At 39.4% G+C, this 60,948-nt stretch overlaps 4 protein-coding genes across 4 annotated transcripts in view; 2 read left to right on the top strand and 2 right to left on the bottom strand.

The window, feature by feature from the left end:
* The first annotated feature begins 8,802 nt into the window (after window positions 1-8,802).
* Window positions 8,803-9,885, top strand: LOC140233752 (allatostatin-A receptor-like). The gene has a single exon (XM_072313852.1). The coding sequence runs from the start codon at window positions 8,803-8,805 to the stop codon at window positions 9,883-9,885; it is 1,083 nt and encodes a 360-aa protein (XP_072169953.1).
* Window positions 9,886-17,169: 7,284 nt separating this feature from the next.
* LOC140233751 (nociceptin receptor-like) lies at window positions 17,170-18,183 on the top strand. The gene has a single exon (XM_072313851.1). The coding sequence runs from the start codon at window positions 17,170-17,172 to the stop codon at window positions 18,181-18,183; it is 1,014 nt and encodes a 337-aa protein (XP_072169952.1).
* A 3,540-nt stretch (window positions 18,184-21,723) lies between these two features.
* LOC140234533 (uncharacterized) lies at window positions 21,724-27,824 on the bottom strand. Its single transcript, XM_072314574.1, has 3 exons — window positions 27,739-27,824; window positions 26,874-27,041; window positions 21,724-22,339 (listed from the first exon to the last, which is right to left on the bottom strand). The coding sequence occupies exons 1-3, from the start codon at window positions 27,803-27,805 to the stop codon at window positions 22,242-22,244; spliced, it is 333 nt and encodes a 110-aa protein (XP_072170675.1). The 5' UTR covers window positions 27,806-27,824; the 3' UTR covers window positions 21,724-22,241.
* Window positions 27,825-60,819: 32,995 nt separating this feature from the next.
* The window catches only part of LOC140233615 (integrase/recombinase xerD homolog), a 4,880-nt gene continuing 4,751 nt past the window's right edge, over window positions 60,820-60,948 (bottom strand). Inside the window, exon 2 of the mRNA XM_072313715.1 lies at window positions 60,820-60,948. This exon is cut by the window's right edge and continues 601 nt beyond it. Within this exon, the coding sequence (XP_072169816.1) occupies window positions 60,820-60,948 (129 nt within the window).

The raw sequence follows: 60,948 nt of genomic DNA, 5'->3' as shown, positions 1-60,948 counted from the left end.
AGCAATTTATAATCATCGCATGGCATCAAATTGCTAGAAGTAGATCGATGACGTGTAAATCAGTATACCATGCCAATGGCTACCTTTTTGTTAGTACCCGAATAACAAACCCCTCCCTTTGCTTAACCCTATAAAATAGTAATGCTGATGAATAATAGAGATAAAGCGCTCATTCTACCTAAAATACACTCTGTGGAACAGAATACTACGTTACAACAGAGTATCATAGAAGATAATATAACATAAGAAAAATAAGCAAACAGATAATATACGTTTATGTAGACACCATTGTCAATTTAGATTAAAAAGGTAGCGGGGGATGGGGACGTGTTGTGCCCCGACCATATTTTCATTTGCTACTCCTGTTATACGCCTTTAACCAATTTCAACTATGTTTGGTGAGTTTTTCCAAAATTTTATTCCGAATATGTTAATATACAATTTAGCTTTGTCATCGCGTACACTGCGTTGGTACACTCAAAAATCATTGTAGTAGAACTATTACTAGTAAACTCGCATTCCCCAGTAGGACAAAGTATGTAATTTCACGTGTTCACATATTTATAGTATGATATTTTGAATTTCCTTTTTTTAAATCTAATTTGCATTTCTTTCCTACCGCTGACAGTGTAAAGCATTAGTGGTATACATCTTCTTATAAAGGACGTGCTAGGAAGACGAGTTGAGTGGTAACTGTCCCCGTTTGTACGGTCCCTTGATATTGTCAAATATTTAGATCAAGGGTCTCAGCTATATGCCACCCTATCTACTTCTATCATTCGTTCATTTGACTGGACGCCGGCATTGCAGGTCAAATTGTTCAATGCCCCCTACATGCCCTATATCATCAAAGAGAGGCACATTGTGTTTTGAAAGTTTGTCAGTATTGCGTAACTTGAGTGGACCACCCGTGTATCAATGTCATAAAAAAGTCATCCCTTCGAGGAGCATCTATTGACATGTCTCAAACAGCCAAACGCTTGCTTGCCTCGCTAGTGTTTTCATGGACTGCATGCACTCTAATTATTCGCATGACCAAATCCTCGAAAGTTATTGTTTGTTTACCTGAAATATTCGCACTTTCGACCTACCTCTTGACAATCCGACCATGTCTTGACTGGACAGGCAGCAATCCAGATAAGGGCTGGATATAGAAAACCAAGCGTGAACCATTCTAGTAAGCTGTGTTGGGGTAATTCAGAACATTATGTACTGTAATTATGTCACAGATGTGTGTGTAATGAAAATTGTTGAAATTGTAGAGACTAGCGTATCATATTTTTTGTTCTTTCATACTTTCTTTCACTAGCGTATCATATTTGTGTACATTGTGTTTGATTATATTGCAAAAAAAAAAAGGAATTGTAAATGATGCCGCACAGAAAATAAATCAAATCAAATCAAATTAAACCAAATTTACTATAACTTCCATTATATGCATATTTCAATGTCGCTTTGGGGGTTTTGTTGCTGCTGCTGCTGCTGCTGTTATTGTTCTTGTGTAAGTGATGTAGAAATATGAGTGAAAATATCCCATCTTGTGCATTTTCTTTTCTTTGGCTTATACTGACAAGTAAAGATTATGATCAAGCTTATGATGTCTTTCTCTCCTACCCCCTCTATTATCTTTGTCTTTTTCTCTCATTTCTGATTTCTGTGATCCTACCGTCATCCTCAGCAGCATTTTTGCCATAATGAGTGATATTAATGTGCATCGTGTCACAATGATCGGTATTTATGCCCTTTTACTTACAAAGCACACCTCGTAGTCGCAAAGAGAATGGTTTGAATAGTTGGTACTCATTCATGAAAATGCGTGAAAAAGCGCAGACGACAGACAAGCGAATGCCAGCCTATCTCTAGATGATAGAGATCAGAGAAAGTGATGTGCTAAGATCTGACTGTAGCTGTATAGCTCTCACTTTGTCTAGCTCTCAATTTAGAGTTTTAGAGTTCAGAGTTTTTTAGTAGTTTTCTCCTCTACACAAAGATAATTTTCTCACTCATTAAATTACATCTTTACTTCTACACCCAAAGTCTTCTTCACACAAAAAGCGAGACTATAATTGTCTCATATATATATATATATATATATTCACAATTCTCGTGTTTGTGATACATGCACGGTATTCGAAATAACATCTTGTTTCGAAAGTATTCTTTGTTCTAAAGGAGTTTTATCACAAAGGTGCGAAAATGATACCCTGTTCCCATGACTTTTAGCTGTTCGAAATTAATCGAATATGATATGTCCGTAGCATAACAGTTGGGAGTAGAAGATTTGGATGTTGAAATCAAATGCACCCAACAAAGCACTCTAACACAAGAGGTAAGTTTCTTCTCAATTTTTTTTTTTTTTTTTTGAGATTACATTCCCATTGTCGTGGTAGGAATTCGTTATCCACAGTACTCAGCCTCGAGTAATGGCCGAGATCTTAAGGCCTCGAGTTATAGGGACAGTCAGCTTCAACTAGTTTTCCTTTTACTGCTTACGTTACACCCTGTTTGTATGCCATGGAGCTCCAAGGGTTAGGTAACTAATCTATATACCATGTACTTCACGTCTTTATCCTTCTTACTCGAACCAGGGAGGTGCTCGAACATTGATTACTGGACAAATGATGCAAAAAATGACGTGTGCCTCCAAGTAACAAAGAACAGAGGGCGGTGAGTTGGCTCAGTCGGTAGCGCGTCTGCCTCACAATCACGCGGCCCGGGTTCGAACCCGAGTCTGGACTGAGCAACGTTGTGTGTAAGCATACCGTCCCCTCTAGCAAGAGGCAAAACACTCTGTCCCTCGGATAGGACATAAAATGGAGGTCCCGTGTTTGAGAGAGTAACAACTCATGCACGTAGAAGATCCCGCTCCATTCATTCATCGCAAAGAGCAGGGTGTTAAACCCGGTGAAGTGGTCCCACCTCACATCCAACTGGACCCCATGGAAGACCAGCTTAACGTAGCTGAATAATGGGCTATCCAGCCATCTTCTGAGATGGAAAATGAACAAACAAACAAACAAACAAACAAACAAACAAACAAACAAACAGTATTTTGATCTGTTCAAAGTATGTTCATACAATATTATTATGAGACACATTTCGGAGTAGGGACATACATACATGCAGACGCATAATTATATAATACATAAAAGTAATCATGTTCTGAGGAAAATGGAGGGAGTGATGGATTAATAGAACTGATAGTATGACATGGATGACATGATAAAAAAACAAACAAAAAAACAGGTACTGTATATCTCAACATCGGCAGTGAAAACTGCGAAGAAATCAAATAGAAGCGTGTCTTATTCACCTACACTTTGCAAAACAACTTTGTTCTACTTTCGAAGTTGACCAGTTGCCTTCAAAATGGAGTGCAGTCATTAGCTGCATTCATTAATTTTGCGATATTTCCATTCGCCTTTAGACACTCTCACACGTCTTCGTAGACCTTCGAGTATTGAAATGTCTTCCTATAATTTGACTGTATTTGAATGATATGTGTTTTCGCCTCTCCCCGCCAATTTTCTGCTCTTTTGTTCACGTACGCGCTTTTGACAAATTTTTTCACTTGAATTGCTGAACAGATATTATAAAAGCTAACAGAAAAAAAGGTTATTTTTTCAGTTGCTTGGTAGAATGGACTTTCGACAGGACGATGGCTACATATACATTTTCACTGTCAAACGTTCTTGTGCATATCACTCTATTCTTCTACTCCCTCCCTCTCTTTCTCTCTCTCCCTCTCCCTCTCTCTTTCTTTTCCCTTTCTTTCCCTTTCTTAGGTCTTTCAACATCGACCTTACGTCAAAAGAAATATGGATATCATACTGTAATGTTACCTATTAAGATGCACTTGACTTTATTTTCTTTTTTTCCTTCATTGAAAGCAGTCTTTTATTTTTTTTTTCTTGGAGCTAAATGGCTAAATATCTATACACCGATGGCACTAAAATGTGTCTCCACGTATTCTTGTATACTTCTTAACTCTTTTTTTTTGTCTATTTTAAACCATTTTTCATGATTCCATTTTCATGTTCTTCCGTTGCATCCGGCTTTTGGCTGGTGAGTCCCAGTTTTCTCTCCAGTGCCGTAATTCGACAGGTAGCCCTACCCCCCCCCCCCACACACACACATAATAATCCTTTCACTCAACCAATCAATATCAAGGGTCTATTAACAGGGGAAAGATTATAGACACTCTACTTTATTGATTGTACATTATTAAACCATAAATTTTACCTCACTGTGAATGATAGAATGACTTCTGTATAACATATCTTGATTCATGATATGCTTTGAAAAAGAAATATAGAGCATGGTATCAATGATCAAATTGTGTTTATTAAATCGGCGCGTGAGCGTGCTTGTGTGGGGTGTGTGTTTGTGCATTTTAAGGGCATTGCTTAGTTATTGCTTGTTGGAAGATCTGATAGTACCAGCACAACATAGTGAAGACTAAAATGATGCAGTGATGTGAATTAATCTCAAACAATATTTACGACAACAAACTAAAAGTTTTAACTAGTCAATATTTTGCCAACATCTTACAAATGCTTATTGACTATAAATGCTTTTAAAATACCTCTTTGAAAACATCTGAGAAAACAGAATGCAAATCTTTCGTGTGTTAGTATCCCAGCTCTTAGCCAAACCCTTTTTTCGCAATGCATTTATCTACCAGTCTATACAAATATGCCTGAAAAGAACTGAACGGGTATATTGTTGTGAAGTGATCGGTCAGTGGGTTATATTTCTTTTGATTGGAGTTTTTCAACGATATTCAGCTGGCACGAGAAAGGAGAACAGATCTTTCAGAGTATAACCTTGATCCTTCGCTACGAAAGTGATGACAGGGGGAAAAGCGAAAGTGATTTTAAAATCTATTTAAAATTAAAATCTATATTCAAAAGCTATTTGTACACTACGAAAGGAATTCCTCGTTCTCAAAGGGTTAAGAATTAGTCACAGGAAAGAGTCTCTCCTGCTCCTTCTTCCTGGCTACCTATAATACTGGAATTTCTCGGTGGAATAAAAACCAATCCTACAAAAGACGCATCAGCAAGTCGTGCTCGAATGCATTCTGCTTTTCAATAACCGGCCTTCTAAAAATCATCTGAAAGATTTTATAATTCTATCAGAAGATAGTCTCTTTTTTTTTCTTGCCCTACACAAATCATTTAAGAATGTTGTTTTCTTGCCCGTCACATTTAAGAAAAAAAGGGGAAAAATATTAAACTGTTCTAGGCTGCATCCAATTAAATGAATAAACTTTAAACTTAGTTGTTGGTTTTTTTTATGTAAGTTTTGTCGATTTTCTAAGACGGTCACAGGAATGGTATTTCCTGTCCTCAAATAAGGGCAGTAGACGAGTGAAACTAACTATTATATCGACAACAACACAAAAAGAAATGAAAGGAAAATTGAGAAAGGACAATAGTATGCCCAAAGGTCAAATTGAGACTTTTAACTAGAAGTGCTCGAAAAAAAAAAAGAAGAAACACTTAGTGAAGGTTTCTATGAGTGGTGAGTTAATAGGCAGCTATAGACTACCTGAAAAACAGAATGCTGCGTTATTGTTGAAATCACGTCTTTTCTATGTGAAGGTCCACTGGCCAATTATAGATTTCCATAGAAATAACAACTTTTTTACAATGAATAAAAAAAAGATGGTTGAGAATTGAGAATCGAACTCATTTCTTTAAAAAATCAGTCTGTTATCAATAACGAGAGCGGCAACACCAACAATAATATACAAAGTGTTACGGATTTCTTGCTTCTTATATATCAATTAGTTTGCTTGTTTGTTGTTGTTGGTTTTTTTGTCAAAGGTATTTTGTTTAGTTTTTTTTCATTTTTTTTTTCATTTTATTTTTGATAGTAAGTTTTTGATAGTAAGGAATCTGATAGTCGTGTATGCTTCCATATTGTGTGGTGATTGCTAATTCTGCATAATGAAGAGTTTAACAACGAGTTAGCTCCATTTTTGTTAAGTTGCATGAGTTGAGGCATTTGCGATTAAGCTGCCAAAAATAACGAAAAAAATGAAAACACGATCTGAAATATGAAAATGATGGATCTTAACAGGTTTAAGTAGTGTTTCAAGTAGTGTCATAATAACCAAACAGTGCTGATGTTGAGACATAGGGCTGTAGTTGCTAGATTATCGAACAAATGCATAGTTTTTATTTCATTTGTTTTAACATAAAATAAAGAGGGCGCGTTCGCCAGGCGAGGCCCCTCTGGATCCGTCACAGTTTTTGCTTAAAAATACAAAAACAAAACAAAAACATCGCTTCAGGCGGTAAAACTTTGGCAGTGTGAAATAAGTAAAGACATCTGTCATATAAGGGGAAAGTAGCGTGAAGTGTTCTTGGTCAGAAAAAGAAAGAAAAAAAAAGAATCAAAGAAGAAGAACAAGAAGAAAAAGAAGAAGAAAGCCACGTGCATGGTCACGCTTTGCGCCTATGAACATGCGTGAGGTTGGGGTCCATGAACGCGGTAACCTATTCATGAGGAAATTGCTTGTACGTCTGAATTTCAATAGAGTAAAGTTTAAAGACTCAAAAGATAAACGTAATGTATGATCATTTACACGATTAAGCAACATCTGGTGAGAGCAGCAACGCGATGGCCACACAATCCCAGGATCTGAGGGGGAAAGGCGCGAAAAAAAAAAACACAACAACCAAAAGCTACTCAAGTACGCTATGAGCAAAAACATACTACAGTGTATTAGCATTTCGCACGTAGAATGTATCCCATATACGCACTGCGCATGCCGATCTAATCGCAGGCAAGGTGTTACGTGCTAATTGATAGGTATGTATAAAAGTTGAACGTGATTGGTGAGAGCATTTTTTATGGGATCATACATATAGAGACCAACGGACATCGCAACTATTTCATCCATGGCGCATCTTCATCCGAGGTTCTTCTTATGACGTAACATCGGAGTATACGGTTGCACTCATTCTCAACATCCCGGTTCCTGCCGAAAGGTTTAAGGTAAGAATCAGTCCATCTTTGATCAGTTTGATTTTTATACTTTAGCAAAACTTGAATATCGCTTAAGATGTGATAATGTATGGTGGCCTGCAGCCAATTTCTGCCACTCAACCACTTCCTTGAATTTGTCATGATATGACAAATTATGACATGCTTATAATATATCTCATATGTATATTAGTATGCATGCAATGATTGTATTATATACAATATATGATATATGATACATAATATATCATATATTGTATATCATATATTTTGTAATATATGATATGGATATAATATGCGTATACATGATAACATGCCGAGAAGGAACAAGTAAGATTGCTTACAGTCATTATGTGCTCTCTCATCAGCTCCTTCAGGGTAAGGTATTGACTTTGTTTTTCTATAAAATGCAACTTTTATTTCTCACGTGTACCTGTTGGTACGTATCGCGACATAGCCAGTGTCTTTTTTCCCTTTCCCCATCATGCACCCTCTACATAGCACATGTGTTATAACCACACTGCTACCCATCCCACCACTGATGCTACAAGATTCCTTTTTTTTTTCTCTTTCTCCTCCAAGTTTTCCTGTCTTCATCACACCTTACAAACTTGCCTTACAACCACTGCTATGATGATAATGACAAAGAAAAAAAAAACTTCTGCTCTGTAAAGGGATCGTATAGTTTTGGTTGAGACCTAATTTCAGGTTGCTAACATTTTTGGTGGGATAATGAGAAACCTCTTGTGAAATATGAAAGAGCATGTAATTCTATGAGGAATTCAATGTTTATTTGATGAAAATTGGTTTTGAAATAGCTGAGATATCCAAAAAAGAGTGATTCTAATAAAGTGTGGGACCCACACTTTATTACGATTGCTTTGTTTTCCTTTGTTTTTGGATGTTTCAGTCATTCCAAACCCGATTTTCATCAAATAAACTTTGAATTCCTCTTAAAATGGTATGCTCTGCACTATTAGTGTTTTGTTGGTATCTCGCAAAAAGTTAAAAGCCCAATTCTCCTCTCCACCAATACTGTACCATCCCTTTAAACCACTTCTAATTCTATATTCTTCTCTTTATTTCCTTCTCCGTCATAATTTCTCGTCAGCCCATACAAAATCTACTAACATTGTTTGATAAAAATTGTGATACAGACAGTAAAGCCAATCAGGCAACGACATCATTCTATTCCTGCCTCTGGGACTACAAAGTGTACACGCTAATCTTTGTTCTCATACTTTAAATAGAAACCAACAAACTGTTCATATTTTCCCAAGTCATTTTGGCTTACAAAGTAACGCTATATTAGAATAGTCATTAGTTTGAGAAAAAGAAAAAGCCCAAACGAAACAAAACCAACACAAACAACCAACACAAAAACGATGTTCTTTGCCTTCGGCTTAAGATCCTCCCCCCAAAAAATACTTTTGGACTTTAGTTCAAAAAAAAAAAAGAAAGAAAGAAAGAAAGAGAGAGACATGTTTGTCCTTTATTTCTCCCTGGCTCTTTGTCTAATGCAGTCCACAATGATTTTAACATGCAACAGAGAAAAAAAAAAAGAAAAGAAAGGAGGCAAAGCGAAAGATCATACCTCAAGTCACGAAGTGTTATTCATTCGCCAAATATTGGAGCAAAATCAATTCAAAATTTAAGAGCTAATTCCCACGTGATGCAGAGAGCGTTCTTTACGCAACAGTTGTTGATTCTTTTTAAGGTATTTTGCAATCAACATGTGACTCTGCGCTTATGTTCCAAGTCCTTATGTCACATTCCCTCTCCCAACTTTTATTATTTTGCAGAGACATGGCAGAAGCGAGCGACAAATATCGTGAAATGGGCACAGGAGCTACCGTTACTGAAATCATATTAGGCGAGGCTCTGCTGCCTATAACCCATCCATCTCAATCGCAGGAGTTACCAAGGAGTGACTGGCTGTGGCAGCCTATAGAGTGGGGATGGTCTGACATCACACAGTCGGTCCTCTCCTCCTGTGGCATTGTGGGTAACATGCTGGTTATTATGGTGCTCTTTCAGAGGAGGGCTGCGAGAATTTCGACCGACACACTAATCGGTGCCCTCGCAGTTGCGGACTTTCTCACGTCTCTGCTCATCTTTCCTCAACCAAAGCCGGTCCGAGTTCCCCTGACCTTTCTGGGTCATGCCGCCTGCAAGATCGTAAGATCTGCTGTTTTCATGTGGATATCCATAAACGCCTCGGTTTTTACCCTGACGGCCATATCGGTAGAACGCTACATCGCTATCGTACACCCTCTCCACTTCAAACGCTGGATGACTCCCCGACGTACCGTGGTCTTGATCCTTATGATCTGGTTACTGTCCCTTGGACTGAAGTGTCGCAGTTTTGCTGTAACCGTTGTCGACGCAACATCAGGAAGATGCATCGTGACCTACCCCTCTCCAGAATCACGCACTTATTTTGCCTTTCAGGAGCTCGTTACAATGTTCCTCATTCCCATAGCCACCATGCTCGTTACCCAATGCCTTATTGCAAGGTCTCTTCGACGAGACGTCCGCCGTTTTGACGCGGATCTTCAGAGCTCCGGACCATCAGCAAAGCTTCTCCTGGCTCGGAAAAAGGTGATCACCCTGGTCCTCATCGTCGTGCTCATTTTCGTTATCTGCTGGACACCGGACGGCATAGCCTACATGGCTCTAGGCCTCCAACTCGTTGGGCCCGACTTCCTCTTCAGCACCCCGTACAACCTCTTTGTCAACATAGCCTTCTTCAACTCTTGTGTTAATCCCATGGTATACCTTATTCGCTACCCTCAGTTCAGAGTTGCTTTAAAGGAACTGTTCAGCCGACGATCCACAGAGATGATCAAGGCGCCAGTATTTGGGCAAGACGAGCGTCAGTTTCAGTGAACCACGTGTAGCTCACTCACGAGGAGCTGCATTCTCGTTCCATGTGGGGAATGTTTCACCATGTAAACTCTGAAATGGACAGCATCTATGTTCTGATTAACAGTGATATTCGAAAGACGCGTAATTTATTTACAGGCTTTAAAGGGATGGGGTACATTTTCAGTTGAGATGGGGTTTCAGGTTTTCAACTGTTTTTTATTACAAACTTTGGAGATAATGGAAACATATGTAGAGCAAAGCTATAATTTTAAGAGGAATTCAACGTTTATTTGATGAAAACTGGTTTTGAAATGGCTGAGATATCCCCCAAAAAGCAACCTTAGTAAAAGGTGGGACCCACCGTTTGTTAGGATCACTTTGTGAATTTCAAACAGATTTTCTTCAAATAAACTTTGATATATTCTTAGAAGAGTATGCTCTTTAACATTTGATAAAGTGGTTTCCCAGTATCTCGCAACGACCTGAGAAGTTGAATCCTCACCTCAACCAATATCATCATACCATCACTTTAATGTTTTCAATCTTGCAAATTTGTCAGTAAGTAGCGCTGCCTAGAAAACCAACACGCAGAAAACGTTTTTTTTTTTTCTTCTTCTTTATTACTGGGTGTACACAAGCTTTCTATTGGTATAAGGGAGTTCATGGTCAGCGCATGTGTCATTTTGACCCCTACACCACAGACTTTCAAATTAACATGGAAAGGACCTGTGACAGAGCATTTTTTGTTGAAACATGTCACCTTTCTAATCAATGTCAATGAAATGCGTGTGAAGCTTTTGTTAAACATTATTGATGAATCACTTTCACCTGTGCGTTCTAACAAGGTGAAACACACAACTTAATATTCCAAATCCTCATTTGCCTGAGGATTCTTTTCGTTTGAAAGTCAATGGCAAATACACAATCATTCTCATTTGACCTTTATTTTGCACATGCGCAAATCGCAACCGTGAACTCCCGTATTTTCACACTATTGATAGCTAAATATCACCCTAATGTTCCGACACGTCTAGAAAGAGATGTTCACCATATCCGTGCATCCTAACTCCATAGCGTAGCGCTCACAAGTGCCCAAACAGGTAGAAAGAAAAGCATGTTGGGAAATACAATATATGGGGTCTACTGGTATTCTTGACACAGAGAGCAAAATATTAATCTTCATGTTCTGACACCTTCATTAAGCAATGTTCGTCTTTTTTTTTTTCAGGGCATCAATACATTCTGGAAATCTACGCTCATACAAGCATTGTTTCTATGTAGGTTCCCAGAGACGGATCCAGGAATTGAAGGGAGGCGCACGCACCCCTCCATGTATGTCTTTCTATTTCTTTTGTTTAAAAAAAAAAGAATAAATAAAGAGGGGGGGGGGCGGGCCTGGATCCCCTGGATCCGCCTGGATCCGCCACTAGATTCCTCGTATTCACATAATTATATCAATTCCGTTTAACAATTTCTTGTATAATAGACAATTATTCATCCATTCGATATCTTGTTGTGTTCATGGTTTATTTGTAAAACGTGGACTATGGAACAATTACAAAATAAAAATAAACCTATTAAAGCGTAGTGCTTGCAAAGGTCGAAACACCTGGTGAAATATCGAAAGGTATGCTGGGATATGATCGTCTACCACGTCCACCGTGTACGAGTTATGCAAGGCTGTTGTATTCCTCACTGCAGGGGTAGAAAGAAGGTTTAACCATTCATTTGTGAAGTCCCAGGTCTGCTCGTCCTTCTTACCTTGATCTGGACATTTGTGTAATCATGGAGGTACAAAAAAAAATGCACTTAAATCATGAGTGGCCATTGAAGCGGAATAATATACAGCAGCTCCAAGCTGCTCGTTTTGTCACTGCGGCTAAAGAGAATTCCAACCATTACTGTTAAGTGTAATAGTGGAAAAAGGCAAATAATTCAGTAGTTTATCACAGAATCTTGAATGGTCTCACGCACTCAAGGCGAAACTAAAGTTTGCAGGCACAAACCTTGTCCTCCACTGTATAGGTGCTCTTAACAAAGGCTACAGTACAGGGTCTATATGGGACAGTGCCAGTCATGCATGTAGTAGTTTTGGCGCAGCCTCCTTCACCACCAGCAAGGGTTTATACCTACAGTCTAATTCTAAACCAAGACGTCACTTTTCAAACATGTCAACGAAGCAAATGCTGCCATGATATTAAAGTAGTTCATACAACGATGTTTTTTAACAAGTAGAATAAACTCTTTTACGAGTAATCGTCTTTACCCTTTAACTCCTTGTATGACCCCTTCCCTCACCAATATATATATATATATATATATATATATATATATATATATATATATATATATATATATATATATATATATAAGTAACAAAGCTGCAACAAAGTTCATGCTGTATTCACCAACGGTTTATTTCTTCACACAAATTTTCGAGCGTCTCGCCGCCCTTTCTCAAGTGTTGACGCTCGAAAATTTGTGTGAAGAAATAAACCGTTGGTGAATACAGCATGAACTTTGTTACAGCTTTGTTACTTATCTTTTTATCTTGCCAACACGTGGACTACCTTATCAACATATATATATATATATATATATATACATATATATATATATATACATGTATATATAATGTATATCAACCTAGCTTTTTCTAGATTGAATTTGGTATGTCTTCTTATACTTCTTGCATCATCGGGACACATAAAATGATAATATCTCTTTTAAGATCAAAAAGAGAGGAAGACAGAGGGTGGTTTTGAGCAACTTTGAGGTGGGGTAGGACATGTTCTTTATTTCGAAGGTTCGTTCATCCAAAATTGATATACAGTTTGTTATTCCGAAACACATAGATTACCTACGCCTATGTATAGATGTTGGGATCAATCAGAAATAGAGTTTATTAGTCCAAACGTTTGTGGCTTTATTCCGAAGGTTCGTTTATCTGAAAATTAAAAGAAGGTGGTACTAACGAACCTTCGGAAGTACGAACCATGTTTCAATTTCGGAGGATTAGCGAACCTTCGGACTGAGGCACTATATTTCTCCTGTAAATTAAAGGAAACCCAAACCCAAAGAGCAATGTGGAGTGAGTGAAAGCATTAGTAGAACACATCAGTAAAAGTTTGAGGAAAATTTTATATTTATGAATATAAAGAAAATAAAAATTCCAGAAAATTTCACTTTTCCAGCATTATGAAAGAGCACTTGACTAACCGCTTTCAGAAAGCAGGGGGTATAATTGCTACGCTTAACATATGTCAGTATCAAGTTGATGGAATGTGTAATTTTCATGAGAAATGAATTTTTGTGGAATTCACTTTATATTTTATTTGTATTGTTGTCCACACATACGTCATAATCTCTAGTAGTCTCCTCATCCAGCTGTTCCAATACAAAAACTTTAAAAATTCATAACTTTTGCATCGATTGTCCGATTTTTCTCAAATTTTCACTGATATGTTCTACTAATCTTGCTGCTTTCACTCAATCCACATTTCTCTTTGGGTTTGGGTTTCCTTTAAGGAACCTTCTCGAGAAGCTTCGTAGAAGCACGTATTGTAAGGTACTTTCTAATTAGGAGTAATTTTAGTTTGCGATCGTGGGGTCAGGAAGTGTAGGGTAAATTTTATTATAAATCGATGTTGTTAAATTCTCAAATAAAACTGAAAGTAAAATTAACTGGAACTATGTGTGTTCTAATCCAGTCACATATAGCATGCTGACATATCTCAGGCACTGCTACAACTAAGCAAGGCCTATACGAGGGGAGAGATCTAACGTACGATTCGTGCCCAAGGCCAGTTCTCGATATTTGTATACTTATTACAAGCTTGCCAGTCCATTTCAAATAACAAATGACAAATGGCTGTAAAGGAGCACTCCACAAAGATAAAGCATTCTTAACTTTTCAGGGAAGATAAAATATTATGAAAAACATAATTTTTTAGCTTTTGATTTTTTTTTTCTTTTTTTTTTTACCCACTGTGAACTCATTGATATATAATATATTTTTTCTAGCCTGCTGCTAAAAGCTACCAGGGACAAAATAGAATACCTTTTAAAAGTCGAATGACTAACGTGGCGATTCATTCATCTGCATCTATTTATACTTTCTTCATGGAAATCAAGAATTCTGTATGAATCGCCATTTGAAAGCGAGGTTCTTCCACGCTCAATTATTCAAGTCTTACGATGGCAGTTTAATAGCATGCGCGTATAAATTGATTATGTCACTTGCAACAAACCTCAACCGTCGGGTAGATACCATTTGCTATTCTGTTCTTGAATTCATACTTTTCTTTCTAGATCCCCCTCCCCCCCCCCCTCTCTCTCTCTACCTGTCTCTCGCTCGCGCTGAAAGCTGCAGTACAGCTTTAGTGCGCTATGCAGTAACCCGCATAATAAGGGGGAAATTAAATGCATTTCAAATAGGCCTATGTAGAGTCATTTGAATGTCTTTACATATTACACCACAACTGAAAATTGTAACCTTCACGAAATCTGCTAGTTACTGAAGTGTGAAATGGATTTGTATCCGTCGTCATTTTCATTAGGGTGCTGGTGGAGAAAAGGAACGGGGCATAAGGAATGGCACTTTAATATACTATTACAATACCATCCCAGTGTCAAGACATATATCGGATTATTTTTTTTAAGGGATATAAGGAGGAATAGTGATTACGTACAATGTGTGCAACTGTATGCAAGTGCACGTGTAAACACATGCGCATGTAAGTGGGTGTGTTCGTGTGTGTGTGTGGGGGGGGGGGGGGGGAAGGGGGGACTTATACCACCGAAATCACCAAATAGCTGCAATATGATTTATGTAGCAACTGATTTTGATACGAAACACATATCATCTTAATGCAACTCTTTGAATGAGAGTGCTATGGTTTCAACTTTTTATTTGGCTGTAATGATGCCTCAGTTTCAGGGTATCAAAGAAGATGAAAAAAAGCAAGAAATTTGTTTTTCCCCTTCACTTGGATCCATTAAAATATTCCCTGGCGCGGCCATAGAATGAATTTTAAAATTAGTGTCTTCCACCACTTGAAATCACCATTTCTGTCAACAAATCAAGGGATGCAAAAGATGCTTTTTCCTTGCAAACAACAGTTTATCTTCAAATAGTTCTAGGAACTGCAAACGACAAACGTATTATCTTTTGCTTTACTTTTGCATGATTCCTGAAACTATCTTGTGTTATGTGTGTGTACAAGAATGTTGAACACGCGCGTGTATACATACATACAGCTATGCGTACACCTTATGCGTATCTGTATATTTGTTTGTATTTTGTGCTGTTTTTATACAGGGATCCCTTAGTAGATTACCTTCTTTAACTAAAAGGGCTACTCTGTGTTTTATATATATATATATATATATATATATATATATATATATATATATATATGGGTGTGTGTGTGTGTGTGTGTGTGTGCGTGTGTGTGTGTGTGTGTATGTTTGCTCTGAGTGATAGACATTTATCGCAGCACCTTTTTCGTTCACGCTATACTCCTTTCCAGTCCCACGCAAGCGAATGCATTTCCTGAATCATTCTAATTTAGTTTAAAAAAAAAGGAAAAAAAAAAACTTTTCCGTCGCTTTCAGCTGTCAAAGAAAATGCTTGTCTCAAAAGTACGCATTGACGAATGACAGGAGAAAATGGATTTTTTCCATCATTATTCTAGATACGCATCAATGGAATGCATGCAACCTCAATTTAGATTTCAATGCATAAATCTACGCTTTTAAATAGATAATAATAGTCCAATCAATGACAGCGTGAAATCCAGATTGAATATGAGGCAGACATTTAATGAGATATGTGATTGGTTCTAGCATTTTAGTATGAGCTCCCGTTGTTAAATATAAGGCGCCAAACGACATTCTTTGTTGTTCTTGTTGTCGTGCCAACCGGGAATTATTTAAATCCTAAAAGCACAGCTTGATTCGTTGGCATCCACTGAGGTTTGGTTGTAGATAGTGCATCTCGATTCTCGTAGGAGCTTTTTTTCATTGCAGAGATACTGAGCAAAGGTAAGATAATTATGTAATTGATTTAGAAATTACCTTTTCAGTTGTCTGTTTTCCTATAATAGTGATAAGAGGTTGAGTACAAAAACCTATACATTCATTTTTATCAACTGGAGATGTTTTAGATTAAAGCAATCGAAATATTATTTGATAATCTTAATATCTTCAGAACTATTCCGTCTTTATGAAACGAGTGCAGTATCATTGAAGGGATTATTTTTTCTCTTTTTGATGATGACCTTGCTTGAAAATCTCTGAATTCAAAATCTTCATTACTACATCCATATATTTTTCAAGATTATAAGCAATCACATTAGAAACTTCAACTGGATTATAACTTAAGCTAATGTGTTTCTTTCATGTGTGAAACAGAAGAAAATTGTATCCAATCATTTTGTTCATTGCACACATTCACTGTGGTATTCACTGCAATAATATTTTCTCACAAAGAGTCATGTTCATCATTCTTGCAATTTCCTGCACATCGTGAAAGTTTTGACTTCCATGTTTGGAATATATATGCCCCTTTCTTTGCATATTTTACAATTTTACTTCTGAAAATATGATCAGTGTTGATTGAAAAGATCAAGCAATTACTCCATGACCCTTTTCTTGCCATTACGTCTCTTTCACATTACTGCATCGACAGTGACGTGCTTTTCTTTATTGCTTGTAAAATTACATATTTTTTAGGGAAGCCTATAATATCATTCGTTTATGTATCCTTGAGACAAAAAAGCGCAGTCCGGAGAGTTGACAACACACCAAAACAGTGAAATGCAATTTGTTCTCCTGAATTGTAATGTACGTCGTGCCATCGTCTTTCCGTTCAACCCCGCTCCCGAAAAAAAAAAAATCCTTTGAAATGAAACGCCGAAATGATGGCGGTTGAATAATTTTTTCCCGATTTTGTACGCATACCTCTTCCGAGTTTCCACATTTTTACATTAGTCTCTACTCACTGACATGTACATTTTGTAGTATGTATCTAACGAGAGCTGCCACTGTCATGTCGTTCCACTAATAGTACTTTATCGAATCGTTGGGTCATGTCATTCAATATTCCGTAAGTCGCCTAACGTATCTCTTCGAAAGCACTTAAAACGTGATAACGTGAAATGAGCGTTTAAAGTCGTATTGCGCCATATTTTTTTCCTAGAACATTCGATCTACGGATTGATGGATTACTCCCACAGAGGAATGGCGGGAGCAAGTTTTGCGACTCGCGAAATATACACACCAATCACTGATGTCATCTCGAGTATGGCTCAAGAGTCTTCGACTGTTCCATCTCAGACACAGGCATTTCAGGAGAGCGAATGGGTTTGGCAGCCTATCGAGTGGGGATGGTCTGACATCACACAGTCTGTCCTCTCCTCCTGTGGCATTGTGGGTAACATGCTGGTCATCATGGTTCTCTTTCAGAAGAGGGCTGCGAGAATTTCGACCGACACACTAATCGGTGCCCTCGCAGTTGCGGACTTTCTCACGTCTCTGCTCATCTTTCCTCAACCAAAGCCGGTCCGAGTTCCCCTGACCTTTCTGGGCCATGCCGCCTGCAAGATCATAAGGTCTGCTGTGTTCATGTGGATATCCATAAACGCCTCGGTTTTCACCCTGACGGCCATATCGGTAGAACGCTACATCGCCATCGTACACCCTCTCCACTTCAAACGCTGGATGACTCCCCGACGTACCGTGGTCTTGATCCTTATGATCTGGTTACTGTCCCTTGGACTGAAGTGTCGAAGTTTTGCAGTAACCGTTGTCGAGGCAACATCAAGAAGATGCATTGTAAACTACCCCTCTCCAGAGTCACGTACTTACTTTGCCTTTCAGGAACTCTTTACAATGCTGCTTGCCCCGGTAGCCATCATGCTCTTTACCCAGGTCCTCGTTGCTAGGGCGCTTCGGCGTGATTTCCTACGTTTGGAAGCAAACCGACAGAATTCTGGACAATCGGCTAAGCTGCTCCTTGCTCGGAAAAAGGTAATCACTCTAGTCCTGATCGTTGTGCTTATTTTCGTCATCTGCTGGACACCTGATAGCATAGCTTACTTGGCCCTGGGCCTTCAACTGCTCGACCCCGACTTTCTCTTCAGCACCCCGTACAACCTCCTCGTGAACATAGCCTTCTTCAACTCTTGTGTTAATCCCATTGTATACCTTATTCGCTACCCTCAGTTCAGAGTTGCGTTAAAGGAACTGTTCAGCTGTCGCTCCACAGCGAGGGTCAAGGGGCCAATATTCGGGCAAGACGAGTGTCAGTCTGTTTAGTGAGCCCAAGGTTGAGCCTAAGTATTTTAGTTGGTAGGTTGAATAAGATGCCCTTAGCTGTTTAAGTTTATCGAATCACCTCTACCATAGGAGATATTTAACTTCTTGCACTCATTCTGAAGTTCCAATATTCTAAAGGTTCGTTACTTCGTACCTTGTTTTCAATTCTAGATTAAGGAACCTTCGGAATAACGAACCTTACTTCATTGTCAGATTAACTATCCTTTGGAAATAACGCCACGAACGTTTTGATTAACGAGCCTTTGGAAAAACAAACATCACCGGTATGACATTAGAATAGACTAGGATATGAATAAGGATATGAACAAAGCAATAGACAACTGAAAATGTTCGTTCAAAGTCGTAACGAACAAAGATTAAAAAGCAATCATGAGCACATAGCACATTACTGTAGGATTTTGTTCAGCATTTTGCTACTTTATGAAGAGCTTTCTTAAAAAAAAGTCAGCCTTTCAAGTCATTGTGTTCAGTACGTTACCATTTCCCCAGTTTTGCTTTTTCTTTGTTCCTTCCTTCATTTAGTCTTTTTTTTTTTGCGTTTTCCTCTCTTCTTGTTGATTAAGAAATCAGCAGCAATCGCACACACACACACACACACACAAAAAAAAAAAACTTCCCTTGACAAGATAAAGCTAGATCTTCTGGTCGTAGTGATTGCGTTCTGTTTTTTTCCTTTTTCAGGTGTAGGAAATCATTTATTTCGCGTTCATTACGGTATACCAAATAGTGTTTTATACTTTATTGTTATGTACATAATTTGGAACGTAATGACGCTGATTGTTGTAATTTCCATTTCTACTTGTTAGAGCTCTTTTAAAGTAGAGTGAACACCAATAGAGTAAATGCAAGAGGTTCAACGTCCTAGTGCTAATGCATGTCACTTCTGGTACGGGATGTCTCGCGGGTAGTGCATGCAAATCCCCGTAGAGACCGTATAACCAAGTCCCTTTCGCACGGGAAATACTATGTTCAGTGGATGAACAGAGCAACGACGCAGCCGTATGTTAGAACTTTGTTGGATTCCATCTTAGCTGAATGACTCGAATTCTAATCACTTAGACATGTAAACAAATGCATTTTTTCTTCTTTACAATGATACATATCCTCCAAATATTTCATCGCTTGATTTATTTGCCAGTGAAGAACAATTGTTTTGAGAGCTGTTGGTTTGGTTTCATAGGATAGTGGCTAGCCTTCTAACTTGGATTAAAGTAATAATATAGATAATATTTGAGATATACGCACCTGCATTTCAGATTTTCTTTTCAGTAGAGTAAAATAAAAGTTATAATTCTGGAGTCAATTAAGTATTTAGTCCCGTTTTTTTATTTACTTTGAAAAGCATGCGTTTGTTTTTATTTTTTCTGTTGGTCTGTTGTTAAGTTAGCTTAAAAGCTGTAGTGCACATACATGCATACATATACACACACACATTTACATATACGCATACATTTTCATGTGATTGGAGATTTATGATAACTCTTTCTCGATGTCGTACTGAGTAAATTACTTTTTTTAATGATAACTCTTTGATAAAGGGGAGATTGTGGCAGTTTCATATTTTGCCGTCAAATATCTGTCTCTATTCAGCGTGTTTCTGAAAAAAAGGTAACCGAAGTTCCAAAGGTCAGCGCTGTCAAGAATACATGGTTTATTCTCGTAAATGTTCACTGCAATACAAAGTAGCTCTTCAGCTTTAATTTCGAACCTTGCTCGCGTCAAAATTGTCACGGATCACAGATTTAGGGGTCCTTCGAAGGTGAAGGGTACAAAACCTACCTTTTCCAAGTTTCTGGTTTGTAAAGTACGAAACCAACTTTTCTGTATTTTTTTTCTTGCTGTTTCATCATTTGTTGTGTTTTTTTTTTCACACCAAGTTTTGATGAAATGCTATCCCATAATTGGGCCGCTCTTCTTCAGCAGAAACATGAATGGTGGTATGTGCGACAAACTTGATCAAAGAGGAAATTGTTCCTTAGCTAGAAGGAACTTTGATAGACAGGATCGAGGAGTTTTCCGGCACTTTTGGTGGTTACCATGGTTACAGGATGGTGCTCCAGCTCACCGTCTTCGAGCTTCCGTGAGAGGCTGGTAGAACTATTTGGCCAATGCATAATAGCCCTCAATCATGAGGTGGAATGGCCTCTACGGTCTCCTGACTCGACACCCTGTGACTTTTTCCTCTGGGGATACCAATAGAAAGAGCAGGGTATACAGATCCCCACCACGTGATCTGAATGACATGCAGGCGCGTATTCGGCATGAGATCGACGTTCTTCGTCATAATCCCGCCATGGTTACAAGAGCAGTGAGAGACATGCAGCGTTGTTCACAGCTTTGTGTCGACAGGGGAGATGGACACGTCGAAGGTGTTGGTGCATAAAAGGTAAGGGCTGAATGAAGTGCTCACCATACAGAGATTGTAAATTAAAGTCACTAGCAAAATGTTAACAGAGGGGAAAGCATTTCATTAAAACTTGGCATGAAAAACAAAGAAACAAAAAAACAACAACGATGAAACCAAAAACTTACAGAAAAGTTTGTTTCATAAATTACAAACCAAAAACTTGGAAAAAAAATGTGGGTCTTGTATCCTTTACCTCGAAGGACGCTAACTCTGTGATCTGTGACAATGTTGACGCAGCAGGTATTAGAATAAAGCTGATGAGCCACTTTGTATTTTAGTACACATTTCACAAGAATAAATCACGTATTCGTAAAATAGCTGACCTTAAACTTCGGTTACATTTTTTTTTTAAGGAACACACTGTATTTCAGTTTCTGTAGAAAACAGCGAACGCTATTCCTGTATCACTTCTTCCCAATGGCGTATACTGGATATATATATATATATATATATATATATATATATATATATATATATATAAATAAAGACAGAATAAACTGACCAGAAAGAATATAAATTATTAGTGGAAAAGTGAGCAAAGAAAATGGGATTCCATCGGGATTCGAACCCGAGACCTCCGGATTGCTAGACCGGTGCTCTACCGACTGAGCTATAGAAAGCCCTAGTGCAGTGTTCGTCCCAGAAACCCTTAATTCTCAATGCTCGGGTGGTCAGAAGCTTCTGACCACCCGAGCATTGAGAATTAAGGGTTTCTGGGACGAACACTGCACTAGGGCTTTCTATAGCTCAGTCGGTAGAGCACCGGTCTAGCAATCCGGAGGTCTCGGGTTCGAATCCCGATGGAATCCCATTTTCTTTGCTCACTTTTCCACTAATAATATATATATATATATATATAGTGTTCTATTCATATAGTACAGAAAAGATAATAAAGGGATGTTTTATTAAAACATGAAATCAAAATTTGTTCCTCATATATTGCAATGTCACCGCGACTTCATTTACAATATACAATACCAGTAATACTGATATAAAGCGACCAAAAATCAAATCAAATTAAAGAAAAAAGAATAATTTTCGTGCAATATACTTTTAATATAAAGGCAAAGATAACGAATTATAGTAGCACACAGATGTAAGAAAATGTCATTTTAGCATGCTTTGTTTTGCAGTATAATGTTGTAATAGAAATGCTGTTCTCGATAGAAAAGGAAGAAATCGTCACAATTACATAGAAATTAGGGAGTATAGTTATATTTGTCGTGTTTGTAGACACATACAGAAACTGCTTATCAGTTCTGCGCGACACGCGGTTCATGGTCGTTCCATCAGCACACTCCAATTACTGCGTTTACATATTCTACCAATTCTTTCCCATTTTACAAACAAAAAGCATTCATTATTTGCTTCGTCTTGTGGCGTCAAAGGGTGTTGGCCAAGGCTGTGGAGGCTGTTACATTAAACCTATCGTCGCCTAGTGTTAGATTTCTATATCGACGGAGATAACAAAGAGGCAATTATCATGTGACGTCATTTATTCAGGAGGTTATGTTTACAAACATGCCGAGATAACGATTTGTAGGTTGTTGGTATCTGTCTTTAACCCCATCTGATTGGATGGCTAGACAAGAAGATATTCGTTCCGCGACACCTATACGATCTTCGTCGATTAGTTGAACACAGGGCTGTTCAGGTGAAGATTGGCGGCGGCAGCGCTTGCCTTTACCATGACGTCAGCGACGTTCGCTTCAAGAAGGTCCAGGCCGTCTGCAAGGAACATAAGACAAACAGAGACATTCTTTTCAAATTTGTATGAATGGCAGGCCTTTGGAAACTGTCACGAGACTCAAACAACTTGGGGTAATCTTTGAACAAACTCTTGACTGGTCTCCCCACGTTGATGAAGTAATTATGAAAATTTCTCGTTCTATTGTGTGTATACGAAGAATCAAATCGTGTTTGACACGTAAAATCATGAATCAGTTGTATTTTTCTTTCATACTTCCACATATTGATTACTGTTGTGCTGTATGGGGGTCACTAACAAAGACAAATTTAAACAGATTGCAATGTTGTCAAAATAAGTATGCTCGTGTAGTATTGAATGGAGGTTATTACATGTCAGCGCAAGCTCTTACTCATGCTCTATCAAATGGCAGTCAATCGAACAAAGAATTCAATATCATTACTGCGTCCTGGTGTACAAATTGTTACACAATTTAGCCCCACCGTACATAGTCAATCTTCTGACCAAACGCCCCACTACTTATACCACTCGATATTCCATTTCTTGCCAATTACATATACCCAAACCTAGAACTGAATATAAGAAATGCTCCTTCACATAAAATGCTGCAAGCAAATCATTTAATGAGTTACCCATTTTTATTCAAACAGCCTCCTCGTTGCAAACATTTAAGAATCGTGTACGCCAACATCAATCTCTCATTTGATATGAACCCTTTGCCATGGGCGTAAATCCGGGGGGGGGGGGGGATATATCCCCCCTGAAATGGAGGAGGGGGGGGGATGGCCTGTACAATCATCCCCCCCCCCCTGAATTTTTGGGGGAAAAATGGAGGAAGCAGAAATGTGATTGCATCAATTTTGGCATATTGCCTGTCGTTTGTACGCCGGCCTTCAGACAGGTAACAGAGCTGAACAGTATTCTATCTTGTAGGAAAATGTATAATTTTCTCAAGCGCTCGCTCGCTTCGCTCGCTCGCGAAGAAAGTAACATCGACATACACTGTAAGGTATGGCTCAGGCGTTGACAACGTCAAATAGTATAGGTGTACATGTAAACATGCTATGACGCGAGTAACTGGGGACCATCTGCAAAATATGTACGAAAACATACAAACAAACAATAAGAACAACTTTATCGCCATAATTGAATCCCCTCCATTTCCTGAATCATTCCTGAGAAACGACAGTGACTGATGACTCAGTCAGGATACATCTATGGGCATACCAAGGGAAGATCAGGGACGTCGAATCTATGGGGGGCAAAGGGGCATTTGCCCCGCCCCAAAGGAAGTGTTTAGACAGACAAATCATTTATCCCCCAAGCAATTCCCGAGATGAGGACAAATCTCGAACTTTCTTAATGGAAAATTGTCCAAATATCGCCAGAACTATGCATCAGATCGTTGTATTGCAATCATGAACATACAAAAGGTCCGCTATATACAGGATAAGGGATAAACTTTGTACACTTTTGACATAGACGTATATTTCCTAATTTATCAAAGAGTGTGCAGCAGATCTGTCACTTAACAAAAGCAACCTAATATATATAGAGGCGTCGATGGGGGGGGGTGGTTCTAAAATAAAAGTGGGACAAACAAAAGCGAAAAATATGGCTACAAACGGCAGTTTTTGGAGTGTAAAATTTTAAAATTTTAAAGCTCGCTCGCTCCGCTCGCTCGCATTTAACCGCTATGCCATTCTCCTGATGTTGCTGCCAGTGATTGCAGTTGACAGCAGGTGGTGGTGCACCCGGTGCGCCCCCCCCCTTAATTTCCAAGCGAAAATATAGCTACAAACGAGAGTTTTTAGGACTGGAAAATGTCAAAATTTTCAAGCTTACTCGCTTCGCTCGCTAGCATTTAATCAGTATGCCATTCTCCTGATGTTCCTGCCATCCAGTAATTGCCGGCAGTTGCGCCCGGTGTGCCCCCTTAATTTCCAAAGCGAAAATATAGCTACAAACGACAGTTTTTAGGACTGGAAAATGTCAAAATTTTCTAGCTCGCTCGCTCCGCTCGCTCGCCGCATTTAATCGCTATGCCATTCTCCTGATGTTGCTGCCAGTGATTGTGAGCAGGTGCGCCCCCCTTAATTTCCAAATAAAGCGAAAAATATAGCTACAAACGGCAGTTTGGGGACTGTAAAATGTCAAATTTCTGAAGCTCGCTCGCATTTAATTATTATTCCATTCTCCTGATGTTGCTGCCAGTTATTGCCAGCAGTTTTCGCCCGGTGCGCCCCCTTAATTTCCAAAGCGAAAAATATAGCTACAAACGGCAGTTTGGGGACTGTAAAATGTCAAATTTTTGAAGCTCGCTCGCATTTAATTATCATTATGCCATTTTCCTGATGTTGCTGCCAGTAATTGCCAACAGTTTTTGCCCGGTGCGCCCCCTTAATTTCCAAAGCGAAAAAATACAGCCACAAACGACAGTTTTTGGGACTGGAAAATGTCAAAATTTTCAAGCTCATTCGCTTCGCTCGCTCGCATTTAATCATTATGCCATTCTCCTGATGTTGCTGCCAGTAATTGCCAGCAGTTTTTGCCCGGTGCGCCCCCCCCCCCCTCCCTTAATTTCCAAAGCGAAAAAATACTAGTACAGCCACAAAGGACATGTGGGACTGTAAAATATCAAAATTTTCAGGCTCACTCGCTTCGCTCGTAATATGCCATTCTGATGTTGCTGCCCGATTGCCGGCAGTTGCGCCCGGTGTGCCCCCATAATTTCCAAAGCGAAAAAATACATCCACAAACGGCAGTCTTTGGACTGTAAAATGTCAAAATTTTCAAGCTCGCTCGCCCCGCTCGCTCGCATTTAACTGCTAGGCCATTCTCCTGATTGCCAGCAGTTGCGCCTGATGCGGCCCCCCTTAATTTCCAAAGCGAAAAAGTACAGCTACAAACGGCAGTTTTTAGACTGTAAAATGTTAAAATTTTCATGCTCGCTCGCTCCGCTCGCTCGCATTTAATTGCTATGCCATTCTCCTGATGTTGCTGCCAGTGATTGACAGCAGTTGCGCCTGGTGTGCCCCCCTTAATTTCCAAAGCGAAGAATATAGCTACAAACGGCAGTTTTTTGGACTGAAAAATGTCAAAATTTTCAACGCAAAGAGATTTCACCGTAGGAGGGGGAAATCCCCTACCATACTCTCCCCCCTTGCTTGATTCGTTCCCTCACATAACTGCTCCTCCTAAGATCAAATCCTGTCTACGCCGATGATAGGTCCCATTATTTAGTAGGCCTTCACAGTGATGTCGCACAGCAAGAGCTGAAATACCACGATTTTGTCATTCAATAATATATTGTGAATATTTCATTTTCTTATTGTTTTTTTTTTTTTTAAGAAAAGAAAACAAAATTTTCACCACAAGTGAGCACCAGATCGCTGAATTTCAGGTCTGAAAATGCAAAATCTTCCTCGTGTGGGAGAGGGATACCCCCCCCCCCCCAAACACACCCTTCCCCCGTTCGGTCGTTCCGCTCCTTCTCACAGATATTCCAAAAAAAAAAAAAAAATGTTTTCATACTTTTGAGGTCTGATTTTCCGCCGAAAGTCGTCTGACAAGCAAAAAAAAAAAAAAAAAAAAAAAAAGCAACAAGAACAAAAAGTCTTTATGTTGTTGCTGCCAGTACTTTTCTCGCCACTTTATATTTCATGCAAAAGAGTGGGGCATCCGATCCCTGTAAAGTGTGTGTGTGTGTGGGGGGGGGGGGAAGGGGGGCACAAAGCTTCTCCCCCCCCCCCCCAAAAAAAAAAAAAAAGGCTGCGCCGGTCCGGTTATGGGCTTGTAATCGTGGTGATGGTGACCATCCCCCCCCCCTACTCCTCAGTATGGATTTACGCCGTTGCCCTTTGCACTAGTTATATGAATTATTCAGATATTTATTTTCTCCGCTCGTTTTATGTTCTCTCTTATGTGTTTTATGCTCTTAAGAGACGATTGTTCTTTAGCTGTATCATGTTTATGTTCGTTTTGGTTTTGCTTTTTTATTATGTGCACATGTAATGTGATGTATATCAATGCAGGGCTCCTTTGTAAAGAAGGTCTTTGTGGCACTGAATGGGAATTACCCTGCTTTTAAAGAAGACTTAATAAATAGATAATAAATAAATAATAACATATAAAAAGAGATGGACATAACTCTTCCTATAGGTGTGATTTCGGTGAGGGGTTTGAATTTCTTTGAAATCAGCATGCATATTGACGAAACTCCAGATTACCAGCTGAGCGCAATAGAAAAAAGTAAATTAAAGTTTCCTTCTTATCTCCTATCATGCACATTATTGAGCGCTGTCAATGAAAATTAATGAATGGAAGTTAGTCATGTGTAATTGTATTTCCTCTTTAAAAGATGTGCAAGTCTTAATGTGCTAATTGGATTCTTCCTATCAGCATAAAAAGTTTATTATCACGTATCGTAACACATTTTTTTTGTGTGTGTGTGTGAGAAGAAAAGCCAATAAAAATAACAAGGGAATGATGTACACATAGCATAGATTAGCATACACTGAACAGATAAAACACAATGATAAATTGCATTTCTACCTGTGGTTCGGCGAGTACTGGGGAATCCTCGGGACCGGCGAACGCTTGCGGAAAATACGTTGCGGCGAGTACTTGCAGGCTCCGCAATGCGGCGACGACTTGGAGAGTCCGTAATCCGGCGACCAAGCGGCGTACCCGTGGAACGGCGACGTCTTCTGCCCAGTACATCTGCAGATAAAGTTAAAATATCTAAGAAATTTGCTTGGCAATGCCTTTTTTCCTCATCTCCCTTTTTTTTTTTTTTTGGGGGGGGGATGGCCTGTACAATCATCCCCCCCCCCTGAATTTTTTGGGGAAAAATGGAGGAAGCAGAAATGTGATTGTATCAATGCCACTTAATTGTTTCTTAAGTCTCTGAAATTTATTCACAGATCAATCCCTGCAAAACATGTCCCACTTCCCACCGTTTCCTGTTCACTTCGACATGATTGTCCGCCTTTGCGAAAGCTTCTCTTGACACTATGTTCCCGACTTGCACTGGCTAGTCTAAATCTAACTTAAAAAGGAGCAAATTCGGCTCAGTTTTATTCTGTTCATGTCATATGATTCAACCAGGAATGGTTAAAAAAAAAACCAACAACTTCCAGATGATACCAGATCCCTGAAAAAGGGACAGCAATCATGAATGAACTTAACTGACATAAAATACAGATCTCTGAAAAAGGGACGGCAATCATGAATGAACTTAACCGACGTAAAATGAAAACTCTGGAGTACAATGTCTTCTTAAAAAAAGTGGATACCGCTTCTGGTCAAGAGTGATTGTGCATGTGTGCATTATTTACGACTGGGTGTTACCAAGAAACTTTAACAGATTCTCATTTCATGTTAAAATTAGGTTTCGACCTTTCCAGCTATGACTTACCGGCGTCCTCAATAAAGAGGGAACCGACGACCAGAAGAATCAAGCTGAGGACCAAAAACTTCTCCATTTTTCAGGATGAGTTGGTCTGAAACTCGGCGCTTTAGCAAAATAAGCTTTTGAAACTTAAGGCAGAGACGTCGCGACTGCACCCAATCAGCTGCGTCAAGTATATACCTTAAGGTCAATGCGTTAACCAGGTAATACATGTATAACTTTCACTTCAGCAGGGAGTTATTAACGGATCACTGATCTTTTGTTCATACGCTTCAGTGCATTACCCTCGCTCTTTTTAAAACAGTTCACTAAACATTTATTTGATACAAAAAACCCACGCACACCCACACACCCACCCCCCCCCACACACACAATCATTCACTCCCACTGAACTCTAGATATAGGCACCCATCCTTCCCCAGCCCATTGCATATTGTAAACATAGCGCCAATGCTATTGCGAGTCCCACTTCATTTGCATACTTTCTTTTGATTGGCTGTAGTAGGCATACACAGATTATTAAAAGCAAACTTTACTGAATGAAAAAATGCGGTTATTGTTGTTATTGATGTTTGTTATTATCATGTATAACTTTCACTTCAGCAGGGAGGTATTAACGGATCACTGATCTTTTGTTCATACGCTTCAGTGCATTACCCTCGCTCTTTTTAAAACAGTTCACTAAACATTTATTTGATACAAAAAACCCACGCACACCCACACACCCACCCCCCCCCCCACACACAATCATTCACTCCCACTGAACTCTAGATATAGGCACCCATCCTTCCCCAGCCCATTGCATATTGTAAACATAGCGCCAATGCTATTGCGAGTCCCACTTCATTTGCATACTTTCTTTTGATTGGCTGTAGTAGGCATACACAGATTATTAAAAGCAAACTTTACTGAATGAAAAAATGCGGTTATTGTTGTTATTGATGTTTGTTATTATCATTAGACTCTATACGTCCAACATAAATTATGCAAGTTCTTGAAATTAGTGATACTTTCGCAAAATCCAGATACTGTAACGTCTTTTTGTTTTTTTGTTATCACTAGATTCAAGTCTATTCAATTTATAATGGATACATTTTTTTCTGTGCTCTTAGACGATGTCTAAGAACAGCTTCGAATTCGTTGTTGATATTAGTTGTTATCATCTGTTATTTTCGAAGGAATCATGTTCCCGAGGCACAGCAATCACGTGAAGACTTGTTACTAATTTATGCCTGACACTGACAAGCTTGCTAGTTAGTGAAGAGTTAAATGTGCTGTCTTCTACTGCTCAATTATACTGTTAACCATATTCAATACTAAACTTAGAATATCCTAGATTCTCCGAAAACAAAACGACATGTGTTTTATCTTATTTTAGCAAGGAGTGAATGTAAGTATGCATGAATCAATTATGTTTTTAATATACATTACTTTTGAATTTTTAATTGATAATCAATACCTTCATGTGAAGTTATTTTTATTCAAATGATTGCTATGTTCAAATTAATCACTACAAGGTTGAGCATAATCAGGCAAGGGGTAAAGAAATTTAAAGGACAAGTTCACCTTCATAAACATAAGGATTGAGAGAATGTAGCAATATTAGTAGAATACATCATTGAAAGTTTGCGGAAAATCAGACAATCCGTTCAAAAATTATGAATTTTTGAAGTTTTTGTGCAGTCACTGCTGGGTGAGAAGACTACTGCAGCGTATGATGTCACATGAGCACAACAATATAAGGAAAATATAAAGAGAATTTCACACAATTTAATCTTTTGAAAAAAGTACAAATTCCCTTGACTTGTTACTGACATATGTTATGGGTAATATTATTCCCCTTGCCTTTAGAAAGAGACAAGTCAAGTGCTCTTTTATTATGCGAAAAAAAGTGAAAATATGTTGAATTAGGTGATCCGAGTATCCTCTCGGATCACCTTCTGTATCTGTACTGATTCTTTCTTCTTCTTTGTTTCTTTATTTCTCCTCAAAAGTTGTGCATAGGTTAGCTCAGAAAGTACTCTGCCTATCAATTTCAAAATTATACTATGTATGTGTCATGTCGCAAAGATGACAGATCTAAAGTATCATAGTGATCAGTCGACCGTGACGTCACGATGACGTCATTATATGAAAACACATTTTCATTCATATCTCATTAATGGAATGGATTTTTCAATGAAATTTACGTCACACATATTTCAAGTCAAGCGCATTCTACTCATATTATCAAAATTCATATTTATTATTAAAACGTGCGCGTGCGCGCGCGCTGAAATATTTGTACGCTCCAATCGAGCTCATTTTTTTTTTTGCACACGTTTTATACCATTTGGAGCATTTTTTGAAAAATTGAAAAAATCCGACGGACGCGTACGCGCGCGCACATATACGCACGCACAGCTCATATGCAATAGAAATTTCGCGTTTTTTCACATTTATCAGATGCCTGAAATGTCAAGGAATATATCTACCAAGTTTCAAGTCAATCCGACTCAATATGACGTCATACGGGCCCGTCAAAGTTGAAATTCTGCGCGCGCGTCAATGGCGATATACAGTGCAACAATGCCAAAAACCGCCAATTTTAAATCCGATTTTACTCGTCAGGATGGACGGTGACCCCCCATTTTCTTTACATATTCTGAAGGCTGATGAGTTGTACATGTCATTTCATGGGGTGGCAATGCTGGCAAAATGATTAAAAGATATCAAATTTCTTGATAAAGTAAAAAAAGTAAATGTTTAAAATGACGTCATCAAATTTCAAGTTCACTCGAGCGTATCTCACTAATCCCTTGCCAATACCTAGATTTCAGTATGTTGTAGCTTATTAAATGTTCTTTCACTTATGTAATAAAAACATTTTGACTGGAGGACGGCGTCACCTCGTAAAAATGGATTGAATGTAATCTTGTCAAATTTGACCAGTTTACGTGTTATCTCTATGGGAGTGCAGTTTTTCTGGAAATGAAAATTGACAGGACTATCTTTATCGAGCACTAGCTCACTTATGCTTCTGTGAATTTCTCCCAGATTTTGATATGTTATAGCTGAGACTTTATGCTACAATGAATGTGCCCTTCATTTTTTTATACGGTGTCGGGATCACGTCCAAAAACTTGGTTGAGACTAAAGCTTATCTTCGATGTATTTTCATATTAATTTCCTTTTGCAACTTTCTTTGCAATAACTCAAGAAAAACAAGCCTATCTACCCAATATTTTGCACATGTTTAGTTCATGATACGTACATTATTTGAAGAGTTTGTTTGCAAAAACCGATAGTCCATATTTTTCAAATGGAGATATTTGCGATTAAAGGTCAAGAAAAATAAAGAGAACAATAAGAAAATTTTTGCTTCTTTTGACCATAACTTCAAAAATGTACCTTTATATGTAGTGACCAATATATCATTTAAAAGGTATTATTTTGTACTTTTCGACAGAGATTGTACTTCAAAATCTTCAAAAATAGACTTATCGGTTTTTGCAAACAAACTCTTCATTTCATGAAATAACAATTACTTGATCGGACACAATCTTCGGTATGTAAATTAGGGTCAAAGGTCATAAATGGTTCATCCTGTATCTAAGTGAATACATGTCCTATCTCTCCCATATTTTGCACACGCAAAGATCATGTTACAAGAATCATTTCACAAAATAACCACTCTTTGCTCAGATGCCATCTTGTCTGTGCAAAGTGGGGTCAAAAGGTCATATGTACTTCTTTCAGTTTCTTCGTTATGACGTGTTATCTCTATGGGAGAAAATTTTTCTAGATGTGAAAATTGACATGATTGTCTTTATCGCGCACTAGCTCACTTACCCTTCGGTGAATTTTTCTCAGATTTTAATATGTTGTAACTGAGACTTTGCGCTATCGTTACGTGCCCTTTTTTTTCATATGATGTCGGGATCATGTTAAAATACTTGGTTGAAATTAAAGCTTATCTTCGATGTATTGAGATTTTTCTATGTTTCTGCAACTTTCTTTGCAATAACTCAAGAAAAACAGCCCCTATCACCCCCATATTTTGCACACGCAAAGATCATGTTACAAGAATCATTTCACAAAATAACCACTTTTTGCTCAGATGCCATCTAGGTTGTGCAAAGTGGGGTCAAAGGTCATATGTACCTGTTGCTATATCTTCGTTATAGTGTAGACAGACTTGGTACCAAAGATGGCAGATATGACTCCCTTTTCTAAATGAGAATCCAAACATCACACGGCCAATGTCTCTGAACACAGATGAAACCTGCATGGTCATGCCTATTGCGATCAGGACTTGAATCATTGATTTAAAAAAAAGATCGGATCACCTTAATTTGTCAGTGATGACAAATTACAATCTCTAGTTTTCTTTACATTTTCTTTATACTGTTGTACGCATATGACATCACAAGCTGTAGTAGTCTCCTCATCCAGCAGTTCCAACACAAAAATTTTAGAAATTCATAACTTTTGCATCGATTGTCTAAGTTTCCTCAAACTTTCACTGATGTGTTAAACTAATATTGCTGCATTCTCTCAATCCTTATGTTTATGAAGGTGAACTTTAAAGTTTAACAGTCAGTAGAGGGCAGCAGACAGCTTGTGACGTATGTCTGGACATTCCTCCAAGGTTTGATACTCATAACATTTCATTTTTTTTTTCTCAACAATGAGTGTAACGCCTTCTCTGAAATCCAAATATGGCGCAAAGAAATGCATTTTCCAACCGCATTTTCTATGTCATGTGAATCAAGAGAAAACTTTAAGATACCAGATACTGATATTTTGTGTAGAAAATAAATGGAGAGTTTCCGACATTAAAGGGAAGGTAAACCCAAAGAGCAATGTGGATTGAATGAAAGCAGCAACATCAGTAGAACACATCAGTGAAAGTTTGAAGAAAATCGGACAATCGATGCAAAAGTTATGAATTTTTAAAGTTTTGGTGTTGGAACTGCTGGATGAGGAGACTACTAGAGGTTATGACGTATGAGAGGACAACAATATAAAGGCTATATAAAGAAATTTTCACAAAAATTCATTTTTCATGAAAACCACAAATTCCATCAACTTGATGCTGACATATGTTAAGGGTAGCAATTATTCCCCCTGCTTTCTGAAAGCGGTTGGTCCACTGCTCTTTCATAATTCTAGAAAAGTGAATTTTTGTTGAATATCCTTTATATTTTCTTTGTATTGTTGTCCACTCATACGTCATATTCTCTAGTAGTCTCCTCATCCAGCGGTTCCAACACCAAAACTTTAAAAATTCATAACTTTTGCATCGATTGTCCGATTTTCCTCAAACTTTCACTGATGTGCTTTGCTAATGTTGTTGCTTTCACTCAATCCACATTGCTCTTTGGGTTTACCTTCCCTTTAAAGCTCCACGGACCATGAGTTGATTTATCGCCCTCTACGGTTCATTCATTCAAAGAGCTGTAGCTTCATAAGAATTTGCAATGAATAAATCGAATATGTCAAGCATCTGAATAGGAGAAACTTCTTCCGAAAGCATTGGTTCACAATTATTTGGTAGAGGTCAAAATCCACTCTGCTTGGGCTATCTACCAGTGAGTCAGAAATACCCGTTTTCAATCGTTATTTTCTCAGTTATCTCACTGTTTCAGCCGCAAATTGTGATTTAAAAGTGTCACAGCCAACTAAGAGTGGAACAAAATACAAAGCCTGCATTATAGTCACATTGTGTGTTCAGTAACATTAGCAATCCCAAAACTAGGGCTTATCATAAGCAATCAATGAAACTACGGTTTGCGTTATTGCTCTTAAAGGTCAAACTTAGCATTATGTAAAGGTGGATTCAGTTTCACACTTTTGCCGAAATTTCGAGTGGTGATATAGACAAATTTGATTCAGTCTCTATTACCATGATTACTACAATAGATTAGTCATTATTCATTTTGATTTCTTTTGCAGTGCTCCTTGGAGTACGTCACAGATGCAAAGCAGCTTTATCATGGGCTACAAATAAATCTGATTCAGAAAACTTCAGTTAATGTCCTTTTTGTGTTAAATAATATCTACCGTTCGGACTGTACGTCCGCCATGTAGATTAGGTCTGTGCATTCATTTGGGCGATAGCGAAATGTTTGCAACACATGTTACAACCACCCGAAATAAAATAAAAAAAGAACAAATGAAAAAACGACCGTGCATCACAAAACCAACAAAAAGTCACACCTCTCGATTTAACGTGAGGACCCGAAAAAGGTGAAACGGGTCAGTCAAGTCAATTTCGAGGTTTTCACATTTTCTGAAAGAGATATTCTAATTTTACATTGTTCCTAAATTTGGGATAATATAATGAATGGGAAAGTAAGTTTTCAGCAGTTTTTCTACACTATCCCATATATATATATATTTTTTTTTTTGTTGAGCAGGGTAAACAGTACCTTATTATGCCTTAGAGGCAACTTTTCATTTCTTTGCTTGTCAGCTGATGACATCCGGAAGTGGCACCCTACAGAAGTCAAGAAGTTGCGCTGAAGACCTTTGTTTGTTTGTTTGTTTTTGTTTTTGTTTTTGTTTGTTTGTTTGTTTGTTTGTTTGTTTGTTTTTTGGCCTGCTAGTCAGCAGAAGAAATCTAGAAGTGGCACCAAATGTCTGAAGTGGGCCCCCACTTTTGGAAACATGGCGCCGGCCATGCCTTAGCTACACATTTTTCCCTTTCGAGTCTAATACCGTTTAATTCAATTATCCTTTCATTGCTATTGCTGCGGAGATTTACAGCCTGTTTTTGTCCCATTCATTGCACAGCTATAAAAATAGCACGGCTTGATGAAATTTATTATTCACTAAGCACTTGAACAGACCATATACTTTGGAGCCTTTCTCCTCAGTAAACACTTTTCCAGAGTATGCGTTTTCTTTTCAATGTTTAGACAGGCTGAAAAGGTCATTTGAATTGAGTTATACACCATCTTAAAGCTTAGAGTCTGGTCTCTCAGAATCTGCCCTAAAAATCTATGTCTGGCAGCTTTTCGTTGGATTAATGATAAGAGGTGAGAATACCACGATTTACTTATTTACACTCTATACCTAAATATTTATTTTCTTCTATATTCCACCAAAGTGTGCATCATATCGTTGAATTTCAATTCTGCAATGCAAAACTTCCTTCGTATGCGATAATGACTGAAGGTTAATGTTAACGCAACGAAAACCATCACTTCCTATACGTTAAAGTAGAAATTTACCCCAAAACAAACAATCTTCCAAAGACATTGAAAAATATCCCTACAGAATGTTACAAAAATGACAAAAATCGGGTAAGATATAAGGAAGATATGACATTTTGAAATCTCAATTTTTTTTTCGGAAAACATTTCTTGACCAGTCCTTATAAATATTCAAATCAGCAAGTTGACAATGTCATGCTCTTACTATTTCTTATTCAGTAATTCATGAACAGAAATGACAAACTCTCATATTTCAGCTGTATAGATATAATACTTGTCTTACAACCACCAAAAATAAAAGAGGAACAAATGTGACCGTGCATCACAAAGCCAACAAAAAGTCACACCTCTTGATTTTACGTGAGGACTCAAAAAGGGTGAAACGTGTCAGCCAAGTAAATCTCAAGTTTTTCGTTTCGAATTCTGAAAGAGCTATTATTCCACATAATTCCCAAGTTTGGGATTATAAAATGTATGGGAAAGTGTGCTTTCAGCAGTTTTTCCTACAACTTTTTTTTTCTTAGAGTAGGGATATCAATTATGTTTATTTATTTATTTATTTATTTATTATTTTATCTATTTATTCAGTTTTCTTTACCCAGGGTAGCCCCATCAGTGGTTTTAACACTGTTATCCTAGGGGGCCCTGCAACAGCATGACAAACTATAACAGTTCAACAAACACAAAATAACTAATCAGGGACATTCCTTTTTACATCATAACATCAACACAATATCAATACTCTATATAAATGAAAAAATGCAAAGTTAATCCTTGACGATAATAATACATAAAACTCATGTTATTTGAGTAAAAAAAATAATACCTTAACATTAAACAGGAATATAAAAAATACCCGAATTCTACCCCAAGTGAGATATGTATGCTCTTACGAACGCTTGAAGAGAGGTGGCGTTTCGGACTTCAGCGGGGAGCCGATTCCAAATACATGATGCATAGTGTGAAAACGATTTTTTTTTTTTCCGGCTTGAGTTTTTACATGTGGAATTATGAGACCATTATAACTTGTGTTTCGCGTACGATATGAATGTATGTTACCAAGAGGCGTGATGAGTTCTTGCACATATTCGGGCATGTTGCCATGAAGTGTCTTAAAGACTGCTTTACAAGTGTTCAAACGCCACCTCTCTTCAAGCGTCATCCAACGTAACCTTCTAAGCACCTGATTGGTTGGCACTGTGTGATCCACTCTCCTTACCACTCTGGCCATTTTCTTGTGTTGTTTGATAAGCACATCTTTAAGGGTTTGTGAGCAGTTTGACCATGCACAGGAGCAATAATCAAAATACGGTAGGATTAATGAGTTTGCCAGGATTTTAGCGCTACTTTCGGTTTAAGAGGCAACTTTTCATTTCCGAAGAGCCCTTTACACATTCTTCCCTTTCGAGTCTAATATCTTTTGAAAGGATAAATCAACTGCTTTGAAATGTGGTATTAGTCATGAAAAGAATAAAAATTCTAATACAGCATGAATAATTTATCGCAGCTTAATCATTAATTTGATAATCCCTTCATTGTTGTTGCTGCGGAGATTTATAGCCTGTTTTTGTCCCAAACAAACACACACCACACACTCATAACCTGTAATAAGGTTACACTGCATCCCCTTATTAAAGTTAGTTACGTATTTGCGTATCATGAATATAAATTTTGAAACGACTTAATGCACTGAAGTGTGCAGTTACAGAGCCACGCCCGTGGTCCCTCTTCTCGGTCTTCGCTGATTCGTCGGATGGCTGGTCATAAAGCGTTAGCTGCTCAGCTTGAGGCAACATCGAATGCACCTGATCCCTGGTTCAGCATAGCAGAATCTTATCTCTTTCTCACGAGGCTACTTCAGTGACTGATCCTAACATGCAGAAACTTGTGATCCTGTGTTTGGTTCTCCTGGTCGTTGGTTCTCTCTTCGTTGAGAACACCGGTAAGGCGTATACTTATTTGTGAATTAGTTGATGATAATTATGATTACTACAGGACTGCATTTGAAAATTTTGGTCAGTATCCATTCAAGCAAGCAAGCAAACACACAAACAAATAAACTTCGGCTTCACCTCATGAAATTCTTATTTCATTGTTGATATACTGACAGATTTTGAGTACTTTAAAATTCTTCTTTTCCGTGTCTGTGTGGTTCCAGTTAAATTCATCTGGTTATTGTCTTGGCATTTATATGCCCTAGTTGGAAAGGAGGATTCTTAGTAATGAGGAGACATTGTTGAGATGATGTAAACTGTGTGAGTGCCTTTATTCAACTGGTTCTTCCAGTGTGCCCTTTGCACATGGGGCATATCATGTTACATCCAGCTACAGCTGGCAGGTTAGTCTTTGCTCAGACTCATCATTGCAAAGACTTTACAAACATAATACATGTATATCAACACATCTCCCTTTCTTTAAAAGGAGATAACATTGTTATCGACTATTTACATGCACATTCATGACAACTTCTCAGAGTTTACTTTAACTCTTTTGACTTTCATGCATGCAGTGGCGTAACTACGGGGGGGCATGGGGGGGGCACGTGCCCCCCCCAATCCGCTGGTAAAAAAAAAAAAAAAAGAAAAAAAAGAAAAAAGAAAGAAAAAAAAAAACCAAAATGGTAATTCAAGGGTTAGTAAACTGATTTTGAAATCGACATGAAAGGATGATCAAGAAAAAAGGTATTTTTCTAAGATTTCTTTTAACCATATAACTAAAGAGGTATTATAGTGAAACATTGTTCAAAAAGCCCGGAGACGACAAAAATTGTGATTCAGCGTGATTCCTGGTTGGCATTTTGAATATAAGCAGGATGTGCGCAGTGTACTCAGACCATCGGAATGGCAAAAAGAGTCGCTGCAATGTTACGCAATGTGATGTTTGATAGGTTGTGCGCATTTGCTATCAAAGCTTGATCATTGATTTTGCAGTATTGCTTTACATACTAGTCTATGTTAAAATGCCTTGCATTGCCAATAATAGGACTTGACCTTGGCTATTTCCTAACTTTTCCATCTATATGAAACACACACACTCACAAACGCAAACAAATTAGGGGATTCTCTATATAAAGTGCAGATTTTGGACATCCTTCTCCCGCTTGGTCACTTCGACGCCCCCTCGCTGGTCATACTCCCCCAATCATGAACATAAACCAACACCCTTGACTACCAGTGGCGGATCCAGGGGGCGCACCGGGCGCCCCCTCCCTCCAAAGCGAAAAAAAAAAAATACATGTAGCTACAAACGACAGTTTTTGGACTGTAAACTGTCAACATTTTCAAGCTCGCTCGCTTCGCTCGCTCGCATTTAACCGTTATATGCCATTCTCCTAATGTTACTGCCAATAATTGCCAGCAGTTGCTCCCGGTGCGCCCCCCCCCCCCTCCTGAGTTTCGAAAGCGAAAAATATAGCTCCAAACGGCAGTTTTGGGACTGTAAAATGTCAAAATTTTCAAGCTCGCTCGCATTTAATCGTTATGCCATTCTCCTGATGTTACTGCCAGCAATTGCCAGCAGTTGCGCCCGGTGCGCCCCTTCTCCTTAATTTCGAAAGCGAAAAAATATAGCTACAAACGGCAGTTTTGGGACTGTAAAATGTCAAAATTTTCAAGCTCGCTCGCTTCGCTCGCTCGCATTTAATCGTTATGCCATTCTCCTGATGTTACTGCCAGCAATTGCCAGCAGTTGCGCCCGGTGCGCCCCTTCTCCTTAATTTCGAAAGCGAAAAAATATAGCTACAAACGGCAGTTTTGGGACTGTAAAATGTCAAAATTTTCAAGCTCGCTCGCTTCGCTCGCTCGCATTTAATCGTTATGCAGTTCTCCTGATGTTGCTGTCAGTAATTGCCAGCAGTTGCGCCCGGTGCACCCCCTCCCCTTAATTTCCAAAGCGAAAAAATATAGCTACAAACGGCATTTTTGGGACTGTAAAATGTCAAAAATTTCAAGCTCGCTCGCTTCGCTCCCTCGCATTCAACCGTTATATGCCATTCTCCTGATGTTACTGCCAGTAATTGCTAGCAGTTGCGCCCGGTGCGCCCCCCCCCCCCCGCCCCGAATTTCCAAAGCGAAAAAATATAGATACAAACGGCAGTTTGGGGACTGTACCGTAAAATGTCAAAATTTTCAAGCTCGCTCCCTTCGCTCGCTCGCATTTAATCGTTATGCAATTCTCTTGATGTTGCTGTCAGTAATTGTCAGCAGTTGCGCTCGGTGCGCCCCCTCCCCATAATTTCCAAAGCAAAAATATATAGCTACAAACGGCAGTTTTTGGATTGTAAAATGTCAAAATTTTCAAGCTCGCTCGCTTCGCTCGCTGGCATTTAATCGTTATGCAATTCTCCTGATGTTGCTGTCAGTATATAGTAATTGCCAGCAGTTGCGCCCGGTGCGCCCCCTCCCAATAATTTCCAAAGCGAAAATATATAGCTACAAACGGCAGTTTGGGGACTGTAAAATGACAAAATTTTCAAGCTCGCTCGCTTCGCTCGCTCGCATTTAATCGTTATGCCATTCATGTTACTGCCAGCAACGGCCAGCAGTTGCGCCCAGTGCAACGCCCTTAATTTCAAAAGCAAATATATTATTATATATAGCTACAAACGGCAGTTTGGGGACTGTAAAATGTCAAAATTTTCAAGCTCGCTCGCTCCGCTCGCTCGCATTTATTTATACCGTTATGCAATTCTGATGTTGCTGCCATAAGGTGCCCCCCCAATGTCTTGACCCACGGTACGCCACTGCATGCATGTGCGTTTCAAACATCCAAAAATCTTTGCTGTAGTTTCAAAACTGAGTTCTCTGAGTTCAATGATTAGAGTTCATATGCGACAACCGGGTTTCACTGCTTCTTAGTGCGCGTATTTAATCATTCGCGTATTTTAACTAAATCCTGTCTTTACATTATCATTAGAGTCCATCATGTTTCAACTATTAACTCTAACAAATTCGCGAAAAGTTCTTCTCGAGCGGTCTTAATAATTCGCGAAAAGTTCTTCATCTCTAATTTCACTATTTACAAATCTAAGCGGATGGGAGGCTTCACGATGCGTCCACTTCGGGTAGATTTCACAGACGTCGCGTTTCGTGTAGTCTCGTCTACCATCGGGGCGTTGACGTTGTCGTCGTCGTCATCGTACCTCTGCGCTGGTTGTCGCTCGTCTTGGCCTCGTCTAGGATCAGGTCGAAGATGACGTCTATTTCTGCGACGAATCTCGCCAGTCTCTGTCTGGACCAGGTACGACCGATGTGGTAGTGTTTTCTTGATGACACCACCTTGTGACCATCTGCCGGTATTCATGTCTTGGAGTTTGACATGATCTCCTACTTTCAGGTGGGGTAGGTCACGAGCATGTTTGTCGAAATGCTCCTTTTGCTTCTGTTTCTGCCTTTCTTTCCTTTCCTTCACCGAGCGAGCATTGATGTGCTGGGGGTCAAGTAGTTTTTCGGCCATAGGCAGATTTGTTCTGATTCGCCTGTTGAAGAGCAGTTCTGCTGGCGATTTTCCACATTCTAGTGGTGAGCTCCTGTAGACCTGTAGAGCTCGAAGGACTTCTTGTCCGCTGTGCTTGGACTTCCGCATCAGGTTTTTGACAATCTTGACGGCATTCTCTGCTTGTCCGTTCGACTGCGGGTGATATGGACTTGTGGTCGTATGGCGAAAGTCCCATTCTGCTGTGAATTGTTGGAACTCACGACTTGAGAACTGTGGTCCATTGTCTGTGATGAGTTCACACGGAGTTCCGTGGCGGGCGAATACAGCTTTCATACTGTTGATCACTGCTCTACTTGTTGTGGTCGACAGTGAACACAGTTCTATGTATTGTGAAAAATAATCCACAATCACCAGGTACTCCTTGTTGTCCAGCGTAAGCAGATCTGCGGCCACCTTTTGCCATGGTCTATCGGGTACCATGTAAGGTTGAAGGCTCTCTTTCTGCTGTTTTGGCTGGTACATGAGGCAAGCATTGCAGTTTTGCACCATTTCTGCTACATCGTGGTTGATCCGGGGCCAGTACAGGACATCTCTTGCACGTCTCTTGCACTTTTCAATTCCCAAGTGCCCTTCATGGATCTTTTGCAGCATCTCACGTCTCATTGTAGCTGGTACAACAATCTTACTTCCTTTGAAGATGATGCCTTGTGCCTCTGACAGTTCACTTCTGATGTTCCAGTATTCTCTGACTGAGACTGGACACTGTTGTTTTCTCTCTGGCCATCCATCTCTGATGACAGCTAAGAGTTCTTGTAGTGCTATGTCTTTCTTTGTCTCATCTACAAACTGGCTTCGTTTGTTTGACGTGACTGGCATGTTCATCACGACAGCATCTACATAGACTTTGATGTCTTCCTCTCTCATGACATCTGGTTCTGCCTCTGGGTCGACTGCTCTGGAGAGGGTATCCGCTGTGTACATGTACTTCCCTGGTGTGTATGACACTTTCAAGTCATACCTTTGAACTCTGATGAGGAGTCGCTGGATGCGAAGGGGACAGTCACACAGGGGCTTGACGAACAGGGGTATTAGCGGCTTGTGATCCGTCTCTACCTCAACCTGTCGTCCGTATATGTACTGGTGAAATCTTTCACATGAGTACGTGATAGCTAGCAGTTCTTTCTCGATCTGCGCGTATCTTGTCTCTGCATCAGTCATGGCTCTAGATGCATACGCTATGGGGACCCAATCTTGGTCATGCTTCTGAAGCAACACTGCTCCGAGCCCATTCTTTGATGCATCAGCTGACAGCTTGGTTGGTTTTGCACAGTCGTAGAAATGCAGCACTGGCTCTGTTGTCAAAGCTTTTTTCAGCTCTTGCCACGCATGTTCCTGTGCATCGGTCCACACCCACTCATTCCTTTTCTCTAAAAGGCTCCTGAGGGGCTCTGATTTGGTTGACAAGTCAGCGATGAACTTTCCTTGGTAGTTGATCATGCCGAGGAATCTCTGGACATCCTGCTTGCACTGTGGTCTTTCCATGTTCTGTATGGCTGCCACTTTCTTGGGGTCAGGCTGAACTCCTTGATCACTGATGACATCTCCGATGAATGTTAGCTTGTTGACACAGAACTCACATTTTTCTCGGTTGAGTTTCAAGTTGTTCTTTCTCGCTGTCTCTAGAACTTCTTTCAGCCTGAGGTCATGCTCTTCCTTTGTAGCTCCCCATACAATGATATCGTCCATCATTGTGTTCACTCCTGGAATATGTGCGAAGAGCTGGTGCACTATCTTGTGATACACCTCTGGAGCACTGCATATTCCGAACGGAAGTCTCAGGAATCGGTACCTTCCGAAAGGCGTGATGAAGGTACACAACCTTGAGCTTTCATCATCCAGCTGAATCTGCCAGAATCCACTGGATGCATCTAGTTTACTGAAGTACTTCGCTCCGGCAAACTGCGCGGTTATTTCAGCTCTCGACGGTAGCTGAAAATGCTCTCGCTTTACAGCGCGGTTTAGATCTCGCGGATCTAAGCAAACTCGGAGTTGGCCGGTCTTTTTCGGTACGATCACGAGAGACGACACCCAGTCAGTGGGCGTATCTACGGGCTCAATGACGTTCATGCGTTCCATTTTGTCTAACTCTTCTTTGAGTTTTTCTCTCATCGGAAACGGTACTTTTCGGCATGCGTGTTGGACAGGTCTCGCATTTTCTGTCACTGTGATGTGGTGCTTACCGGGCACACATCCTAGACCTTCGAACACGTCTTCATAGTCTTCGACCGACATTTTTTCATCATGTGTGTTTTGTGCGACATTCAACACACGTTTCACCAGTTTCAACTTGTCACATGCTTGCAAACCTAGTAATGGTTGACGATTTCCGGGAGTCACTAGAAACGACATATTCTCTGTCAAATTCTTGTGCTTCACCTGTACAAAGCAACGACCTTTCACTGGAATTTCAACTCCACTGTACCCTGTCAACTTGACATTCGCCGATGACAACTTTGGTTTTGGTTTCAACGTCTGATACACACTCTCTGGTAGTAGATTCGTTTGCGCACCTGTATCTAATTTGAACAGCACTTGACGTTCATTCCCCATGAGATTCACTTTCCATTCGTCACATGACTCCTGTGACTTGACGACATCAACAAGAAAATTCTCATCCTTGGAATTACTCTGTAGTTCATTTACCTGAACACGACTTTTGCAACACTTTGCGAAGTGATTCATTTTTCTACATTTTTTACACACCTTTCCTTGTGCAGGGCATGAATTCATGGCATGTCGATTGCCACACCTGCCACAAGCCTGGGAATTCTGACCTTGACTTTGACTTTGACTTTTTTGCTTCCACCTTGGAGGTTCTGATCTTTTACCGGGATTGACTGCCTTTTTCTTTTTGTTCAAAGCATCAACAGGGACTGACACATCTGCCTTTGAACCAAGCTCTTGTGCCTGAGCTCTGGTAATTTCAGCAGCACGACAAATTTGCAATGCCTTTTGAAGTGTCAAATCATCCTCTCTGAGCAAACGCTCACGCAAACCACCATCTGTGATTCCACAAATTATCTGATCTCTGATCAGACCATCAGTCAACTCTCCGAATTCACACGATTGTGCACGATTTCTCAATTCTGTGACATACTGATCAATGTTCTCACTCACACCCTGAGATCTGGTAAAGAATTTATGCCTCTCATACGTGACATTCTTCTTGGGAGTGCAATATTTCTCAAACTGTTCAAGCACTTTCTCCAACTTCATCTCATCACCCTCAGCAAATGTGAATGTGTTGTATATATCAAGGGCAGCATCACCTATCACATGCAACAACATTGATGTTTGTGCTTTATCATCTTTCCTTGACATTCCAGAAGCAACATTATACAGAGTGAATCTTTGCTTGAATCTCTTCCAATTCTCAGACAAATTACCCCCCAAATCTAGTGGTGCTGGTTGGGTTAAGTTTGCCATGTTCACTCTCTGAGCATTCACTCACATGAACAGTGTTAACAATTAGCAGAAAACTGTATCTTTTCAACAAGTTAACTTATGCTCAATCATCCAACACTTTCACGAGGTTAGTATGTTGCATCATATATGTGGCTAATCTAGGCTAAGGCCACGTCACTGGCTGTAGTGTTCCCAATACCTCATGCACTGTGCAGTCTGGTCATTTGACCTCTAGAACTTTCTGTTCCTAGCTACCACAGTGCTGATGCAGGTCATTGGACACACAATACAGTCATGCACATTCAGGCATGTCATACACACACACACACGCTGGGTTAGGGCATCTCAACACACTGCTGCTCGGCTACTGTACAGCATGCTAATGTACACATAGCTCCATGCATCCTCCACTCTTTCAAATGAAACGGTCTGGCCTGTTTCTTGCGTGGATTATTCCTTGTCCTAGTCCCTTCTGTACTTCAGAATGATGTAGACAGTTGACTGACACCATGACTTGGACAGTTGAACCACTCTGACACCATGTCTTGGCATTTATATGCCCTAGTTGGAAAGGAGGATTCTTAGTAATGAGGAGACATTGTTGAGATGATGTAAACTGTGTGAGTGCCTTTATTCAACTGGTTCTTCCAGTGTGCCCTTTGCACATGGGGCATATCATGTTACATTCAGCTACAGCTGGCAGGTTAGTCTTTGCTCAGACTCATCATTGCAAAGACTTTCCAAACATAATACATGTATATCAACACAGTTATTTCAAGCGACTTGCATTCACATGCTTTATCTAGCATTACTTGCGATAAGTACACACCTGCACTATTACTACTCATTGGAATAGCTATGGACTATGACTGTGCGCTTAAAAATAAAAACAAAAACAAAAGACACATAGATGATTTTTGCTAGATATATGGTACGATTCCTGAACGTTTTTGTCAGTGGCGGATCCGCGAGGGGAGCGCACCAGACGCACCCCTTTATTTTTGTTGAAACAGAGTAGTAAAAAAATGAAAGAGGCGCGTACGCCCCCTTAAATTTTGTAAATGCACCCCCGCCCTTATAAAATTCCTGGATCCGCCCCTGTTTGTAACAATGCCCTCAGTCGTATATGAACCTAAGAAAAAGGGGAAAAGTTGTGCCCTTAATTTTTCTCCTACAGCAGGCTGCAAAGAAATCATAACTTTGGAGTTTTTCTCTGTCTGATGGTTTGTGCAAATAGGCCTAACGACTTTTTATGTCACTGCATGTTTATTGTGTATTTAGGTTTGGTAGTTCATTGCCTAATTTGTGTTTCCCGGTAACACGTTTGCAGTTGGAATTTGCCTCTCAGTTGCCGACTGTACGAAAAAAAAAAAAATGTGTGTGTGTGTGTGCTGGGGGGGGGGGGGTGGAGTTGGTACTGCCAGTTAGTTTGATCACCTCACTCCTTATGATAAAACGAAATCAGAGCGTAAAGAAAGTGAAAAAGATCAATCACTCGTTTAATGCAAAGGATTTTTTTTTTGTAAGCTTCAAATTTAACACTGTTTTTTTTTTTCTTCTTTTTTTTTGACTCGGAAAAACAGAGCTGGATTGGTACAGAAGCATTCATGTTTCCTTTTTATATTGCTCGTTCAACCAGGAACGAATATTGCGGACAAAATATCTGGATACGAAGATTTGCAGGCGTGGGAATTTCGTCGGCAAACATGTAAACATTGCGTCGTTTTTAAACCCTTAAAGGGACGAGTATAGTATTGATGGAGATGACGATTGGGCTTTTAACTTTTTGTGAGACACCAAGAAACCACTTATAATATGGTATAAAGCATACCATCTTAAGAGGAATTCAAACTTTATTTGATGAAAATGGGTTTTGGAATGGCTGAGACATCCAAAAACATATAGTAAAACAAAGCGATTATAATAAATTGTGGGTCCCACCTTTTTATTGAGATTGCTCTGTTTTGGATATCCAACCATTTCAAAACTAAATTTCATCGAATGAACGCTGGGTTCCTTCTGGAATTACGTGTTCTTACATATTTCATAAAAGTTTTCTCATTATCTTACCACAAATGTTAGAAACATGAAGGTAGGTCTCAACCAAAAACAATATGACCCCTTTAACAACTCTGATGCTAATGAATTTCAATCCAAGAGTGGCGCCCCTTCTCGTACTTCACTTCAGTTGCAGCTATTTGAATATCACGTTGAAATATAACAAAATCTGCACACAAGTTTCAGGGGTGTAAATGGTGATGAATTACGAACATTGATATGGAGGGAAGTAGAAACTTTTTTTTTTTCAATTGGAGGGCAAAGGTTGAGTTTTTGGCAGTTGCCACCCCCCCCCCCCCCAGCCACACCTTCCCCGCTCAATTCACCTCTACCAACGAAAGATGCACATGCGGAACAAGTGGTGCAAATGCAATGATGAACTCATTGACACCATATACCTGAAATATTCATTTTCTTCCATATTTCACCAAAGTGGAAAAAAAAAATTTCTCGGCTTCCAAGGCTTGGTAAAATTAAGCGCTTGAACAGACCCTATACTATAGAGCCTCTTTTCTCAGTAACCACTTTTCCAGAGTGTTTTCTTTGCAATGTTTAGATAGGTTTTGTTAGGAGGGCTCATTTGAATTGAGCTATACATTATCTTAAAGCTTAGAGTCTGGTCTACCAGACTCTGCCCTTAACTAAAAATCCATGTCTGGCGACTTTTCGTTGGATTAATGATAATAGGTGAAAATACCACGATTAACTCATAGACACTATATACCTAAGATATTCATTTTCTTCTGTATTCCACCAAAGTGTGCATCAGATCGTTGAATTTCAATTCTGCAATGCAAAACCTCCCTCGTGTTGGATAGTGAATCAGTAACGCAACAAATCCAACGAACCCTGTACGTTGACAATGAAACGGACCGAAACGACAAAGAAGCGAAATCAAATTAAGCTGAAATTCCTCATGCTCTGCTAGTATTCTAAATCTTTCCATGACTAATACCACATTTTAAAGGAGTAGCTTTATCCTTTCAAAAGTTATTAGACTCGGAAGGGAAGAATGTGTAATGGGTTTTTAAGAAATGAAAAGTTTGTTTATTTTTGGAGTGGATGTCTTCTTTATAAACGTACAGGCTGTGATGGATTTCGTTGCGTTAACATCAACTCTGATTCACTTTATATAGTTAATTTACCCAGAGATGTCGGAACTAGGGTTGGGTATTGGTATAGCAGAGAGTAGATTGGTGGACTGGTAAGAAGATATGCTTTCAAGTTTCCAACAAAGTGCTTTGAGTACACCTCATTAGTTTGCGTCTTGGCTCTTGGCTCAATTGTGGCACAATAATTTTGAGTTGAGTGGGCATTTAAATGACTATGAAATTTCATGAGAATGATTATTGGGCCAAAGGTACAGACAGTTGAATTGCATTAGTGAAGTTCCATCCTGATATTGCTAGAAAGTGAAAGGTAATAATATATCCCTTGTGGAAATGAGTTTTAAATAATCAAATGCCAGTGAGAAATCTCCTGTCTTTGGTGGTCATAGATGCTGTCATTTCTTTATGTTGTCTAAAAAAAAAAAAACATGTACATGTATGCTCTGAATGAGCACTTTACATGAGACATGCACAGTTCGTCGGTTGCCCTGCAGAAGGGCCTTAGCTTAGGTAAATGTTCCTGGCAGAAAGGTCTTAGCATAAAAGTGAGTGTAGCGTACGTGTAGAAACTATCATAAGATTATTGATTCAAATTCTGAAGAACAGTGTACAACAATATTGACTAAATGGAGATAAATTTCTAGCCCAGAAGATTAAGAACTCCATTTTACAGAGACATTCGAACATCAAAAATGTGATTATCTAAAAAAAAAAAAAGTACTTTTTTGTGTGAATAACGCATTAGGCAAGGCCCTTCTCCAGGACAATTGACGAGTTGTATGCCAGAATCATGCAAAAAAAAGTTATAAAATTGAACAAATTGAATTTAAATTGAGGTATTGGATTCAAATGAATATGTCATGAGTGCACAAGATGAATGTTGCAGTGGACTTTGAGGTAGAGTGAAACTTGCTATGATGTAGTTAAAACTTTCACAGAATGTGGGAATGTTTCTTTTCGACAATATATGAAAATTGGAAACATGGGGATGCCTATGTTCCTGGTTGTTTGGAGGTGAGAGGATGCATTACCTAAGGGAAATGCACCCTCTCACCTATTGACTTCAAATTTGAAATGATTGGATATTTGCAAATGTGTACATGAGCATTGTAAATGCTGCCCAAAGGAAATGCATCCTTTCATCTATTGACTTGAAACTTGATATTATTGGAAACAGTAAAACTGCGATTATAGGCGGATGTGGACACATTGTTCTATAGGGTATTTTTTAAGAGTAACCAGATTCTGGTAAAGAATAATACAGCAACAGCACAGATTCCTTTTGTGGGAGCCGCCCAGATATATTCCTAAGTTCAAAGTGAAATTCTAATGTGGGGATGATTAGAACATAGTGTGGATGAGAGGGATGAGTTTGAAGGGACCTGAATATCCATTTAACATTTTTGAGCAGCAGAGAAGGCTCCCGCATAAAGAACTCATTAAAAAAAATACCTTTTTCATATTCATACCTATAATGTTTTTGATGCGAAATGGTGTATTCCTGGACATTTTAAAAAGTTTTTATTATGCCAATGTATAGCCAACAGGGTGGCAGGGAAGCAAAAAGCCAACAGTAGGGAGGCCAATGACTTATTGCTTGGATTCTTTTATAAAAACCAGACAAGTTTGGTATCACTGGATAGCTCCTGCCTAGAGAAAGACAATGGATCAGCTACATCGATAAAAAACTTGGTAAAGTTACAATCTTTTAACTTAAAATTTACATTTAAAAATTCTGCTGCAAAATCGGACTCTCTAGAACAAGACTAGCATTAAAATAAATGATCAGAAAATGATCCCCATACTTCAAGCTTTCATGTGATACCACTTCCATATGGGTTTTTTAAGGTCCTTCATATCCCATTTCAAATTTGACAAAAACTAGAAAATTGTTCAATAGGACATTTTTGTGTACTGACAGATTTGATTTCAAAATAACCAGATTTCACTGTCCTCCCTACCAGCATCTATTTTGGGCCCCCTAATTAAGTATCTTAATTTCTAAATTGACATTTTTTCTGTGAAGTTAAACTTATTTTTTTAACCTGATCTTTTGGAACTCGTATCATTTATGCCCCCTAAATAAGCTGGAGATAGTTTGAAGGTACCCAAAAATCCATTTAAAAGTACTATCTGCAGCAATGCTGAAGAAAATACACGTGTACGCAACTCTTTCCCAAGCCTGGCCCTAGCCTTCGCGAGGGAGGTAAACTCTGCAAGTGGTGCAGAGCGGCTACAGCTACGACGTAACACAAATTTTTACCTTGAATTTTATTGAAGGCCACACCTACATGTAGTCGTTCTTGGCGATATGATATCATCTATAAACACTAAATGTAGCACGGTGTGGCAGGGTTAAGGCCAGGGGTCCCACGGGGCCCATGTAAAAACCCAAGTGGGATAGTTGCTTCTTGACGTTAATGAGTGTGGGGGCGTCAACAGCTGATTATGGAAGCTGGTTCCACTCGTTTACTAGGCCTATTCTCTTTGGCTATACAAGTTTTTTTTTTTTTTTTTTTTTCCTGATGTCCAGGCGACTCCTTGCTTTGGCTAGTTTCATGGAATGGCCTCTTGTTCTATGATAACCACGACTCACGAGTGCGAGTGGCAAGTTCAAAATAGTTCTCAATCTCAGGTTTTGAATTGTCAATGACAATGTTTTTGAATATTCTGCCATGTTCTGCATGTTCGGTGTTCTGTATGATTGGAGTAGACTACATGTATGTCTTCATCTTCTCTCTTCTTTTTTGAAAAGTGTTCAGCCTTAGTCTTTCTTCGGCAGGCCTATAACTTTAGAGTGAAGTAGAAATACTATCTAGGCTATTTATAATAATGAACGTGTTGATTTGGCTTAAAATCGTGGTTTAGGCCTTGCTTGGATGGGCCGCCCTCATTCACCTCGCACACGTAACACTAACACACTATCGCTATACAATACAGTGACAGTGTACAGGAGTTGTACGCAATGGGGACTTCAATCGGTACCCTTCAATCCACCTCTAATTGACTTTGTGTTAGCCATGCTTCACGAAGAATAGTTGATAATACAATACAGTTAGGTCTAGAACCACCGTGCAGCGGTACGCATGTTGAAAGATTTGAACGCTAACTATAGGCAACACAGATGTTTATGTATGGGACAACAATCCAGTAGTAGAGTACGCGGCACAAATTGTAAATAAAAGGAATGCTCTCTCACTTTCAGCGAGTGGGGGCCTAAACCACGAAATCGCCGTTGATTTTGTACTGTATGTGCGACAGCGTGACATTACAAATAATAAAAAAACTTCAGCTTACTTACAAACACACCAGATTACTTTCATTTCTCACTTAATTCTCATGAACTTTGTATTTGATGGATGCTGTCGAATGCAACACATGTACATGCGATGATGATCAACACCACTGCACAGAAGAGTTCTGTGATCAACACCTGATGCATTGATGGCGTTCAAGTCGTTCGTTTGCGTTATAAATCGCCAAAAAATCGCACAAAAGATAATGGTTTATAAATAGGCAGTGGCTTACGAGTCGCTTATAAATCGCCATTGACGTCATCAAATCACACCAAATGCTTGAGAGAACTATCATTTGGGATATAACTCGCCAAAAAATCGCACACGGGATATTGGCTTATAAACAGACAGTGGCTTATACATCGCTTATAAATTGCCGATAACGTTATCAAATCAGGCCAAATCGCAAACAGTCATTTCCTTATGAAAGCATTTGCAGTGTTCCGATCACTGATCTCCCCTCTAGAGGGGAGATCAGTGGTTCCGATAGAGTTTTCGACGAATGGGGGCGCCTTCGGCGTTCCGGGAACTTTGGGTCAAGCCGTGTTAGCAGTGCACTGAAGTGCAAAACGGGCTGTAAATCTCCGAAGCATACATAATGAAGGGATTATCAGATTAAGCTGAAATTCCTCACGCTCTATTAACCTTCTTATTCTTTCCATGACTAATTACGCATTTCAAAGCAGTAGCTTTATCCTTTCAGAAGGCCATACAAGAAAGTGTAGTAAACACATGGTCGGCGCTACATTAATCAAAGGGGGGGGGGGGGGCACTTCAGACTTCTGGTGCCACTTCTAGGTTTCTCGAGCTGACGAGTAACAAAGAAAAAGAAAACGCTTCAGCACAACTTGTTGCCTCTAAGACATAACAGATTACGCTATATACTCTAAAAAAGTTGCGGAAAGACTGCTGAAAACAGACTTTCCCATTCATTTTATGATCCCAAACTAAGGAAGAATGTAGAATTAGAATATCTCTTTCAGAAAATATGATAAAACTCAAGATTGACTTGAAGATTGACTTGAACGCTCACGTAAAATCAAGAGGTACGACTTTCTGATGGTTTTGTGATGCACGGTCACATTTGTTCTTTTTCTTTTCGGTGGTTAAGACAAGTATAACAGCGGAAATATGAGATTTTTGTCATTTCTGTTTGTTAAATGAATAAAGAATTGTGAGAGCATGACATCGTCAAAGTGCTGATTTGAGTATTCATAAGGACTGATCAAGAAATGTTTCCGAAAAAAAATATGACATTTCGAAATTTCATATCTTCCGTATTTCTTATCCGATTTTTTTTTTTTTGGGGGGGGGGTCATTTTTTATCGTTCTGTAGGGACAATTTGTCTCTTTCTTCTGAATTCTATTCATTTTTGGAGTGGATTTTCTCTTTTGAAAGGTTCAAGAGTAAGTGGCGGCCGTTCAGCTGATATACTTTACCTTAGGTCAGGTGTAGGTAGTCTCTAGAAATCTAAGGTTTTCCCTGGTATCCCATACTGCAAAGTATTCCCACATATCCTGTATATCCAATAAAGACATGGGCCAGAATTCACGAAGGTGGTTTAAACCTGGGACCCGTTTCATAAAGCCTGTTATCAGTGACAAGTTGTCATAGTTGTTATAAGCTACTGAAATCCTTGCCATCTGATTGGCTAAGGCTATGGTCACAACCCCCAAAATCAGCCTGCTCGGCGACCGGTCGGCGAGTTTTTAGCTAAAACCGGTCGGAGAACGACCGGTGACCGACCAGTGACCGACCAGGCGCCGCTGATTTTTAGGGCATCGGTCGGTCGCCGCTGAAGTTTTAACGCGGAGTTAAAATTTCAGCGGCGACCGACCAGTTTTCACTCGCTGCCCAAAATACGCTCGGTGTCCGAGCAGGAACCGCCCAGGTACTGACCTAATCGAGCGGTCGCTGCCGAGCGATTTAGGGAACAAAAATAATAGAGACAAAAATGACAAGAGCACAGAAGAAAACCAAGAGAATAGATCGAGCGGTCGCCGTCGAGCGATTTGGGGACTAAAATGTTAAGATAAAAATGACAGAGGCACTGAAGGAAATCAGGGCCTAGATGGAGAAGATAATCTAGCGCAATATGGAAGAAGCAGGGGGAGGGATAAGAGGCAAGGAAACCCCACCAACATATCAGCATCTCAACATCTGAACCAACATGAGGGACACTGAAGTCAGAGGCAACCACTTCGGGGCAAAAGAGATGAAAGCTAAAAGTTAGTGTCGATATGTTGACGTAGTAAAATATGGTTTGGTTACCTTATCATTCATTAAATGCCTATTGATCGAAGAAATAATGAATAACAAGAGATGGGGAAAATTAAAATATGAAATCAAATAGGAATAGAAAATATTGTAAAATATAGAAGCAAAAAAGATATTTTGGAAAATTCTAATCTATTCTAATCTTTGTTCCATCTTGGGTGTTCCTCCCTTTTGTTTTATTTCCTAATTTCTAGTTATCTGTGGTATCACATGGCGGAGTTTTGTTAGCTGATAATTTAACTATTAGATGTTTTGCCTCAAGTTTTCTCTTGATTAATTGATTAATTAATTAACACATCACAAATCACATAGGAACATTATAAACACAGGTAGCTCGTGAGAAATTTCCGGCAGAGACCGGCGGGTGGCCGCCGGTACGCCTACGGGTCACCGGTAGATGACCTATCGATCACCCGTCGGTCGCTGATCAATTTCGTAAAAATCGGACGGTGGCCGGTGGGAGATCGTTTAGTTGCCGATGGGGCATCGCTCGGTGACTGCTCGGACTCTGCTCGTTGCAGATCCCCACATTTCGCCAAAATTTTACTGAAATCGATCGGTGACCGACGGGAAATCGACAGGGCGCTGCTCGGTCATCGCTAGGATTTTACAGCCTGCTCAGCATCTCCAAAAACTGCTGAGCGGTGCCAAAATTTCAGCAGCGACCGAGCAGGCTACAAATCGGTCGGTCGCCGCTCTGAGTTGTGACGGTAGCCTAAGAGCTAATTTGTCACAGAAATATGGTAGTAGTCACTGATAATGAGTTTTATGAAACGGGACCCAGGTTAAAACCTAGACCATGGTCTAAAATAGGCGTGAAATGGGCGTAACTTTGACATGCGCGTATGTTGCGACACAAACTGTCGCTCCGTCACAAATTGTCGCCCGCTCTCGAAGCACATTTTTGAGGGTAATATCATTCTTGACATAGTCATTGAAATACCAACACATAACTACATGGCTACAACCATGCAAACAAGTCACAGTGAGGTTTCAAGGAAGTGTGTATCTGCGCGCGCACATGATAATTGACTGTCCGTTCGTGCGTGCGTGCGCGTGCGCGCGTGTGTGTGTATGTGTTTTTACATATTATGGAAGAATGTGTGTTGAGGGGGTTTATATGCATCATGAGGATTTTTTTGAGTGTTTGTTGGTGTTTGTTTATAGACACGTATGTATTTGGGTGTGCATATCATATGGCAGCTCGTTTGTGCTAAAATAAACTAACGATTGAGAAATTATTTACGGCGTGTCGAAATTATTCGCTCATGCATAAACAGTGGCGTACCGTGGGTCAAGACATTGGGGGGGCACCTCATGGCAGCAACATCAGAATTGCATAACGTAATAATTAAATGCGAGCGAGCGGAGCGAGCGAGCTTGAAAATTTTGACATTTTACAGTCCCCAAACTGCCGTTTGTAGCTATATATAATAATATATGTATGTATATATATATATACATATATAATATATATATATATTTGCTTTGGAAATTAAGGGGGTTGCACCGAACGCAACTGCTGGCAGTTGCTGGCAGTAACATCACGAGAATGGCATAACGATTAAATGCGAGCGAGCGAAGCGAGCGAGCTTGAAAATTTTGACATTTTACAGTCCCCAAACTGCCGTTTGTAGCTATATTTTTCCGCTTTGGAAATTCAGGGGGGGGGGGCGCACCGGGTGCAATTGCTGGCAATTACTGGCAGTAATATCAGGAGAATGGCATATAACAGTTAAATGTAATGCGAGCGAGCGAAGCGAGCGAGCTTGAAAATTTTGAAATTTTATGTTCCCAAAACTGCCGTTTTTAGGTATATTTTTTCGCTTTGGAAATTACGGGGAGGGGGTGCATCGGGCGCAACTGCTGGCAATTACTGACAGCAACATCAGGAGAATTGCATAGCGATTAAATGCGAGCGAGCGAAGCGAGCGAGCTTGAAAATTTTGACATTTTACAGTCCCAAAACTGCCGTTTGTAGCTATATTTTTTCGATTTGGAAATTAAGGAGAGGGGGCGCACCGGGCGCAACTGCTGGCAATTACTGACAACAACATCAGGAGAACTGCATAACGATTAAATGCGAGCGAGCGAAGCGAGCGAGCTTGCAAAATTTTGACATTTTACAGTCCCAAAACTGCCGTTTATAGCTATATTTTTTCGCTTTGGAAATTAAGGAGAGGGCCTGGGCGCACCGGGCACAACTGCTGGCAATTACTGACAGCAACATCAGGAGAGTTGCATAACGATTAAATTCGAGCGAGCGAAGCGAGCGAGCTTCAAAATTTTGACATTTTACAGTCCCAAAACTGCCGTTTGTAGCTATATTTTTTTCGCTTTGGAAATTAAGGGGAGGGGGCGCACCGGGCGCAACTGCTGGCAATTACTTACAGCAACATCAGGAGAATTGCATAACGATTAAATGCGAGCGAGCGAGCTTGAAAATTTTGACATTTTACAGTCCCCAAACTGCCGTTTGTAGCTATATTTTTTCGCTTTGGAAATTAAGGGGAGAGGACGTACCGGGCGCAACTGCTGGCAATTACTGACAGCAGCATCAGAAGAATTGCATAACGATTAAATGCGAGCGAGCGAAGCGAGCGAGCTTGAAAATTTTGACATTCTACAGTCCAAATTGTAGCTACATATATATTTTTTTCGCTTTGGAGGGAGGGGGCGCCCGGTGCGCCCCCTGGATCCGCCACTGGTAGTCAAGGGTGTCGGTTTATGTTTATGATTGGGGGAGGTATATATGACCAGCGAGGGAGCGTCGAAGTGACCAAGCGGGAGAAGGATGTCCAAAATCTGCACTTTATATAGAGCATCTGGTGTTTGTGAGTGTGTGTGTTTCATATAGATGGCAAAAGTTAGGAAATAGCCAAGGTCAAGTCTTATTATTGGCAATGCAAGGCATTTTAATATAGACTAGTATGTAAAGCAACACTGCAAAATCAATGATCAAGCTTAATGTGTACAACCTATCAAACATCATTGCGCAACATTGTAGCGACTCTTTTTACCATTCCGATGTTCTGAGTACACTGCGCACATCCATGCTTGTATTCAAAATGCCAACCAGGAATCACACTGAATCACAATCTTTTGTCGTCTCCGGGCTTTTTGAACAATGTTTCACTATAATACCTCTTTAATTATATGGTTAAAAGAAATCTTAGAAAAATATCTTTTTTCTTGATCAACCTTTCATGTCGATTTCAAAAGCAGTTTACTTAACCCTTGAATTACCATTTTGGTAGTTTTTTTTTTCTTTTTTCCTTCTTTTTTTTTTTTACCAGCGGATTGGGGGGGCACGTGCCCCCCCATGCCCCCCCGTAGTTACGCCACTGTGCATAAAGCATTGCAAATTTATTCTGGGACAAAGAAAAGTGATATGGAAGTTGTAGTTAAGACTTATGGAAAAGAATATGACTGCAGTGAAAAAAACGAACAAAGACAGATAACATTTAGGGAGGGTACCTCCCTCGTATGCCTTTTCTCTCGGTTTCTCTCTCCTAGCCCGCCTCACCGCTGAAATTGACACACCCATACTAATTTGAAATCAACCCCGCTGTGAAGCACGTGCTCATACACGTTGAAGGCATTGCCACGATAGTTCCTGCTGCTGCCCGAAAAGTTCGTTCGCACAAACAGCAAAACACAAACACAAACACAAACAGACACACGTACGCACACAGGCACACGTATACACACAGACAAACAAACCACTAGTTTACCACACATCCACACAGTTTCCACATTATTGTATTATAATACTCTAAACACACACACACAGCTATTCGCAAACGCATACACAAGTCACATAATACGCACCTACAAATCATACACAACACATACCATGCAACTCCCCCCCCCCCTCCCCACACACACACACACATACGCATAACTTACCAGTCATACCCTGCCACCCCACCAAAGCATAACACCGGAGCAACCACCCCAACCACACAACTGCACAATTCATAGTGCATGGCCGACGACAATTTGTGCAGCTTTGTTTCGAATTGTCGCCATCGAGGTCAAAAATTGGGAACTAGCTGCACAAACATTGTCGCCAGGCTACAATTTATGCAGGGGCGACAATTTGTGTCGCAACACGCGTATCAATGCTTGTTTGTTACTGGACGTCTGTTGGCGTACGCAATATATCAATCGTATTTACGCAGAAGACATTTGCATAAGCCATGATTCAAATTTTTACCACCTTCGTGAATTTGGGCCATGGTGTCTGTGATGGTATAGATCAAGCATGTGATCCTACTCGTCCTACTAATGCTATTTACAGAGGGCATAATAGGAGGTTCATCTGAAACTAGGAATATAGAGTAGTATACAAGGAGGTAGTTTCAGAGCTGACATTAGCTCCAAACCTTACGGTAACGTAGTGTTGCATAAAAGCAACGCAGAGAGGAAGAAAAGAAGAAAAAAGAAACCAACATACAAGGCATTGACTGATTTCCAACTGAACTCCACAGCCAATTTTCAAAGTTTACTGGCGCCATCAGATTTGATTCGCAGTTTAATGAGATGCATAGCAATATTAACATTGAGGCACGAAAGAAACTGAGTTTAGTCATAATCTAAGAAACACTTGATCTATATATGAGGTTGATGTGCGTTGATAGTATAATGCGGAAGTTCGTTAATCCGAAAATAACGTAAGATTCGTTATTCTGAAGATTCAATAATCCAAAAAAAGAGGGACCTTTATTCTGAAGGCTTGTTAATCTGAAAATCACAAGAAGGTGCGTATTGACATGCCTTCAGAATGAATATGTGTCGGGTTTTTTTTTTTTTTTCGTCATTTTTTATATCAACGAACCTCTTCAGTTTCGGATGATCAAACCTTTGGAAGAACGTACATTCGGAATGACCAACTGTGAACTTAGACACTGCATCAAAACTGCGGAAAAAAAAAAGAGACGGTAAAGAAGTGAAGACAAGTTTTCGGAAGGAATTTAAAGGAACAACATCAAGCTGGTAACACTAGAATCGTTGTGATAATGTAATGAGTGATACGCAAATTAGGGAAGAAAAACGACTCACAAAACTAAGGCATATCTTAATATTCATATTTCCCGACAGATGCCTTCGCAACCAGACGGCGACGTCGCCCAAGAATCTCTAATTCCCGAAGTGGTAAGTGTACCATTCAATCGTTTCTATGTCATCTTGTATTCGACTACTATAGGCCTTGAGCAGGTGATATTTCAAAAGCTAAAACATAATTTCTACCTTTATCCATTACTAGTGTACGAAGGCCACTCCTCGAAATGTAACTAGCATTGACTAGGGGAATGAAGCGTTTTATATTAAAATCGCAAAATGAGCTAAGCGACATTTTCAAACATTTGAAAATAGGTCCATCATCAGGAAAGAGCAAAATTAATCCTTTCCAGCAATTCCTCACTTGTGACATAAAAGGGAAGATTCTAGAAGTTATGATTGAAAATATAATGTGTTTTCTGATTTTTTCTTCGTTTTTAGCAGCATTAATTAAACATTATCTCAACTTAACAAGACTGGAGTTTTGCGATAAAACACTTCATAATGATTTGATATTTTTCTGTACTTCTCCGTTTTTTTTTGTTTTTTTTTTTGTTTCAGATGACACCCATCAGTTTGAAGAGAACGTCGCAGACGTCTGGATGAAGGCTGACGCTGCAGCATGCGACTTCAAAATGAGCGGCTACGGGTTCGACTAACGGCACTGATGACGAGTTCGAGTATGCCGCCTGGACGGAGCGCTGCGAAAGTCAGATGCCATCAAAATGGAGATCATGTCGTCAATTGTGTTTAGTTGGTTAAGATTTTCTCTTTTGATAAAGAAAAAAAACTACGAAATAAGAACAGACTGGCATTTGACTAGAAAGAGTTACATGTTGCTACGAAATAACTAGATATAGGGCCTACTGAAGGGAATAAATTCCTCACTAAAAATCCGAAGAAAACACCACTTACTAGTAGATGATATTTTTTTTTTTCTGATAGGCTCATGTCAGGCCACTTTTGATGTTGTTTGTCTCATTTTGACTGACTCTATTTCCTTCACATCAAGAGACGACAGTAATGTTTATTTGCATGATTTCTTACCAAATTTTGTACATTGCATTTTAATTATCAAGAACGTTTGCTATTAAACCCCCCAAACCGTGTCCTCGATAATGATAACATCAAAACGTTTGTGGTTTGTGTGAATTTATACGTATAATGGTAATGATGTTTACAACCTTTAAGGGCTACACGATTTCTATGAAAATATGCTAATGTGATGCATGCTCATCAGAATAACGTGTCTACCAATCATTCAAAGGGAAACTCCGGATGATTTTCAGACTTTTACATTTGAACAACTATAAATTAGTCAAACTGAGAACAGAGTTTCAGAATTTAAAGTGATTGTGATAAGGAATGAGAATGTTTTCAAAATTTATAAAAAATTGCAATGAACAAGGACGATGACATGACAGCCTCACCATAAGAATGCATGAGTTGGGGCTCAAGGAAGCAGAACAAAAGAAGAAGGCATGCATAGATTTTTCACTGGTGAACTTGTTGAGCAAGCGATATTCTAATGGAGTACACTGCCACATTTCTGAAATATATGAGGCTCTGATGTCATCAACACTGTTCAGTGTAATTTGTTTAAGATTTTCAATTTATTGGTTTCTCTGCTCAAGGACCACATAAATTCCACGAATCTATACATGGAGCTGTTGATTTATGTACTACATGATGTGAAATTATGAATATCGTCCGGAATGCCCCCTTAAAACTTATACCATGGGGAGGAAGAGAAACTGTTTTTTTTTTAAATCTATACATAGGGTCTATAGGCCTTCGAAAATGTTCGTGAATGTGTCTGAGTATATGCTTTGTATACTGTACCACTATCCGTGTTGGTACGTTTATGTGTGTGTGTGTTTGTGTGTGTGTGTGTGAGAGAGAGAGAGAGAGAGAGTACGAGCGCAGTGCGTTTGATGACACCTATGCATGCGATTCATAAATTAATTAGGCAAGTTAATCTTCGTGTTCTGTGGTCATACCACATAGCTAAATACCACACATACCAAATCTGCAAACACCTTTAGTTATGCTCACCACTATGATACTATGCATGTTCAAACATGTAGTTCATCACTCTATCGTTCAAAACACTGCCCATCCATCATCCACTCATTTTAACAGCCTTCACCTTACTTTTGACACCACAAAATATACTCAATCCAATATTTTGGGATATAGCCTGCCGAGCTACTAGCACGAAGAGCTGGCCTTTATTAAGAGAAATCTCTAATTATCGAGATCAACATAATAAAAATAATTGCATATATGTCTTGACATATTTCATATCGATAATGCATATCGATCTTCTGACACGGATCCCGATTTCTTTGGAAATCGATATAACAAGGTATAACAGGGCTAATTAACGAAATAGCCCGGGGTGAAAAAACCAGAGATAAAACTTAATAAGCGCAAAACTCTGGAAAAACCCTATGGCTATGGCTGAGACCAAAGTCGTAAGCATAAACATCAATTTGATTTGTTTCTAATAAATTTATAAATTCGAACGTGCTAGCAATGGAGTGCAAGGCTAGAATGCCTCTTCTTCCTCACCGCTCCCTACACAGGCATCTATCACATTTCATATTCAAATTTCCCTCCACTCGCATGACGGATACAATGCATTCCGTCATGCGTTCCTGAAAACAATTAAGTGTTCGCACTTATGCCGTCTAAACAATATTTGCCAGCTATACTGCGTAACGCAGGCAAATACATGTTCATCACTCTATCGTTCAAAACACTGCCCATCCATCATCCACTCATTTTAACAGCCTTCACCTTACTTTTGACACCACAAAATATACTCAATCCAATATTTTGGGATATAGCCTGCCGAGCTACTAGAATGACTACCACAAAGAAGGGCGTTTTCCGGGTCATATTTTTCCGAAATGCCAAGATCGGATGCTATGAAACATGGTCGTTCCTCAAACAATTTCTAGTAATGTTTCATAAAACGTATCAAAACGTATCAAGGACGACAAAAATCGTATGAGAGTAAACAACATTAATGCCCCCAGTTTTCATATAAGCCGGAATATAAATATTTTACTTGTATTCTCTGAACAAGGTGAGAAATTTAAATCTCCGGCATAACTGTATATTTATGTCTCAATTACATAATGACCTATGCTCTGCCTCATACAACTACCATTTATTTACAAATGTAACGCCTGGGTGACTGATAGTCTTTCTTCCAGACTATCCTCTATATAGCCATCTTTGGCCCTGTCTCCTTTCCATCTACCGTGTCTTTTCCATATTCTGCCCTTCACTTTGGCCCTGGC

The sequence above is a fragment of the Diadema setosum genome, chromosome 10 (assembly GCF_964275005.1).
Source record: "Diadema setosum chromosome 10, eeDiaSeto1, whole genome shotgun sequence".
Lineage (NCBI taxonomy): Eukaryota > Metazoa > Echinodermata > Echinoidea > Diadematoida > Diadematidae > Diadema > Diadema setosum.
Note: the sequence above shows the minus strand (reverse complement) of the source record. Positions and strands in the feature narration are given on the sequence as shown.

What these genes read in the sequence shown, in the direction of transcription:
- LOC140234533 (XM_072314574.1), bottom strand. Translation starts at nt 27,805, where the DNA reads ATGGAGAAGTTTTTGGTCCTCAGCTTGATTCTTCTGGTCGTCGGTTCC. An exon ending in CCTCTTTATTGAGGACGCCG is followed by an intron (nt 27,042 to 27,738) that starts GTAAGTCATAGC and finishes CTTTATCTGCAG; the next exon opens with ATGTACTGGGCAGAAGACGT. An exon ending in CAGTACTCGCCGAACCACAG is followed by an intron (nt 22,340 to 26,873) that starts GTAGAAATGCAA and finishes TGTTCCTTGCAG; the next exon opens with ACGGCCTGGACCTTCTTGAA.
- LOC140233752 (XM_072313852.1), top strand. Translation starts at nt 8,803, where the DNA reads ATGGCAGAAGCGAGCGACAAATATCGTGAAATGGGCACAGGAGCTACC.
- LOC140233751 (XM_072313851.1), top strand. Translation starts at nt 17,170, where the DNA reads ATGGCTCAAGAGTCTTCGACTGTTCCATCTCAGACACAGGCATTTCAG.